At 42.1% G+C, this 72,089-nt stretch overlaps 2 protein-coding genes across 5 annotated transcripts; both read right to left on the bottom strand.

Moving 5' to 3' along the window:
• Positions 1–1,640: 1,640 nt before the first annotated feature.
• LOC310991359 (PR domain zinc finger protein 12-like) lies at positions 1,641–10,325 on the bottom strand (the record flags this gene model as incomplete). Its single annotated transcript, XM_083979042.1, has 6 exons — positions 1,641–2,155; positions 2,700–2,814; positions 4,881–5,036; positions 6,824–6,948; positions 7,074–7,139; positions 9,974–10,325. 6 exons carry the CDS (start codon positions 10,323–10,325, stop codon positions 1,641–1,643), a joined length of 1,329 nt encoding a protein of 442 aa, XP_083835168.1.
• Positions 10,326–23,911: 13,586 nt separating this feature from the next.
• On the bottom strand, positions 23,912–65,611 carry LOC310991345 (far upstream element-binding protein 3-like). Of its 4 annotated transcripts, none has more exons than XM_083979022.1 (18): positions 65,428–65,611; positions 53,603–53,711; positions 50,668–50,701; positions 50,391–50,437; positions 48,408–48,479; positions 45,256–45,313; positions 44,317–44,479; positions 43,338–43,436; positions 42,801–42,902; positions 42,559–42,661; positions 40,218–40,318; positions 38,168–38,348; positions 33,758–33,918; positions 31,769–31,839; positions 31,536–31,621; positions 31,047–31,118; positions 29,468–29,565; positions 23,912–27,543 (listed from the first exon to the last, which is right to left on the bottom strand). In XM_083979022.1, the coding sequence occupies exons 1-18, from the start codon at positions 65,518–65,520 to the stop codon at positions 27,535–27,537; spliced, it is 1,659 nt and encodes a 552-aa protein (XP_083835148.1). In that variant the 5' UTR covers positions 65,521–65,611; the 3' UTR covers positions 23,912–27,534. The 4 variants fall into 4 exon arrangements, with proteins under 4 accessions (XP_083835148.1, XP_083835149.1, XP_083835150.1 ...); XM_083979023.1 differs by having other exon boundaries at positions 50,391–50,440; positions 50,668–50,698; XM_083979024.1 differs by having other exon boundaries at positions 50,668–50,698.
• Between the last annotated feature and the right edge of the window lie 6,478 nt (positions 65,612–72,089).

The raw sequence follows: 72,089 nt of genomic DNA, 5'->3' as shown, positions 1-72,089 counted from the left end.
CTGGTAGCGCTCTGTTAGCGGCATGTTGGTGCTCCGTTAGCCTGGTAGTGCTCTGTTAGCGGCATGTTAGTGCTCTGTTAGCCTGGTAGTGCTCCGTTAGCGGCATGTTAGTGCTCTGTTAGCCTGGTAGTGCTCTGTTAGCGGCCTGTTACTGGCCTGTTGGTGCTCTGTTACCCTGTAGCGCTCTGTTAGCGGCATGTTAGCGCTCTGTTAGCCTGGTAGCGCTCTGTTAGCGGCATGTTGGTGCTCTGTTAGCCTGGTAGTGCTCTGTTAGCGGCATGTTAGTGCTCTGTTAGCCTGGTAGTGCTCCGTTAGCGGCATGTTAGTGCTCTGTTAGCCTGGTAGTGCTCTGTTAGCGGCCTGTTACTGGCCTGTTGGTGCTCTGTTATCCTGTAGCGCTCTGTTAGCGGCATGTTAGCGCTCTGTCAGCCTGTTAGCAGCAGCGGCAGCAGCAGGATGTTGCAGCAGAAACTCGGTGGGTTCCTCTGAAGGAGCGTCAGTGCTCAGTAGCGCCCCCTAGGTTTTACACACACACATTACGACCTGTAACAGAACCAATAGCATGCAAAGCAAAGCACGACATCATCATCATCATCAACTTTGTCGTCTCATAGACACATGATTTATAATGACACGAACAGCTGGAGTCACTAAAACTGTCCCATCATGCACCTGTGGTATGACTCCAACCAGTGTAACCTGTGTGTGCACATGCATTTATATATTTATATATATTTATATGTAGGCCTAAGTATATAGAAGCATATAGGTGACACGGCGGTGACGAGTGCTCGTTGGTGAGTTATATTTTTCTTTTCAGGCGTGTCTCTGTTGAGTCTCTTCCATGCTTTAGTGCAGATTCTTCAGTGTGTGTGTGTGTGTGTGTGTGTGTGTGTGTGTGTGTGTGTGTGTGTGTGCAAAAACTCAAAATCTTTCCAAGAATATTTGTCTTATTTCTTGTCAAAACTAATCTCTTTCCACTTAAAATAAGACTCATCACCTAAAAATTAACTTGTTTTTAGATCATTTTCACTTGTTTCAAACTCATTTTTATTTGAAATAAGTAGAAAAATCTGCCTGTGGAAGCAGTTAGTTTTTTGAGCTTGTAATATCTAAGAAAAACACTAATGTGGATGAATCTACGTTACCACTTGTTAATGGTCCATTTTAGATAAATCTATGGTTTTGTCTCTATGGTTATTTTGTTATTATTAGCGGTGGTGGAAATGCTGGGCGAGCCGACCAGCGTTTCTTTACTTTCGGTTTCGTGGCGAGTCATGAGAATAACGCCGCCGAATCTCCGTTTATGGTGGGAACTACGACGGTATGTGATCGTCTTCCAACCTCTGACTTTAATTCTTGATGAATGAAAACATGAGTCTGTCTTGCGCCGGTCAAAGAATTTCACGGTGCGGAGGCTCATAAATGTAGTGAGAAAACACTTTGCTTTTCCAAAACTCCTCATTGTCCCTTTAATTCAAGTAAAAATCTGCTTGAAAGAAGTAAAAAAAGTGCCTAAAAACAAGCTACTTTTTATGTGATGAGTCTTATTTTAAGTAGAATGAGATTTGTTTTGACTAGAAATAAGACAAGATTTTGAGTTTTTGCAGTGTGTGTGTGTGTGTGTGTGTTGTCCGCCCTCACAGCACCATGGTGGGGATGTGGTGGACCAGCGATGCGGGGTGAGGCACGGCCGTCAGCTGCGGCAGCGGGTGAGGAGGGGGCGAGTGCACGGCGCCGCCCCCGCCCCCCTGAAGCGCCGCCGCCGCCGCCGCCTCCACGCTGGGCCGGTGCCGCGCGCTCTTCTGGTGCGCGCGCAGCCCGGCCAGCTGCGAGTACGCCGACTGGCACACGTGACACTTGTAGGGGCGCTCGCCGGTGTGCAGCCGCACGTGGTTGCGCAGCGTGGACGACTGGCTGAAGCGGCGGTTGCAGAAGCGGCAGACGAAGGGCTTGTCCAGCGTGTGGATGCGCATGTGCGAGCGCAGGTTGGAGCGCGAGTTGAAGCCGCGGTGGCAGATGACGCAGCGCATGCGGCCCACGCTGGTGGAGCAGGCGGAGGAGGAGGAGGAGAGGGAGGAAGAGGAGGAGGAGGAAGAGGAGGAGAGGGAGGAAGAGGAGGAGGAGGAGGAGCCTTCGCAGGTGTGGAACTCATCTGTCGGGTGGAGAGGAGAACAGAACGTGTCAGACCGACAGTGAACTCACCACAGCATCAAATGTAGATTATAAACCCCCGAAAAATAAATAAATAAATAAATTCATTAATTAGAAATAACAATCAATTTGTGATTATTTTTTTGTGACGAAATTTAAAATCATCTGTCACCAGCTTTTATTTTGAAATACTTCTGTATTGTTTATTACAGCATTGTGACAGCGCTCTGTCCTTATCTCAATAATCAATTATCAATTAATTGATTAGTTAAATAAGTTATTCTGTGTCGTCTATATAAGAACTTGCATTTAACTATTAGAACAACCCTTTTGGACTATCAATAATCAATAATCAACTATCAATTAATTAATTAGTTAAATGTAAATTCTTATATAGAAGACATAGAAAAAGGTTGAGCAGAACTTTCTGCTCAACCTTTTTCTATGTCGTCTATATAAGAACGTATGTTTAACTATTAGAACACAGACATAATGAACCCCTTTGGACTATCAATAATCAATAATCAATATTCAATGTAGTTTACCGTTCTTGCTCTTCTTGCTCTGCTCTTCCTCTCCTCCAGGAATCCCCGGGATTCCCAGGAAGGTGTTTTGGGAGTTTCCGTACCAGACCAGCAGCTCCTGGTCCGGAGGGATGGTCTGAGGAGAGAGAGGAACAGTCGCTCGGTCAGTCTGCAGCCCATCGATCGATCACTCTGATTGATCCATCTATCGCTCTGATCGATCCATCTATCGCTCTGATCGATCCATCACTCTGATCGATCCATCTATCGCTCTGATCGATCCATCACTCTGATCGATCCATCTATCACTCTGATCGATCCATCACTCTGATTATGCACTTTCCACTTTAGCAAACAGCACTTTAACTAGCACTGTAGCTCTTTATAACTTCTCAGTAATCTCTTGGTACCTGCTCTTTCAACCCTACTACGTCCTACCTACTAACTATAGTCAGTTAACTGGTGTGTATGTTTGTCCTTCATATATGTTTTGTGTAAGATGTCAAGGTGTTTTGTTGTCCTAGTCCTGCCTCTTGTACTTTTTACTTTTTGTACTTTTCATCGTTATTGTTTTTTATGTCTAACAACCTGCCAATGGGACTGGGGATAGAAATGAGCCATTTGGCTACAATCCCACATAGTTACATGTCAATGTCCATCAATATGTAGCTACTGTTCCCATTAAAAAAATTTAAAAAAAAATCTGAATCTGAATCTGAATCTGAATCTGAATCTGATTGATGGATCAGTTCTGTATCGGAGCCTCGGCTGCTGTTTCTGCACCGTGGCCGTCACACCAGCAGAGGGCGCCACAGACCCCACTCCTTCTCCCTCTGGGTCAGTGAACGCCTCGTTGACCAGTTTGTCACCTCAACCTGACGCTCAGGAAATGTTCTCTACTACTCTATAATATATATTTAAAAACTGTATATTTAAAACCATATATTTAAAAAGTGTATAATTCAATATTGTAAGCTTAAGGATGTGCCCCTTGCCTTCAGGCTCGCCCCTCCTCACCTAATTGGACCTCACACCCATACACCTGTGAACCTATATATGGGCGTGAGTGTTCCTTTGTTCTGTTGGCACCTGATGAAGACCACACATGGTCGAAAACGTTTGTGCTGAATAAATCACTGTGACCCCCTGTAAGAGTGTGCGGGCAACCCTCTCTTTTTCTACGTTACTTTTTATTGCCCTGCACCTCAATAGCCTACAGCATGATGTGCGTATAAAAACCTCCTTTTTCTACTACTCTATAATAACCAGAGATGGACAGAGTACTCCACCCCAGTACTGGAGTAAGAGTAAAAATACTACTGGTCAAAATGTACTCCGTTACAAGTAAAAGTATCTCAGTCCACATGTTACTGCAGTAAGAGTAAAAAAGTACTTGCTTTTAAAGGTACTGTAAGTCAAAGTAAGAGTAAGAGTAAATGTCTTATTGTTCACATCAATGAATGACTCTAATAGTTTGTAAATGAATGTAAGGAGCTTTTAACTCTTGTTAGTGAGAATGAACTCTTTGAAAGCAGCTGCACTGATGTGCTGCTTTTAGGGGTTAGGGTTTCCTTCTTTGACAAACACAGCTTGTGCACTGCAAAAACTCAAAATCTTCCCAAGAATATTTGTCTCATTTCTAGTCAAAACTAATCTCTTTCCACTTAAAATGAGACTCATCACCTAAAAAACTTGTTTTTAGACACTTTTTAAATAAATAGACAAATCTGCCAGTGAAAGTAAGTTTTTTGTGCTTGTAATAAGAAAGAAAAACTTGCTCCACTATCAGATTTTTTCTACTTATTCCAAGTGAAAATCTGCTTGAAAGAAGTAAAAAGTGTCTAAAAACAAGCTACTTTTAATATGATGAGTCAGATTTTAAGTAGAATGAGATTTGTTTTGACTAGAAATGACATTTTGACTAGAAATAAGACAAATATTCTTGCTAAGATACTTGAGTTTTTGCAGTGTAATGCTGCATTAGCATCAAAACAAAGAAGGCTAAATAAAAAACGATAATACATACGTAGTCTAAGAAAAAAAAAGGAAAAGTTAGGGGGAGGGGCCCACTTTAGTATTCTTTAAGGGGGCCCAGAATTCCTAGCAACGGCCCTGTCCGTTACTGTCCACCACTGCTAATAATCAACATGGGTATTAGCTTCTGTCTGTAGTCATTACTAGAGCGGTGATGCGTTCACTGACCTCCACGGCCTTGTAGAAGATGCTGCTGCCGATCTGGACCACCTCCAGGTTCTGCTCCTGCTCGTTCCGGGCGCATTTGATGTAGGTCATCCAGCTCCTCTGGTCCTCCTGGCTGGCGTCGATGAAGTACCGCACGCTGCCGTCCTCGTTGAACACCTGAACACACACAAACACACACACACATCAATGTACCTTTTCCTGTGTGACCTGTTGTTGAGTCACAGCTCACCACTGGTTTTCTGTTCTGTCCTTTAGCATCTGTTAAAATTCAAATTTTATCTCATCATTATCTCCTCCCCCTCATGTGGACTAAGGGCTGGGAGAAGTTTCAGAGTCCTCCGTGGCTTCTCTGAGTTACAGCGGGGCTCCGTGCAGCACTGCACACTGCAAAAACTCAAAATCTTTCCAAGAATATTTGTCTTATTTCTTGTCAAAATGTCTCATTTCTAGTCAAAACTAAACTCTTTTAACTTGTTTTTAGATCATTTTCATTTGTTTCAAACTAATTTTCACTTGAAATAAGTAGAAAAATCTGCCAGTGAAAGCAAGTTTTTTGTGTTTGTAATAAGAAAGAAAAACTTGCTCCACTGTCAGATTTTTCTACTTATTTCAAGTGGAAATATGTTTGAAAGAAGTAAAAAGTGTCTAAAAACAAGCTGCTTTTTAATGTGATGAGTCTTATTTTAAGTGGAAAGAGATTAGTTTTGACAAGAAATAAGACAAATATTCTTGGAAAAATTTTGGGTTTTTGCAGTGTATGTCCATATGACGGTTGAGAACGGAGCTCACTTTTCTTCGTCAAAAAAGACACACCAAAAAACATCCAAATACCTCCATGCTGCTTGCCTGTAATGTCCCTCTTGTATTGAAGCCCCGACATGAGAAATTGTTCCGAAAAAAATTAAATAAGTCTATATTTTAAGCTTGTTTGTAGCAGAAGCTCCCAGTGTTGCTCTCAAATCACGCGAGATTTGCACTGACACAGGAAGAGCAGTGAACTGAGACACTGGGAGCTTCCACTACAAACAAGCTTAAAGCAGATATCAGTGGAATGTTTTTGTTAATATAAGTCCTAAATAGTCCTATTTTCCGTCAGCAATCACTTACATGAAGTATTTCAGCCTAAACACGAGTCTCTCCGTCACTCTGCTCTGCTGTAACCCGAGGAGAAAATTTTCCTTGTGGGATACAAGTGTTATCCAATGAGGAGAGAGAACGGCATGAAGGGCTGTGTGTGCAGCCAAGGGATGCGCGTGAATGTGGTGACGTAGCACGAGGACCAATTGATGCCTGACAAGGGCGGGGGCTGCTAACTCATGGTGCGTTCAAAGAAACTCGTACTTTGTGTTTTTCCTTCCTGTGAAGTCATACCAGTTCGATCTGGTACGAGTTCACGGGTCGGAAGTTACGAGTGGCCGTTATAGGGAACTTTCACAGACAACAGGATGGTAAAAACACGAGCTACGGGTTACCTGGAACGCTACCAAGTCGTAGTTGTGACTTGAAGCTGTAACTTACGGTTTCAAAAGCCTGCCTTGAACGCAGCATTAGCCGAAACGGCCGTGAAGCTGATATCTGCTTTAAAATATAGACTTATTTAATTTTTTTCGGGACAATTTCACATGTTGGGGCTTCAATACAAGACGGACATTACATACGAGCAGCATGGAGGTATCTGGATGTTTTTTGGTGTGTCTTTTTGTTACGAAGACAGTTGGTATCCATTTGCAACCGTTATATGGACATGCACTGCTACGCCGAGACCCCCTGTAACTCAGAGAAGCCACGGAGGACTCTGAAACTTCTCCCAGCCCTTAGTCCACATGAGGGGGAGGAGATAATGAGAAATGAAATTTGAATTTTGGGTGAACTCTCAATTTGACTAAATGTTGAACTGTCCCTTTAACGTGGCCTACAGCTAGTAACTATCTAGTGTGCGTTACCTCCCACATGAGGTTGTTGTTCTTGTAGAGGTCGATGTGTTCGGGGGAGATGAGGCGACCGGTGAACGGGCCCATCTCTGTCCCGGCTTTGATCCACGTCTTGGAGAAGATCCCCAGACCCTCGCCTGCAGCAGCAACACAACAACAACAACACAACAACAACAACAGCTTAGACACAGCCACAACAACATGGTAACACAACAACAACACAACAACAACACACACAGGTGAACAGGAAGGAGGTTGTTACCTGGGACGGAGCTCTGAGCGATGATCACCTCACTGGGAAGAACCAGACTGGACAACTTCTGCACCTCTGGACACACACACACACACACACACACACACACACACACACACACACACACATTTATTAGTTAGTATTTTAGTATAAGTTAAAGTTTTTTTTTTTCAATTTGTTTGATTTTGCAGATTATTATTCTATTCTGTTTTATTTTATTTTACTTTATTTTATTTTAGCAGCGACAAGACAAGAAAGGACTCGCCACACTGTAGGAGCTCCCAGATACATAAATGTATTGGAGGACTATAAAAGGCAAGGCAAGGCCATTTTATTAGTATAGTCCGTTTTTACCACCAGTTTGTCTCAAAGGGCTTTACATCCCATCATAACAACATCCTCTGTCCTTAGACCCTCACATCCACTGAGGAGAAACTCCATGGAAAACCCTTTTAACAGGGAGAAATCAGAGTGGATAAAGTGGATAAACATTAAATTTATCAATGACAGTTTTGATAATTTGTTATTTATTAATTGAAAATGCCAACTATTTCCTGGTTATGTCGTCTCATCTCTCAAAAAGGACAAAGTTTCTAGCAGTGCGCTCTTCGTCAGGTGCTTTCAGGTGTTCATATCCACCCGTGGGCGTGGGTGAGTGAGACACCACCGGTCTGACAGTGAAAAGTGACGACATGGTCTAGATCAGTGGTTCTCAACTGGTGGGTCGGGACCCAAAAGTGGGTCTAGACCCGTTCTGGATGGGTCGCGGACAGCTGGTCAGAAAAGTAAATAATATTTAATGCACATCTGATGTTGGACATGTCTTTTATTTTGAAAAATAACTTATATTGAAAAGCACGAGACACGTGAACACATGCAGTTGTAATGCTCCTCCTCACTTTCTTATTATTGTGGCCTGAATGCAGTGAATATTGTTTTGTTTTGTGGGTCTTTATTTTGTGCAATTTGATATTTATTCACTTTTGTGAACATGCTCTGAATGCAGAGATGCATTAGAAGTCAAATATATCGTTTTGTGCAGTTTGATATTATTTTATTCACTTCCGTACATGCAGTTGTCATGGTAACTCCTCAGTTTCATTCATGTGCTCTGAAATGCACTTTGCTCAATAAAGAGCTAAATGAGTTTTTAAAGGCTTTAAAAAAAATTCTTGGTTTGAATTCTATAAAAGTGGGTCGCAACTTAATGACCATGAGAAAATGTGGAGCCCAGAGTGACACTAGTGGAGAACCGCTGGTCTAGAATCAACAATAAAAAATACAGTGTAAAGTTATAGCCTACACATAGACGCATGTCGGACATTTTTAAATGAAAATAAGCAAACACATGCAAAACAATATGAATCAGGAAGAAAAATAACTTAAATAAACAAAACAAAACACACTTCTTATCTATTCCCACAAAAAAGGAAAAGGAAGCGACACACACACACACACACACACACACACACACACACACACACACACACACACACACACACACACACACACACACACACACACAATAAAAAGTTCATGAATTTTCCCACAATCGGTGAACGCAACATGAATCCTGGCAGCGTGAAGCTGGAGGTTAAACGGTGGTTTTTCTCCTTCAACACACACACACACACACACACACACACACACACACACACACACACACACACACACACACACACACACACACACACACACACACACACACACACACACACACACACCGCGGGCCACTGAGCCGCCGCCAAAGGAGGAAATCTTGGATTCATTCTTTCTCTTTCATCATTTCCCAAAAGATTTTATGTGCGATAAAAAAAAAAAAAAAAACATAAAATAAAAAAAGAGGAGAATTGGTTAAGATAAAAAATAAAATAAAAAGTAAATGAAATAAAAGTTAGTAGGCTAAATAAAGAGAGTGGATTAAAATGTCGGAGGAGAACAGATTCCTCCGCTCTCCTTTATGTCACGAGCTGTTTCACGCTCGCGCCGGGACCGTGAAACAGCTCGTGACATAAAGGAGCGGCGGATGAAAGAGGATTAACTCCTAAGAAAAGAAGAGAAAAGAAAAGAAAAGAAAACACTCGGGACAAACGTGATGAGTCGATCCCGGTAAATTGTCCCGAACGAATTTTACCGAAAAGAGAAACGAACGTAACGAGAGAAAGAAGATAGGAATTAAAAACCTGCGTGTGTGTGTGTGTGTGTGTGTGTGTGTGTGTGTGTGTGTGTGTGTGTGTGTGTGTGTGTTCAACCGCGCGGGAACTTAATGAAATTATTCAATAATTTCTGATCAATTTAGACCAATTAATAACCGAGCAACAGCTGCTGAATGAATGAAATCATCAGTTCATTTTGAGACTTTTGAGTTTCGATGTAACTGCAGTTCAGTCTGATTGATTAAAGGGAAACTATGAATTGATTATTTAATTATCGATCATCTAAATGAGGCGTGTTTAGCGCAGGTCAGATGTTAATAATAATAATAGCCTAATAATAATAATTATTATTATTAATCTTTATTGCAGACACAACACGCGGTCCATATCATCAATTAAAACACCTGTTGCTTCTTCTTTTTCCCTTAATTTTCATTCATTAATCCGTTAAAAATGGTTCAACATATTTTTTCTTTTTTTTTAATTGAATACGCATCATTTATCTTTAAAAAAAAAATAAATAAACAAACTGCAGAGTCTTAATTAATAAACTCAAATCAAAGAAGCGATATTAAACGATATTAAACGAAAAAGTGAAAAACAATAAACAAATAATGAATTAAAATAATGAAAAATTTCTGTCAATAAAAAAATAAAAATAATAAAAGACTTTTTTTTTTTAAAAAGGAAAGGAAAGTAAAAAGTAAATGTGACGTCATGTGCAGTAAAGTGACAGGTGTCGTCATCACTCACCTCCGGAGAAGGACTGCGCGAGCACCTCGGCGGTGAAGGCGGTCTTGGGGCTCGCGCTCGGGGGGCCGGTGCGGTGGTGGTGGTCCTCGTGCTGATGGTGCGCGTGCTGCTGCAGGTGGTGGTGGTGGTGCGCGTGCTGCTGCTGCTGCTGCTGCGTGGTGTCGCCCTGCTGCAGCACGTGCCTCCAGCGGCCGTACAGGAAGCTGTGCAGGATGTCCGAGGTGATGATGTCCGCGAGGCACAGCGACGAGGAGGGCGCGAGGCACAGCGAGGAGGAGGAGGAGCGCGCGAGCGGCTTCAGGCCCAGAGAGGAGCCCGAGCCCGAGCCGGGACCGGGCAGCACGGAGCCCATGGCCGCGAGGGGGGGGGGGGGAGGAGACCCCTCTAACTCCGCTTTTTGTCTTTAAATACAATTTAAATAAAGTTCAACGAGCGCTGAATTCTTCCTCTTTTTCTTCTTGCGGTTGCTCCGAGATGAAATGAAAGGTAAAGAATTGTCAAAAACAGAAATTAATAATAATAATAATAATAATAATAATAATAATAATGATGATGAGGATGGCGAGTCCACCTCTTCCTCTTCCTCTTCTCCTTCTTTTTGTCAATTTAAATAAAGTTCAACGAGCGCTGAATTCCTCTCCTTTTTCTTCTTCTTCTTGCCGTCGCTCCGTTAATTACAGAGATGAAAGTTGAGATAAAAAATGAAAAGTAAAAGATTTGTTAAAAACAGAGATGAACAATAATAATCATGAGGAGGAGAAGTCCACCTCTTCCTCCTCTTTTTCCTTTTGTCTTTAAATTAAATTCAAATATTAAAGTTCAACGAGCGCTGAATTCTTCTCCTTCTCCTTCTTCTTGCGGCTCCTCCGAGATGAAAGTTGAGATAAAATGAAAGTAAAAAAATGTCAAAAACAGAAATGAACAATAATAATAATGATGAGGAGGAGAAGTCCACCTCTTCCTCTTCTTTTTCTCCCTCTTGTCTTTAAATTAAATTCAAATATTAAAGTTCAACGAGCGGCTGAATTCTTCTCCTCCTTCCTCTTCCTGCGGTTGCTCCGTTAATCACAGAGATGAAGTTGAGATAAAATGAAAAGTGAAGATTTGTTAAAAACAGAAACGAAGCTGCTGCTGCTCGGTGTGTGTGAGTGTGTGTGTGTGTGTGTCGGTGTGTGTGAGAGAGGAAGAGAGAGTGAGTGTGTGAGGGTGTGTGGGTCTATATAGCTGCACCCGCTCTGTAATGAGATGTTATCACCTCCTCCACCGAGAGAGAGAGAGAGTGTGTGTGTGTGTGTGTGTGTGTGTGTGTGTGTGTGTGTGTGTGTGTGTGTGTGTGTGTGTGTGTGTGTGTGTGTGTGTGTGTGTGTGTGTGTGTGTCCTCCACGCGCTGTTGGCGCCGTTTACAGCTCCGTCTCGTGACACCGTAGAGACTCAATTAGACTTAATGAAGCAGCGACAATAAAGAGACCAGAGCTCAGACCGGTACAGACCTGAACCAGGACCAGGACCAGGACCAGGACCAGGACCAGGACCAGGACCAGAACCAGGACCAGGACCAGGACCAGAGGATCCACCTAGTCAGACAGGTTAGTTATCATCATCATCATCATCAATACCTCTGATGGATTGATGATGACTTGAGCAACAAACACACAAACGTTGCGTTCACTGTCCGAGGAAAGTGTGGGAAACCAGAAGCTGCTGCTGAGTCATGCACCATGTCACCACTGGTTCTGGTCCTGGTCCTGGTCCTGGTCCTGGTCCTGGTCCTGGTCCTGGTCCTGGTCTCTAGTCCTGGTCCTGGTCCTGGTCCTGGTCCTGGTCCTGGTCCTGATCCTGGTCTCTAGTCCTGGTCTCTAGTCCTGGTCCTGGTTCTGGTCCTGGTCCTGGATCACCTGTCTGTCCCATGAGGAAGACGTTTCTTTTGATCCTGAAAGCAGCACAAACAAGAATCAGTGGAGCTGCTGTCGTCTGATTGGACGAGGAGGAGAAGGACACCTGAGGGTCTGGCTCCGCCCACCCGGTAGCCTACAGCTGTGACCTGACAACCGGGAAGATTTATGCCCAATTCCAATTCTAGTTTTCATCCCTAGCCCTTAACCGTTGAAACGGAGCTACAAGGGATAGAGGTTTCACATGAGCAGACGTGACGAGCTTTTAGCTTTTGCCACAAATCCTGTATTCAAAACCACGTTAACTTCAAGCAGAAGTAAGCGATCCGGTCGTTTTGGCTAATGCTGCGTTCCAGGCAGGCTTTTGAAACCGTAAATTACAGCTTCAAGTCTTCAAGTCACAACTTACTTTGTAGCGTTCCAGGCAACCCACTCGTGTTTCTCCGACCTGTTTTACCGGTGAAAGTCACTATAACGGCCACTCGTAACTTCTGACCCGTGAACTCGTACCAGATCGAACTGGTACCACTTCACGGTCGGAAAAACACCAGTTACGAGTTGCCTTGAACTCACCATAACAGTCCTCGTCCCTACGTCACCACATTCAGGCGCATCCCTTGGCTGCACACACAGAGAGGACCGCCCCTTTATGCCGTTCTCTCTCCTCATTGGATAAAGGTTGTAGGATACAAGGAAAGTTTTCTCCTGGGCTCAGAGCAGAGCAGAGTGACTGACAGACCCGTGTTTCAGACCAAACACTCTATAGAAGTGATTGCTGTCGGAAGATACAACTATTTAAGACTTAAATTAACACAAATATATCACTCACTTCTGCTGTAATGTAAATGTAATGCAGACTGATGTGTTGATTGTAAAACATGTATTTCTTGATGTAAATGTGGTGGTTTGTGTCCGTAGGCTCCAGAGCCCCGAGGCAGCGCTGCTCTTCTGTCCAATACACACAGGAAGCTTCACTTTACACCAGAGGTTGCGCTAGACTTTTTCGTCGCCGGTCATTTTGACTGACGGAGTCATAAAAATTCCGTCATAATCTATTTTTACCGGTCACATTTTTTTTTTAATGATAATAATGCCATATTCAATAGCATTCAATTTTAATTCATGTTTAATTCATATCAAGTCCAAACAAATTGAACAGAGAATGCTCCGGAGCAGATTCAGCGTCAGAGCACATCTAACTGTGGGGTCAGTCAGTGAATGCGGGGGTCACTTTCTGCCACTCAACATCTAAATACAACGTAAATACCTGATGATGACATCAGTTTTCTGTCAACAATCAACATGCTAACCCATGTGTTACACCAAAACATCCAAAGGAGCACGTTTTACATAGGCACCGCATAGTGCACCGGCGTTAGCTCTCTCTCTCTCTCTCTCTCTCTCTCTCTCTCTCTCTCTCTCTCTCTCTCTCTCATCTCTCTTTTACGCACGCACGCAGCCATTGCGCATCACTGAAACAACTGAAGCTATAGACCACACAGCCAGATGCAGCACAAATTCAGACAGGACAAGACCCACTCAGCTTTAAGTGTTATAAACAATGCCACGGCGGGCAGAATACATTAAAAGAAGGCTTAACGTTACCTTTATAAGAGTTGTATGCGGCGAGTGTGTGAAACGGTGATGTCCTACCCCCACCGCTCTACCTGTACCGAGACACACCGCTGTGTAGCTACAGCTACGTAACTTAACAGCTGACTACTGTCGGTCCCTCGGACACTGCAGCTGAATCTCGCCCGTTAAATCATTATCGACCGTCATATTTGCACTGACACGACTCCCATCAACATTTAATCCACTTGAAGGAGTTTGAATACTGCGGGGAAGCTTTCTGTCTTCTTCTCTGTTGTTAGTGTTTATGTGTGGCAGCGCCACACACGCTCCACACAGGCCTGGAGGAGGTACTACAGCGTTTTCTACTGAGCGCACCAGCCAGCTGTGAGTTTTTTTTTTTTTTTTTTAATCTAATTCTCACCGTAGTGACTTTGTGACATTGTATATGTTTTATATCGTTATCCACCGCTCCATTTATTGATTATCCGCCGGCTTCATTGTAAACAAATGCACATGGGCCATGGCCAGACAGCCATGGCCGTGAATTGCAATCTGTCAAAATGACGGATGGCCTCAAAATCTTTCCGTCACCGTTTTAAAAAAACGGTCAATGACGGAAAATATCCGGTTAACGCGACCCCTGCTTTACATTCAAACAAACTAATGCTACTGCCACAATTGTTACATTTCATCAATGAGACCAGCATTTATCTCCTAAAAAGAATTTAACTACCCGGTGGTAAACCTCTAAAAACCTGCGGGTAAGTTAATTAGCGTTCGTCTTTTCCCCCGGGATGACGACGGAGGTTGGTCGGCTGATGAGCTCTCTGGACATCGGAGCAAACGTCTAACCAGCCTCATGTGGATAAACCGACCGCACATTGGGGATCTAAACAGCTAGTTTATCGCATGAAAATATATTAAAACTTAACAAAGTGACATAATAACAGCGCTACAGCGAGAAATAAAACAGCTGCCGGTTGCAGCGAGGTGCATTCTGGGAAACTTGTCGTACCCCTCGGTTTGAAGTGTGCCTCTGAAAAATCTCAGTTTGAAGGTCCAGATAGCCAGACCACTTCCCACCATCTCAGTGTAGTTTTCCATCTCCTCTCCGCTTCTCTCTGGAGCTCTATAGCAACAGGTCGGTGTCAGCCAATCAGAAGAGAGGAGGAGGCTCTGAGCCTCTCTTCTGATTGGCTGACTGTTTTCTAAAGTGATAAAATTAAAATAGAGCAGATTTCAGAATAAAACACTCAGAGAAACCAAATCCTGCAAAGTTGTTGTTGTTGGATGGATGTTTGGGTCCAGGTGGTGACTGGAGGGCGGGGCTTAGTTGTGACATCATAAAGTGACAGGAAGTCCTGACGGCTGGTTTTAAGGCTCGGAGCTTTAACACAAACATCTACCTTTATTTTGAAGGAGTTTTAACACAAACATCTACCTTTATTTTGAAGGAGTTTTAACACAAACATCTACCTTTATTTTGAAGGAGCTTTAATACAAACATCTACCTTTATTTTGAAGGAGCTTTAATACAAACATCTACCTTTATTTTGAAGGAGCTTTAATCTACCTTTATACTGTATAGAGATTTTATTTTGAAGGACTTTTAAATGGAATCAGTCAAACATTGATCTCTCATTGAGCAGTTTTGATTCAACAACAACAACAACAACAAAAGGGGGGGGGGGGGGTCAAAGGTCAGGAGTTTGAAGTGAAGCCGTGAAGAGCAGGTGAAGTGTTGGTCACCACGGTAACGGCCCCGTCAGACTGACCTGAGACCAGCAGCTGGTGACTGAAGCAGTTCAACCTTCACACTGGAGCAGTGGAATGTGTGTGTGTGTGTGTGTGTGTGTGTGTGTGTGTGTGTGTTGAGTGACAGAGCAGGAAAACAGATTAGAGACTGATCACCACGACAACAGCTGCCCCCCCCCCCCCCCCCCGACCCCTCCTCCTCCCTCCGCCCCTGTCGTCTCTCTACAGGATTATTATTCTCCCTTTCACTCTGATCTGTATTTATGAGCTTTTAAACATTTATTGTCGACACTCTCGTGTGCACGAGACACACACACACACACACACACACACACACACACACACACACACACACACACGACTCATTGTTGTCTCTCTATCAGTTCACATCACATTCATTTTCAGTACATTTGATTCAAACTAAAGAGAAAATATAAAATTAAAGTAAAATAAAAGATATAAAATCAAATAAAAACAGAATTTGATTTACATTTATTTTATAGTTTGAATCTTTTGTTCATGTTATTTTGACCGAAACTGAACTGAGAATAGATTTCCACTTAAATCTAATTATTATTATTATTATTATTATAACAACAATCATTATTAATAGGTTATTATTATAGATTATATTATTATGATTATTACTAGGCTACTCTTATTAATTTTAATAATACAACCAATAATAATAATAATAACAATAATAATGTTGTTGTTATAATAATATAATAATAGGCCTATAATAGCCTAATAATCATGTGAAGAGGCTTTTAGCTCGCAGCACCGTGAAGCTCCCCGGCCTCTGCTCCGATAATAAAGAGAGATTTGCAAATGTTTTTCTTTTGAATCGAGTCAATGAAGCTGGATCTCTCTTTCTTTCTCTTTCTCTCTTTCTTTCTTTCTTTCTCTTGGCTGCAGCAGCAGAGATGCACGCGGGCCGAGCCGAGCGGGAGTTTCTTCTTAATGGAGGCCTCGCGCTCATTGATGGCGGCCTTTACGCTTTAATGAGCTTTGGACAAACAATGAGCGGACTGAGGGACTGAGTGTGTCCTCTGCTCAGCCAATCACAGAGCAGCAGCTGAGAGCCGGGGGTGGTGGGGTGGGGGGAGCGACAGGTGACTGGCACGCGTAAAGACCAGAGGACAAACGGGAGGAGAGAGCGCGAGACAGACACAGAGAGAGGATCTGGGGGTGGGAACGAGCCCAAATGGCGCTAATATTGTTCCGCTAACGTGATTAGCCGCCGCGCCGCCGCCTCATTAGTATTCATGCGCCGGACAGCGCCGCTAATAATCCGCCTTTAAAAAGCCTTTAATAACCGTCAGCTGCCCGGGGAGCGCAACCAAACACACCCCGACTCACCCGACTCACCCAAACACACCCCGCCCTTCTCCTCCTCCTCCTCCTCCTCCCTGTTATTCAACCTTTTTTATTTTCTCACGTCGCTCTTCATCCTCATCATCAACTCACTCAGCGTTAGTGACGTCAGCAGCATCCAGAGATGGACAGAGTACCAGGGTTCTTACGGATCCTTAAAAAGTCTTAAAAGGCATTGAATTCATTCATCTAAAAACAAGGCCTTAATTGGCATTAAAATGTCTTCAATCAATTTTTCAAAGGTCTTAAAAATGTTAACACATGGTGAGTGGTATTTTATGATTATAATTAGTCTCAAATCTCAAAATAATTGGTAACATTCTGACATAGAGAAGTTAGTGGCGGCCGTCAACGCTAAATTTCTCACCGCCACCAGCTCCCAAATCTGTTTTTTCCCCCCAATCATTCATGTAGCAGTCACTTTACCTTGGACCACATAGGAAAGGGGGTAAAATTGTCCCTAACCCTATGTAATAGATGTGGTGACGGTTTTTTTTGTTTTTTTTGCATTTGTGTTTATTATGAAGTCGGTCTTAAATTTCATTTCAAGTGGCTTTAAAAACGTCTTAAAAAGTCTTAAATTTAAGTTGGCTTAAGCTGTAGGAACCCTGAGTACTTGACCCCAGTACTTGAGTAAGAGTCACAGGCGTAACATCATGGTGAGAGGCCCCGGTGCAAAGATTTTTTTTGTGCCCCTACCCACCGCCCTAAACAGAAGCGCACGGGCGCACACACACACACACGCACACTTGGACACGCACACAAACTGGTGCAAAAATGACACATTGTTTCATTTTTCAGCTCATAGTATTCGCCTACGTTTACATAGCCTACGATTGTTTTTTCTCTGGTCCATACCATGGATTTATTATGGTGCACGTAGCACTGTCAGAGCATCATGTTTCCATCATGACAACAGGTACAGGTACAGGTACAGGAGACTTTATTGATCCCCGCAGGGCAATTCAGTTTCTACAATCCACCACACACATACAGTCAGTCACACACAGCCTAACACACATATCAGAGGTCGAAAGACACACGGCACATCGTCATGTTTACATGAGCTCAAACTTGTGGCGCACACTGAGCAGTTGGAGGCTTGAGGTCCGGCCGTGTCAGTCCCATCCCTTGGCTGCACACACAGAGAGGACCGCCCCTTTATGCCGTTCTCTCTCCTCATTGGATAAAGGTGGTAGGATACAAGACGTTTTCTCCTCGGCTTACAGCAGAGTAGAGTGACTGACAGACCCGTGTTTCAGACCAAACACTCTATAGAAGTGATTGCTGTCGGAAGATATAACTATTTACAGGGACAACGAGGAGTTTTGTTAAAGTGAAGTGTTTTCACACTACATTTATGAGCCTCCGCACCGTGAAATTCTTTGACCGGTGCAAGACAGACTCATGTTTTCATTCATCAAGAATTAAAGTCAGAGGTTGGAAGACGATCACATACCGTCGTAGTTCCCACCATAAACGGAGATTCGGCGGCGTTATTCTCATGACTCGCCACGAAACCGAAAGTAAAGAAACGCTGGTCGGCTCGCCCAGCATTTCCACCACCACTAATAATAACAAAATAACCATAGAGACAAAACTATAGATTTATCTAAAATGGACCATTAACAAGTGGTAACGTAGATTCATCCACATTAATATGAGACTTTTTTATAACCAAATAGAAACTCCTCGTTGTCCCTTTAATGACGTCAGCAGCATCACATGACGAAGCAGCAGCTGCAGGTGAGAACACAACACGTCTGTGATGACGAGGTGACGTGACCGTTAAAAAACGCAACACAACACAACAAAGTTTATTTGGCCTAACAACATCTAAACTGTTGGAGCCATTATTTTTTCAAAGACTGAAAAAATAATTGGTTCAGAACCTGAAAAGTCGGTTCGCAGCGGAACCAAAAAATAGTTGGTTTTTCCTTGCGAACCGTGACATCATCAGTGGGCGAGTCACTTAGGACGAGCAGGAAAGCAGCAGGAAACCGTAACCATGTTATGAACAGTAGCTTAGTAAAATAAAACTTAATGCAGACTGATGTGTTCATTGTAAAACATTTATTTATTTTTGTAAATGTGGTGATTTCTGTACATACAGAGCCCTGAGGCAGCGCTGCTCTGCTGTCCAATAACGTTACACACAGGAAGCTTCACTTTACATTCAGACTAACTAATGCTACTGACACAGCTGTTAGATTTCATCACTGAGACCAACATTTATCTCCTAAAAATTATTTAACCAGCCGGTGGTAAACCTCTAAAAACCTGTGGGTAAGTTAATTAGCGATGGTTTTCTCCCCCGGGATGAGGACGGAGGTTGGCCGGCCGAGCAGCTCTGCAGACCGGCTGCTGTCTCTGTGATGTCCCGGTCGCTGTGGAGCTTCACTTCTCCGAAAAACATCGGAGCAAACTTCTAAACAGCCATCGTTTGGATAAACTGGCCGTATATTTGGGATCTAAACAGTTACTTTCTCACATGAAAAAATATTAAAACTTAATAAAGTATTACGGTAGTATGCTGTTTAGGAAAGAGCCGTTGCTGTGTTTACTTCCATCTGTGTGATGCGGAATGACGTCCTCCCACCTTGGTTCCACTTAAATTGGTGTGAAAGCTGCTGGTTCTCCAGACAGCACCGAACTGTGGCCGTGTGAAACCGCTACCAGAGGCGTTCAGTGTGACGCCACCTGACTCCCTCAGGGTTCCTACAGCTTAAGCCAACTTAAATTTAAGACTTTTTAAGACGTTTTTAAAGCCACTTGAAATGAAATTTAAGACCGACTTCATAATAAACACAAATGCAAAAAAAACAAAAAAAGGGCACCACATCTATTACATAATAGGGTTACGGACAATTTTACCCACTTTCCTATGTGATCCAAGGTAAAGTGACTGCTACATGAATAATTGGGGGAAAAAAGATTTGGGAGCTGGTGGTGGTAAGAAATTTAGCGTTGACGGCCGCCACTAACTTCTCTATGTCAGAATGTTACCAATTATTTTGAGATTTGAGACTATTTTTTTAAGACGTTTGAAAAATTGATTTAAGACATTTTAATGCCAATTAAGGCCTTGTTTTTAGATTAATGAATTCAATGCCTTTTAAGACTTTTTAAGGATCCGTAAGAATCCTGGTTACTTTTTTTTTTTTTTTTTTGACACGACGTAAAAGCATACCTGTAAAAGACGTGACGAACTAGAGAGGGAAAGAGGGACAGCTCGGTAGTAATTTGAACACTGTACAATCAGCACGATATAGCGCATTTACCGTTTACGAGCGGCAAAGTGCAAGAGACAGGTGGACTGACGGCAGAGATGAGAGGTGGTGAAACGCTGTTTAAATATTATTATTATTATTAGGCTATTATTATTATTTTGTGAGGTCTGTGGCGGCCCAAACGTTGGGAAACACTGCCTCTGGTCAGTTCAATCTTTATTATTCTGTCTGAACTTTTTTTGTTTAACAAAATTATCAAATGATGTAGGTTTCATTAACGGCAAAAATTAATTTTTACTTTTACTTTGAAAGTACATTTCAGAGCCTGTACTTTCTTACTTTTACTTGAGTAAAGGAGTTGAATCAGTACTTCTACTTTTACCAGAGTATTTTTTTACACGTGTATCTGTACTTTGCCATAATCCCTATAGTCATAGCAGTAGGTTCGTTACCTTTAATTGTCGGTGCAAGCTGTTTTTAGAACGGCGGAGCAGAGCCGTGAGCTGCTCAGAGCTACGCTACGGAGGCTCATTATGGGATTTCTTGGTTTCCCTCATCAAACTCATCAAATACACAATCCAACAACTCCACAACGCTCTGGTGGACAAGTTGTGACCTGCACATTCACCACGCTATGAGATAATAACACAACGTTACCACACAGAGTTGTTTTAGAGGGAAATTCATGCAAAACCTCTGATGCACGTTGCCTTCAGGGACAGTTTTTCATCAACAGTCTCTGCATTTCCCTCTAAAACAACTCTGTGTGGTAACGTTGTGTTATTATCTCATAGCGTGGTGAATGTGCAGCTCACAACTTGTCCACGTTTCATGCCAAGAAAGTGCAGTTTATGGTAAAACGGCAACAGAAGAATGTATTTAGTGTGAAGACGCTCTGCGGACTACAGATCTAAGGGTGCCATATGTGGTGACGTCACTACGCCACCTGGACTCTCTATGGTTACGGATTCTAAGGAGTTTTATTGTACAATAGTTTGACAACAAACTGCTGGTTTCTCTTCATGAACCGTGGTGTTTTAAACAGGTAGAAGCTCAGAGAGTTTTATCATCACACTATTCACTCACATTAGAAATAAAACTTTGACTCCCGTTCACTTACAGTAGCCTACATGGAGACTTTTTCCGAATTGAGTTCCCATGGCGACCGTTACTTCCGAGTGAATACAGGAATCAGAGATGGGTCATGGAAACATCGGATAGAGGCAACAAATCTGAACTGGGGGGTGGAGGTGGAGGAGGGGGGGGGGGGGGGGGTAGTTTATTGGTCCCTGCTGAGCTTCATGGGAACATTTGGACTTGATCCAGATCACCATCACTTTAATCTTTAATCAGGTGCACACACACACACACACACACACACACACACACACACACACACACACACACACACACACACACACACACACACACACACACACACACACACACACACACACACAGAGTTCATCTGTATTTACTGAGCTCTTTCCTGTACTTTATGACCACCGGCACTTTGCTGCAAACCACAACACACACACACACACACACATAGACACACTCTGCCAGTAACAGTGGAGTCTTCAGTCTTAACTCCCTTCGTCTCTTTCACAATAAAGGTCTCTTATTCTCTCTGTCGGCCTCTCTTTATGATCCCGCCAAAATAAAAGTTTGACTCTTTCTTGAACCTCTGGTAAAAACTCTGAGCTGCAGAGCCAGGATGAGTCTGTGTGTGTGTGTGTGTGTGTGTGTGTGTGTGTGTGTGTGTGTGTGTGATTACAGTAGCCTAATGTCTTAATGACAGATGACATCACACCGTCGGTCGGACCATCTGCCTCTGGGAACATGAATAAATGATACATCCCACCACTTCTCATGTCAGGACACCACAACATGCTGTGTTATTCTACATCCTCTGTCCCGTTCATGCTTTGGAGAAGTCTTCTTTTCAACAGTTGTACCTTATTTTGTAGGCCTACATTTTTTGTTTCTATGTTTCTTCCTCTCCCACCCCCAGAAGTTTGGTTTAAAGGGATACGCCAACATTTTTTTTTTTCATGTCTTGCCTCACTCCCGAGTCCATGACCAGCAGATAGACACCATCCTTTCCACTGTGCGTGCAGTAACAAGGGAGATAGAGCCGTATCGCCCGTAATTAGCTTAGCTCAAACACTGGAAGTGTATAGGTAGTGTTAGCCTGCCTCCTACCCGAGCCGAAATCAGCAGTCAGAAGCTGATTTCATCTTAGCTCTAAACTCTGTAAATACATCACTTTATCCACATTTCAAACATGTTTAGGTGAGAAAGTAGCTGTTTAGATCAGCAGTGTGTCGTTAATTTGTCTAAATACCAGCTGTTTACAATTTTGGCGCTACTCAAGCTAGCCGTTGTGACCAACGCACTTCCGGTTACTTTCACAAAATAAAACACCCGTTGCCCTTTACATACAGAAAACCATGACGATAGAATTTGTGCTTTTACTTTGAAACAGGAAGCTAACCTACCCTCGATGTAGCTAGCTTGAACCAAAATAAAGCGTCTTTGCTTGAACCCTCCGTTTTGACCGATCTGGTCCCGTTAGTGGCATTTGACCGCTCAAGATGCCTTACCGGAGAGTTTTGTCAGCTCTGAGACGAAGATCGGCCCGCCGGTTTCCATTTAGAGTTGCTGAAGAGTTTCTCTGACGACTTTAGGTGGAGGCAGGCTAACACTACCCATACACTTCCAGTGTTTGAGCTAAGCTAATTAGCGACTTTAGGTAGGAGGCAGGCTAACACTACCCATACACTTCCAGCGTTTGAGCTAAGCTAATTAGCGACTTTAGGTGGAGGCAGGCTAACACTACCCATACACTTCCAGTGTTTGAGCTAAGCTAATTAGCGACTTTAGGTAGGAGGCAGGCTAACACTACCTATACGGGGGGCGACCGCCATTCCGAAGGACCGCCATTCCGACGGTCTGCCAGTCCGAAAATTCCCGAAGGTCCGTCATTTCGAACTTCCCGAGGGGCCGCCGTTCCGAATGTGTTTTATTTTGAAAATTGACCGGATTCTCTCGTGGTTTGACTTCCTGCCCGGCTTGACACGACGCGCCGCGGGGACAGCGCCCGACCGGCCCCTCCCCCTCCAAAGTTTCACCCAGGTGCGAGTCTGATGCATTACATCCATGGTCTGATGCAGCCGCGGCACTCCTGCTGAAAATAAATGTCCTTGCTCTGTGCTTTGGTTAGGTTTAGGCAATGTAGAAAGGAGTTGGTTAAGTTTAGTAAAAAGGTTAGGTAGAGGCCAATAAAATCGCAGTTAATATGTATCTCCCCCGGGAGTCGAACCCTGATCCACCGCGTCAAAAGCAGATGCTCTGACCACTACGCTACCACCGCAATTAAGCTGGATTTACTCCGTGCCGTAAACCATTCAAGATTTTTTCAGGTTCGTAATGGCACCCTTTTCCCATAAATAATTAAGGGTCGGCATTCCGACAAATTAAAGTAAACGTTCGGAGTGGCGGCCCTTCGGAATGGCACCCTGGAACCACCTATACACTTCCAGCGTTTGAGCTAAGCTAATTACGGGCGATACGGCTCTATCTCCATGGTTACTGCACGCACAGTCGAAAGGATGGCGTCTATCTGCTGGTCATGGACTCGGGAGTGAGGCAAGACACGAAAAAAAAAGTTGGCGTATCCCTATAAAGATGTACAGTCTATGGCTCTAAGTTATGCAATAATCTCTTAATTCCTATGAATTTATCATAGAACACAGAAAATAAATCCTCAGTGAGGTCTGAAAACGGCAAACAGAGCTCTGGTAGCTGATGTAGTAAATCATTTTCTAGGATAACTGAAGCTTTTTCAGGACATTTGACACACACAGACACAGACACAGACACACACATGTTGCAGCAGTGATTCTGTATCAGAGATAAAAACACAGCCAGTCAGAAAGAATGAGCCTGTTTATTAGCCCTCATGTTAATCATCTTCCTCCTCCCCTCCTCCTCCTCCTCCTCCTCTCCCTCGGCCACTGACAGTCTCGTGACTCGGGTTCAAACACAACTTCTATCTGTGAATAGAATCTAATAGAAAAATCTGCAGGTTACAGTTCGGACGTGTGTCCATTAGAAAAAAAAAAAGAAAAAGAAAAAAAAAACAAAACAACAGAAACCATGAAACCAAAAAGGCTCCGCCCCCTTTCAGGAGGAAGTGGGCGGGACTAGGAAGATCTTTTTTAAATCATTTTAATTTTTTTTATCTTAGGGGGTGTGGGGTCAGGGGTTAGGGGGGGGTGGAGCCAGAACAAGAGGCGGCGGCATCAAAAACAAAACAAAAACCCGCCAACTTGTTACCACGGCAACGCCCGGACAGAGAGACAGAGAGACAAAGAGAGAGAGAGAGAGAGTTAGCCTAGCAGTCTTGAGAAACACAAACACACTGAGCTTCTCTGGTTTTTTTTAGACACAAACATGTGAATCAAACAACATCATCATCATCGAACAGGAGGAAAAACAACATGTGACCGCCGCGGTGGTGATGACGTCATCGCCGCCGCCGCGGTCACATGACGTCATCACAAACTGAATAATAGTCAGAACTGGATTAACAGATTTAAATAGACCCCTGTACAGGAGAACTCATTATTATCATCATTATCATCATCACCATCATCGTCATCATCGTCGTCGTTATCACACATACAAGCAGCAGAACCACTGACTCCACCCCCCCGCCCCCCCCACGCCAGACAAACCTCTCTGTGGTCCGACACATGTTCAGCTGACACACACACACACACGGGACAGGTAACAATGCTAACGAACTAACATACGAGAATTACACCTGCAAAGATACAAACACCTGTGTGTTCGCACAAAGACTCACATCAGTAGATGACTCCGCCCCCACGGTCTCACATCAACAACAATAACACACACACACCCGACGGCTAACGCACACCGCTGCTAACACACACACACACACACATACATAAACACACAGGGTTAAGGCTGGAACAACAACTTCTACAAATATATAAATGTCTCTGTGTGAATTTATACAAAAGTGTGTTACAGGTGAGAGTGGGTGGAGCTACAGGTTTTCAAATGACATCACAGCGAGTTAAAGAAGCTGATTGGTTGATCCAGGAAAACACAACATACTTTTACATTTGTACAAGTTAAAAAAAAAAAAAAAAAAAATACACGGAAACGAGAAAAACTGCACATTGGAGAAGCAGATCCCGACGCCGGTTACCGGCTGCTGCGTTCAAAGACACGTTTGTACAAATACGGAAAAGTTCAACTACGACCGTCACTTATTTTACTGATTCATCAATTTTTGGTCTGTAAAAGTGTCAAAAAAAAAAAAAAAAAAAAATCGGACGACGTCTTCAAACGCATTGTTTTGTCCGATGGATAGCTAGATAACCCAAAACCAAAAGTGTTGGGTTCAAAGATCGCGGGAAATATGGAAACATTAAGATTATCAAAACGGAAACCAGAAAAAAGGACACATTTTATCAAAAAAAAATAAATTCAACGTCATAAATTGATTATCAAAATACTTGCATCTTAATTTTCAGTAATTTTAATTCTATTAAAAAACAAAAAACAAATGCATGTTCAAGAAGCGTAATCCAGCATTAACACACAGACATTTAGCCAACACACACTCATACACACACTCACGCAACACAGTAAACCAGCTAATATTTAGCGCCATTTAGCTACAACACAGTTTTTCTAACCTGATCATTCGTAACATGTTTAGCTAATGAACATTTGCACCGTGTCGAAGGAATCGAACGCCGATGCCGCCGCCCCCGTCTGCTAGCCACGTAGCTCAACCAGCTAACTGGATAATAAGGCTAAATTAGCTCTGTGTAATGTTTTCACACTGAAGGAGTTAATCAAATTAGCTTCGTAGCTTCTTCTCATTGGTGTTAACGTGTTAATTCAAAAAGAGTTCCTTTGTTTTTGTTTTTATTCCTCACAAAATGGCCGACATGCTCTCGAACTACATCAACAGTCACAGATGTTAGCATGTCAGCTAGCTAGCCCAAGATAAAAGGATGTGACGGCTAAATTAGCCTTTTTTTTGACTGTTTAACATTGTTTTTAAGAAATTCATTATCAAAATTCAACAAACTGAATGTAGAGCTGTGACGATTGGTCGATCGACAGGAAATCTTTTTGGTAATGTCTTGAGCTAAATGGTTAAACGTCTTTGGGTTTTGGACTGTTGACCAGACGAAATGAGACGATCAATTTTAAAACAAAACAGCTCTTGGTTGTCTGGTAGTTCTCTACTGAGGAATCTAATGTAAACGTTGTTCTATTTTGCCGTCTAAAGAAAAGTGAACTTCACAAAAAAAAAAAGTTAAATTAGCACACGTTTTAACAGCTACGCCTCCAGCTAGCACTCAGAAACAGTTCAACCACCAAAAAACATGTTCAGCTTTAAACAGTGAACTTAAACACACACAAACGGTCCGGACGTCGGCCACTCGACTCGTACGAACTAAGCTAACACACAAATCAGCCACCTACATTTTTCGTGCTAACATTTGGCTAACACACAAACTGTACAGCTAACAGAAACACTTCAACCGCCACATTCATACCAGCTAACACGCAGTTGAGGTAACGCGCATCTTTATCGCTACCAAACACCCGTTAGCTTACTGGCGTATTTAAGCTAAACGTGCCGGCTAAGCTAAGATAAGCTAGCATGGCGCTAACAGGATCGATAACTTCATTATCCAGCTCTTAGCACGTCCGCTACAAACAAGCAGGTTAAGTAGAAATGAGGAACTAAAGTTACAACAACAACAACAACAATAATTAAGTTTCGCTCTGTATGAAAATAGTTTTTCCCGCTTTTTTTAAAAATTCGTATGAAAGTTGCGGCGGGGAAACGTGGTGTCGGCTGGAGGTTCGATCCTGCGGAGGACACAAAGTGTTTGACCACAGAGAGATCTGGCTTTAGACAACGCAATATAAATCGTCATTTATTCATCATTACATCATAAAAACTAAAGAATCACTATAGAGATACAGGAATTAGAACTATCATCAAACCAAAAAGAAAACAATAAACGCGTCATTGCACCTCCAAGATGGCGACTAAACAGGTAAAATTAGATCAACAACAAACAGACCCAGCGAGCACAGATTTAGTACAAAAAAAAAACAGTTTGTCTCTGACGGTAAAACAGGACTTTTCCATCCGACGCTATTAAAATAGTTCTATGCCAAAAAAAAAAAAAAAAAAAAAAAGTAACTGAGAGTCAACACACACAATCTGACGCATGCTTTAAAACATTATCATAAACAAAATAATAATAATAATAATATCTGATTTTCTTACTCAAGACTGCTAAGCCTTATACCGTTTTCTTATTGGAAAATAAAACTAGACAAAATATAGATTATATTGGATTTTGTTTTGTTCAAAGCCACACTGATACATCTTTAAGTTCAAGTTTGATAAAAAATAAAACAAAAAGAAAAACCAGGTCTACGCTGTGGAGAGACCAGAGGCTAGTCCAAAAAAATCTGCCCGACAAAATATCGACTTTGTAAGGTTAAAAAACAGAAAGAAAAGAGTTCGTGATTTTTCAGTTAATCCTTAGTTTTTCTCTACAAAAGGAAGGAGGAAGCTGTGGAGCGTTGCTAGGAAACCCCCATTTCGGTTGCCGTCGACGACCATCTGAGGCCTTCACTGGTGAGGGAGGAGCCTCTAGTGATCCTGGAGAGACAGGAAATGACATCATCAGACTAGAAAAGTGCAGAGGAAGAGCGTCGATCCTCCAAACGAGTCAACGATCGGATGAGGTTGTTGTTTATCTCCAGTTTTCACTTTGAGCTTCAGGTGCCGAGTGTGTGAATGTTTCAGTGTATACATCTTATTTATTCAAGGACTTTGAATGATTTCAATGATCTAGTTGTAGAGTATGGACTATAAAGACTTACACACTAAGCTGTAGCCACATACTTACACAAACACCAAATTAAACTAGTCTACTATTTATGCTTATGAAATGGGTTTCAAAACTATAGCAACCAAACCGCATATTAAAGGATAATTTCAGTTTTTTACAACCTGGACCTTATTTCTAGCATAAAATACGATCATTTACTCACCCAGAAACTTTGGTGTCATTTGGAGTCGTTTTGACGAAATTAGCCCCAGTGGAGAGGCGCGTATATCCGTATAATGGAGTCTACAGGGCAGCAGAATGCAGCCTCTAAATAACACATTATCTGCGGCGAAACTCGTTCATTTCACCAATATATAGTTCTGATAGGCTAGTGCTATTCCCCTCTGAGTCCGGGGTTAGCTGTTATCAACATCCGGGGTCTGTAGGTTGACCTACTGACCTCTGACCTGGATGATGTCATCTCTGAGCGCCGCGCGGCTCATTCTGATAATAATCATTCTGCTTCGGCATTCGGGTCCATTTTTATCTCAACTAGCCGGAGCTTTAGTGAGTCCAGGTTGAGGAGAGGAAGCCTGTGGAAGCTGAACTTCATCCAGCTGCTCATTTTGTTCTGACAAGTCAGAAACACGCAGAAACCAACCGTAGCATTAGCGCTAGCAAGTTAGCCGCTCCGGGCAGCGGTCGGAGATGACATCATCCAGGTCAGAGGTTAGTAGGTCAACCTACAGACCCCGGATGTTGATAACATGCCACCACGGGCTCGGAGGGGAATAGCACTAGCCTATCAGAACAAAATATTGGTGAAATGAACGAGTTTTGCGGCGGATAATGTGTTATTTAGAGCCTGCCCCGTGTTCTCACATTATACGGATATACGCGCTGCTCCACTGGAGCTAATTTCGTCAAAACGACTCAAAATGACACCAAAGTTATTTGGGTGAGTAAATGATCATATTTTATGCTAGAAATAAGGTCCAGGTTGTAAAAAACGGAAATGATCCTTTAAGAAACATATGAAATCTGAATTTTAAAGGGTACATATTATGCAAAACTCACTTTTTCATAGCTTTAGTATGTGTATTTGCCTCCTCACCCCTTAAATGTAAGTTTTGACAACTACGTCAACATTTTGTAAACTGCCATAGTAAGAAAATGTGTCTCTAAACAAGCCGTTTTAATTTCACCCGACTTATTACATCACAGGCCGGGTGATGTGAATATTCAAGCCCTCGCTCCCATCGCTCCCGTGGTTACCATGGTTACCTCAGCTACCAGAGCGAAGGTTCTAAACTGACCGTTTAGAGCAGGGCTGTGAAACTGGTGTGTAGAGAACCAGCTGTTTTTCTGACCAAAGCATGTTACTAACATTACTGTTAGACATCAAGGTACCATGTCAAGAAGCTGAAATGAACTGAATATGTCCCCTTTAAATTATATTCTTATTGGATATCAGTTATTGATTGGACGCAGCATCTGATCAGACTTAGATGTTATATCGGAGTGAAGACACTAAACTCTAAAGTTCTATAACTGATCTGTTTTATGATTCAGCATCTAGTTAAAAATGTGATAATTGTCTGAACAATAAAATAACCACAAACAACTTGATTCATTTTTCTGGTCATGATCTGTTATAAAAACTGATCAGTAACGAGCTTCTGTTATTGATCAGATCATTGACACTACAGCGGTGTGTGTGTGTGTGTGTGTGTGTGTGTGTGTGTGTGTTACCTGTATCTGGGCGGGGTTCCACAGGTAGGGCTGCTGTCTGTAGTATTCTGCTAACGCTGCAGTGTAGTCTGGCACTGAGCTCTGCTGAGACGACTGACCTGCACACACACACACACACACACACACACACACACACACACCATCAGCTTTTATTCAGGTGAAAAAAAACTTAAAAAACTAACTCTCGGTAGCACATTCATCTCCATAATAGCTATACGAGCCTGCAATGAGTTTGGTAGAGTCTTCCATCTGTCCAAATCATACGTTATTTTCTTCAGAAGTTGTTCTTTACAATAGATTAGAGAGAAGCGTATATTTCTATCCCAAGATATGTGAAGTGCTGGACTACCGGCTACTTGGCTCATTATATCACAGGGAATTCAATATTGATTCAAAAGCTGCAGCGATTCTCAGCCTGTGATTTTATTTTAAATGACAGACGGTTGTTTTTCAGTCGGTGATTTAAAACAACGGGCTGAGATCAGAGAGTCTTCCATCGACTGTTTCCTCTCTCACTCTGACGCATGCCATGTGAAGGTGCGTTCAGGTACCAGGGCTCCAGACTGCCACTAAATTTTTTTCTACAATAGTAGATTTAAAAAAAAAAATTTTTAATGACCACTGTGATTGGCTAACGTGTGAAAGGAAATGTGTGTTTCTCTTCTCTACATCTCGGAGCGGAGGCGAGTTGTGTGTCTACTCGTTCTGTTATTGGTGTTATTAGTGTAGCCTAGTCATTAACTTTATATTTTCAGTATTTAAGATGTAGGCTATAACTTGTTTATTATTATTTATTATTAAAACGGTTGCACAATAAAATGTGAATTTAAAACATTATAGTTTCTGCATTTATCAAAGTATTTACTGTATCAGTAATACAGTGAAAATTAGAGGAAATTTGAAAATTTACTTTGCAAGTCGATTTGCAAGTAAATCTTCTGCTTGTGCTCCTAGAGTTTTAAGTCAGAGGTTTACTGTGCTGCTCCTAGTGAAAACAGTTAGTCTGGAGCCCTGGGACCAGGATGTGGAATCGATACCCGGTTCGTTTTCTGTTTTATAAAGTTGAACAACCTCCTCCCTCAGGACTTCAGACAGTTCTGTTTCTTTCCTCGTGGCTCAGAATCCAGCAGAGTCAGAGCAGCAGTGATGAAATGTGCAGGAGTTTGTCTCATTGACTCTTTATACACAGACTCTAATTACAAGCATCAAGTTACAGGCGTGGACAGTTTCCCTGAGTAACTATTTAAACCAGTCTGTGTCAGTCTGTGTGTTTATTATCAGGGTCAAACTTTGAGGGTATTACATGTAAACTTTTGATCATTGCACTTCTCATTAGGATTCAAAGAGATCAAACACAGTTGTGTGATGATAATAAACGGCTTCGTCCAGCCACTAACTCTGAATAAAAACTGTTTTGTTGCATTATCAGTTATATTTTCTGAAACGTAGCCAGTATTTCACTAATTCTGTCAGGGTGTGTCAACTTTAGAACTGTAAATAAACAGATGGATCTAAGGATTTAATGAATCGATCGATATGAATCAGAAACGCAGCTCTAGTGTGTGTGTGTGTGTCGTACTCTGTTTCTTGTAGTAGTCCTCCCAGGCCTTACTGTAGTCTGTCATCAGGCTCTGAGGCTGGTTCTGCTGACCTACACACACACACACACACACACACACACACACACACACACACACACAGAACACAACATGATCAATAACAGTAATGATCAGTGATGAGTAGGGCTGCAAAGGGGTGGAAACTTTCCTGTAAATTTCTCTAAACGCTCCAAAAAAAAAAGAAAAAAGTTTTCAAAATAAAAGCCCTGCACTGCAAATGCTCCAAAAAAAGGTTTTCAAAATAAAAGCCCTGCACTACAAATGCTCCAAAAAAAAGGTTTTCAAAATAAAAGCCCTGCACTGCAAATGCTCCAAAAAAAGGTTTTCAAAATAAAAGCCCTGCACTACAAATGCTCCAAAAAAGTTTTCAAAATAAAAGCCCTGCACTGCAAATGCTCCAAAAAAAGAAAAAAGTTTTTCAAAATAAAAGCTGTGTGTGTGTGTGTTACCTGGGTCTTGTTGTCCCGGGTTCTGCCAGCTGGTCTGGTAGGTGTTTCCCCAAACGCCCGTCAGGAAGGTCTGTCCACTGCCACAGCTACACACACACACACACACACACACACACAGATCACAGACTCAGTTATTGAGAGTTTCTATTGTCAAGTGTGTGTGTGTGTGTGTGTGTGTGTGTGTGTGTGTGTGTGTGTGTGTGTGTGTGTGTGTGTGTGTGTGTGTGTCTTACTTCTGGTGTGCAGCAGGGCCCTGGGTGAAGGGACTGAAGCCAAAACCTCCGTTACTCATGATGCCTGAGCCCTGAGGAGACAAGGAGACATATTTTTATATTTCAATTAATCATGTTAATTCCAGCTATTCATGGGTTGCAGTGACGTCACGTCGAAGGGACCGCCGCCATATTTGTGTCCGATTTGACAGGTCTCCTCATATGACAGCATGCAAACCGCAGGATGGAAATGACAGTTTCTTGACAAAATGACAGGGTTTCATACATCCTGTCTGGGTTTATATCTCTATAACAACAGACTAACTCTATATTATCCCACTTATTACACAGTTTATGAATTAATTAATTAATTTTAGACGTAATGATGATGATCAAAGTCCTTAGTCCGGTCACTTCTCCGCTGTTTGCTCCTCACCCTCCTCCCAGTCGACTTGCGTGTAGTTGTTTTCAATGAGCTTTTGATAATCAATCAGTAGATTGATGAATTATCATGTAAATGTTACGATGTGGCATTTATGTCGTCCTGTCTGTCATAAGAGATGACGGTTACAGGACACGTTTGTGTCACGGACTCGCGGTGGCACAGACACAGCTGGTCTGACACTGCGCTGGCCCGTCCGCTCTGTCCGCTCTGATCGCAGGTTTGGTTTCCAGCAGCGGTGAGGGAGGCAGAGAGCCTCCACTCTCCCTCTAACAAGCTACAAGTCATTTTTCTAACATCACAATTAGTCTGAAGCTGGTAAAAATGAAACACAAGGTAAAAATCCTTGATAGTTCTTCTGCCCTGCTGCGCTGATCAGAGCGGCGTCCCTAGCAACGGCCCGTTTTACTTAGCAACGGTCTGTTATACAGAAATAAAAGACCCTGAATGCAGAATCAGTGAGTAATTAATAAGAAAGTAATCAAAATGCAGAATTCAATATATCCATGTTGTTAAAAAAAAAAGTGAATCCCCTCTTTTAGTGAGACTTGTCACAGCCCACGCTGCGACTGATAGATGCCTGCAGTCAACTATTTATTCCGCCTATAACTTTACGTCTTTTGGGATGGAATAAAACTGCAGTCCGGGGTTTTTTTTGGCGACTGCTATCACAGTCAACAGCACAATATAATCCTGGCATCTTTCAAATAACGTCAATTTTCGGTCTCTTGCTGATTTCCTCCTACTACTCCACTTGTTCTGGTAACGTGACGCTGTGATCTGTGTCCAGATTGCCCTGATTCAGACACAAATATGGCGGCGCAGAAACACAGTGACGTCATGTGAATCTAATGAATATAGATTATATATATATTTTTTTTTTTACAATTGAAAGAATCCTGTCCAACCCTGTAACTATGTAAATGTACTTCTGTTATCTACTGGTCCTCTGTCTTTATGGACTTATGTTAATAGTTGTATTGTTTTGGGGACGACGGATGTAATTTAGCAGCAGTGATAAATCTGGTGTATTTACTGTGGTACTCTAGTACTCACTGTACTAGAGTAATTAATATGCACTGTCCAGACTAAATAAACTAATAAAGTAAAGTAAAGGAGACACGGCTGGCTCAGTGATGACGTCACACCTCACCACATGACATCACACTGAGCAGCATCGTCATGACGTCTTCAAATTGCACTTTGTCCGATAGCTTTTATAATAATATTACACAATATAATAATGATATTCCAGGGATTCCCAAGCTGTGGTGCAGGACATGAAAAGGGTAATGATGACATGGTTTTATTAATTATTAAATAACTAATAATAACTAATAATTTCACAGTGGAAACAGAAAAATTCAATAAAGTCATTTGTTGACCTGAATCATTTTGATAAAAAAAAAGGTGTAACCAAAATGGAATTTGTTTTAATGCGTGAGGCAGTGGGGTAGCAGAAGAAGAAGGTGTGTGATCTAAAAAGTTTGTGAACCACTGACATATGCCATAATATTCATGTTTACAGTCAATGCGTTGCTATGGCTACAGCGTTGGGCCGTACTCACCCCGATCTTGTCGTCGATGAGCTGGCGGGCCAGGTCCATCTGCTGGGCGGAGCCTCGGATGGTGAAGACGCGGGTGTTGGGGTCGGTGGAGGGGGGGGGGTTCCTCTGCAGCTCCACGTGGGCACCGGACTGCTGGTTGATACTCTTGATGGTCTCCCCCCCTGCACACACACACACACACACACACACACACACACACACACACACACACACACACACACACACACACACACACACACACACACACACACACACACACACACACACACACACACACACACACACACACAGTTAACGTCAGCAACACTTTCACAGAGGATCAATAATCCATTTATTTTCACTGTTTTCTATAAACAGTGAAAATGTTGTGCTCTTTTCCACAGCAAATTTTGCCGCGTACTGAACCTTTTCACTGATCCAACAACGTTTCATATCAAATCTCTATAGAACGAACCTCCTTGTTGTTTACAACTACTTCCTGGTAGAAAACCAGCATGAGAACAATAGTGACGAGTTTCGCTATATTTATCTAATTGTTCATGTCACTATATCACCGTTTAGACTAATCTGATGATTGTAAAGTTTATAAAACCAATGATTGGACAAACATTACTATTTCTGTGTGCACGTTTTTGTAATTAGTCATGGTTATCATAGATTAGCTGGGCTAACGGTTAGCTACCTGTTTAACTTTAATAACTCAGTGACTCAATAAACGCTCCATGAAAAAATATTTTCTCCAGTGGATATCTGAGTTCCAACATGACTGAGCTAACTGGAGTAGTTTCATGTCGTGTCCCACAACGGGAGGGTTTTAACAGCTGACGTCCTGATGTTAGCTTAGCTACAGCTGTTAGCTTAGCTACTGCCGTTAGCTTAGCTACCGCCGTTAGCTTAGCTACTGCTGTTAGCTTAGCTACCACCATTAGCTTAGCTACCGCCGTTAGCTTAGCTACCGCCGTTAGCTTAGCTACTGCTGTTAGCTTAGCTACCACCATTAGCTTAGCTACTGCTGTTAGCTTAGCTACCGCCGTTAGCTTAGCTACTGCTGTTAGCTTAGCTACTGCCGTTAGCTTAGCTATTGCCGTTAGCTTAGCTACTGCCGTTAGCTTAGCTACTGCTGTTAGCTTAGCTACCGCCATTAGCTTAGCTACTGCCGTTAGCTTAGCTACCGCCGTTAGCTTAGCTACTGCTGTTAGCTTAGCTACCGCCGTTAGCTTAGCTACTGCTGTTAGCTTAGCTACCACCATTAGCTTAGCTACCACCGTTAGCTTAGCTACCGCTGTTAGCTTAGCTTTGACCAATCCACAGTCCGTAGGTCTCGTTGTTTAATGTGTTAAGAGACTGACATGAGGTTTTTTTTTTTATAGCGTTTGGAAAAAAAAAAAAAAAAAACTTTGAATTTATAATCCACAATATTGTTGTTTGATTTAATAATCTTTATTCAACATGTTCAGACTGAGCCAACAATCACTTTAACAGGATAAACTGAATATTCACAAGTTGGGTAAAAAATGTCATTTTCTTGAAAACTATTAAAATGGATTTACAGCGTTTTGGAAAAGAACTCCTCATGTGTTCATCATCTATCAGTCATTCTCCTCATCTGTGTGTGTGTGTGTGTGTGTGTGTGTGTGTGTGTGTGTGTGTGTGTGTGTGTGTGTGTGTGTGTGTGTGTGTGTGTGTGTGTGTGTGAAGTTGTTTTAATCTGGTGCCGACCAATTAAATTCAGTTTACTGAACAACAGAGACCATATGGTGTCTAAACATTCGCTACTTGACATCTTTTTTGTGTCGCTGCTTTTATTTTGAAAGCTGCTGCTCGACCCTCTTGACCTCACACACACAGACCCACAGACACACACACAGACACACACACACACACACAGGCCGGTGAATGGAGGTGTAGTTATATTGATTGTGGAGCAGGTGACAGAAAGCTACGTTAAATAAAACTGGTTTTGTTTCTCTCCAGTGAAGAGATGAATCCTGTCATTCTCTGTCTCTCTCTTTTATAAAACACTGAACTAACATTGTGTTAGATTTACTCTCTTATTTTATTTTTGTGTTGGGGATTGTGTCCATGTCGTGTTCTGAACTGAGCCCAGGTTTCTCTTCTTCGTCTAACGTCTCAGCTCAGTTTCACAGCGTTATTTTTTGTAAATGTTTTTATTGCCTTACTGTGTTTTATATGAGTGTATGTAAAGTGATGAGCCCTGTCAAAGACAAATTTCTGCTACCCTTTTGGGCAGACAATAAAGAATCTATCCATCCATCTATCCATCTATCTAAACAACTACATTAAATTATGACGTTGTTCCGATCAGTCCGATATCATCAACTTATCGGCCCCATAAGATGTACCATATTTTCCGGACTACAAATCGCACTTTTTTTTAGTAGTTTGGCCATGCAACCTATATTTAGAAGTGACTTATATTTAGGGCTGACCCAAAAAAATTGAAGCTTCGAAGCTTCTTTCGTTGCCATGGAAAATCGATCATGAAGTCCGTGATCAATTGTTTTTTTTTTCTTCCTTTTTTCCTTTTTGACACCGGTTCCCATCGGCAGTTGTTACATTACAATGAACAGTAGGCGACTTGGCATCCTGGAAACCTGCCTGATGTTGGAGATGTGCAGTGTTTGTTTGCTGTTACTTTCATTATTTCCTCTTCATGACGTATTTTTTGACAGATGCGACTGATACTCCGGTGCGACATATAGTCCGGAAAATACAGTAGTATATATTTTTGTCAGCCCTGCGGTGTGGGTGGTTAAAAGCTCCAGTCTGTAACTTATTTGTCTTTTTCTGATCAAAAATCAAACCTGTCTTTCATAAATCCGTATTTCAGCTTTCTGGTTCCTTAGAATGAGTTGTTACAAGTCGTTACAAATACATAAGTGGGCGACGCACCGAACCGAGGCGGCCATGTTGCATCGTGACCGTAGGTAACCACGGAAACGGCCTGTTAAAACTGTCACCACTGTGTAGTGTGAGGAAGGACGGAGGCACCGGTGTTGCATTCAGGTGCAGTCAGGCAGACGGCCGTCGGCAAACCAACCGGATGTCATTTTACTCCACCAGAGAAAGACGGTAAAACAATACCACATCACCATGACAACATGTTGTCAGACCACTTGTTTACATAGACGCTTGTTTATCCTGTTACATGCAGCGTCTGTTGTCTGTCTGACGTCTGCCCCATTTCACCTGAATGCAACATCAAGAATACGTTCAGATATGCAACCGCACCGCTGGATGGGGGGAATTCCTACGTACTATACCTTTAACCAAGCGCTCTCACTCCTACATGAGACCTGAACGGCCTGCAGTGAACGCTGCGTTCAAGTGGCCTCGGTATAATCGGAAAAACAACTTTCTGACTGAAAAAAATCATCAGGATAAAAACAACTCGGTCATGATGTCGGTCGTTCACATCATCATCCACAGTATTTTACTAGGGCCGGGACTCGATTAAAAAAAATTAATCTAATTAATTCGAGGCTTTGTAATTAATTAATCGCATTTTAATCGCATATAAATATTTGACCTGAGAACAGTTAGAAGCTTTTTTTTTTCCACATGGATTTTAGTATACCAGTGAATGACTGAATACATAAGCTTAAGCATTCAAGGTGGTACTTAACCAAGACCAACAGACTAGGGATGCAAATTATTGGTTAATTCATTAATCGATATTTGATACATACAGATTAAATGGTCTTTCCTTCCAATACACTATGATGATTACTGTAGTATTTAACTAGGCTACTTAAATCACAGTAGCATAAACTGATTTGTTGAACTCAGCCTGATGTAAACATTAATAAAAGTCAGTAACCAATCACACAGGCAGCTCCATGTTGTCCCTGTGTGATGTTCAGGGACAGGTCAGGACAGTCTGAAGACAGAGCTCTGAGGGTGAAGTCCTATCATAATGAGATGAGCTGCAGCTGTGACAGTGACAGGTCATAGATATATCGCTGCAGCTGAGCAATTAGCGCTATATAGCGCATTTAGCGTGCGCCCGTGTCTGTGTATCTATGTGCAGGCAGAGATCAGAGATGGTGTTTTAAATAACTATGCTAGTGTTTCACCAGCTCTCATCTCTGCCAGTCAGCCTCTCAAACTGCCGCCTCTCTCGCGTGCGGGCGCACCGCACGTAGACACACGTGAGGAAAAAAAAAAAATTTAATAAGTGCGATTAAATGCGTTAATTTTTTTTTACGCGTTAATTTTTGTGTAATTAATTAATTAATCGTAATTAACGCGATAAAGTCCCGGCCCTATATTTTACCCATCACACTTGTTACACATAAACCATAGAAACGTGATCACGTCGTTTCGCTACATCTGTGTGTGTGTGTGTGTGTGTGTGTGTGTGTGTGTGTGTGTGTGATGAGGTCATACCTTTGCCGATGACCAGGCCACACTTGTCAGCTGGGATGGTGTAGGTCACTTCCTGTAGCGGTCCAGGAGAGCCCATGGTCCAATCACCACGGCCCCTCACCCGGCCGCCACCGCCACCACCGGCACCAGCACCGCCACCGCCGCCGCCGCCACGTAGGGCCGAGCCGAAGCCGTCACGCTCCTACAGACACACACACGTCAGAGAGAGTGAGTCTGTGTGTGTGTGTGTGAGTCTGTGTGTGTGTGTGTGTGTGTGTGTGTGTGTGTGTGTGTGTGCAGGGTATATACAGGAATCTTGAAGTTAATTCTAATACTCGGCAATAATCATGTAGCGATTTAATCATGTCTTTAGTGATACACCCATCTACAAACTTTTCTTACATTGACACTCTACAGTGTTTTTTATATTTTCTTTTTCACAGATTATTTTTGTAGATATACGACGATATGATAACTCTGATGTGATGTTATTGCCTGTGATAATTCCCTTGTGATTTACTGTAATCATGTTTTTTCGATACACCCATTTTTAATATATTCACTTGATATTGTCACGATTTGCCCTAGTTGGATTTACTAAGTTTCTTCGTTTTTCCCTTTCTTCTCCACATTTTCTTTGCTCTAGATTATTTAGTGTGGGTATATATTTGTCCTTATTTGTTTGGTATGTCCTCATTGTCTATAAACATAGCCCTTATTATTATTCTTTTAATATATATCCTTTGATTACATATAATCTTTCACTATTATATTCTTTTGGTTGATACGCACAATGTAATTGTTTACCTGTATTAATTTATCATTCATTGTTTTTGATTAGCAGCCAGCCATTGGCCCACCCACAGAGTTTATATAAGAGACTGCCACCTGTGAAGTAAGCCTTGTGCTTTTTTTCGTCTCCGTTAACTCTAACACCTTTTATATACTTTTTTCAAGACCTTGTCGATATTTTTAACACCTCACCGCCACTTAAAGCTGCAACCGTTTACATCACAACTAGGGATGTCACGATTATACATTTTGTTGGTACGATTATTGTCGGAGAAATAATCACGGTGTTATGATTATCACGATTATTGTACATTAATTAATTTCACAACACTATGAAAGTGTAAAATCAAATACAGTCAAACTATAGGTTGCATTACTAATTATTTACACAAAATAATATAGTTAATAATTGTCATCTATACCAAAAAGTGTATTTTAATTTTTTTTATTACAAATGACACGCTAACATATACCAATTCAATGTTACATTAGGAAAATTAACTTAATTTAAACCAGTATCTGTGCATTCACCTTTATTTTGGCGCTTATTTGCCAATATAGTTCCGACATAATCTTTTTTGTAAAGTGACGGTATTTAGGAATCATGATGATTAATTAATTGTGGTGTTTAATTGTGAAAACAAGTAATCGTGACATCCCTAATCACAACAGTGACACTTTAAACGTAACGGTTTTAGTTTGTGATAAAGACTTTAGACAACTATGATACAACAGAATTCAAAATAGACTAGGATAATAAATCAAAGGCAAAGTTTATCAAAAAAAAAAAAAAAAAAAAAAATTGCTCCACTCTCAAAAAACAAAAACAACAATCAACAAACTTTTCTTTTTTATGTACCGGTTCATCTTTGTTTTTTTTTGATAAAATGAATAAATTCACACACTTTCACAATGTTTTTTAGGACTCAAACTCTTGGACAGTTAATTCAGAAAAAAATACCCTCAAAATTTAAGACTTTATAATGTTGTGAAAAGACTTTTTAATACTTTTTAAGGGTCTTAATTTCCCCAAAATTGATTTATCACCTTTTAATACTTTTCAAGACCCCGCGGATACCCTGGTGTGTGTGTGTGTTACCTCTCTCTCTGTGTGTGTGTGTGTGTGTGTGTGTTACCTCTGTGTGTGTGTGTGTGTGTGTGTGTGTGTGTGTGTGTGTGTGTTACCTCTGTGTGTGTGTGTGTGTGTGTGTGTGTGTGTGTGTGTGTGTGTGTGTGTGTGTGTGTGTGTGTGTGTGTGTGTTACCTCTGTGTGTGTTACCTGTGCGGTCTGGATGAGCTCGTTGATGAGGTGGACCGCGTGCTGGCAGCGGTCTGGCTGCCCTATCACCATGGCAACGCGCTCCGGACTGATGCCGTCGTCTGGACGATGGAGGCGAGACACAAACACAAACAACAGATTGATTGATTGATTGATTATCGATGTGTATTGGTGATCGTAAACACTATGGAGAGAATTTTGTTCCTTTATTATTCAGTCAAATAGAAAAGAGTTGAAAGAAAGATTGGAAGAATGTTTTTTTCAATTGCAACCTGTTCTGTTTTGCTCTCAAATCTCTTTTTTGGTTTCAAATCTTTTCTATTTGATTGAATAATAAAGGAACAAAATTCTCTCCACAAAACACACCTGCTGCTTTGATCTGGATTAAATGATCCGGTTTAATCGATTATAGGCCTGGGACGATAATCAATAAATCAATTAATCGCACGATAAATGAAAATGAATTCGATAGTTTTTCCGGCCTCGATAAATCGCCATGTGCATGCGCACGTATTTGTTTTCCTCCAACCAGGCTGGATGACAAGAGGCTTCACTCGTGCATCGGTCTCAGCCATAGACTGTAAAAAAAAAGGGACCGTTTCTTTTGCAGAATGAAAGGAGTGAACCCTCTTTTCAGTCATCCAGGATCTTTGTTTCCCAGAATGCATTTGGCAGCAACCGGCAGCGCTAACTGTAAAGCTAAGCAGCTGAAAGCTATTCTTGCTGCAGCGCTGTTAACACGTCACTTTTTAAAGTTTTAATATTTTTTCATGCGAGAAAGTCACAGTTGAGATCCCAGTCTGTGGTCAGTTTATCCACATCGCCTGTTGGGAGATTTCCTCCGACGTTTTTGGAGCTACTGTGGTAGCAGCGAGCAGGAGGAGCGGGGCTTCCCACAGTCTGCAGCATGGATGTATTATGGTCTGCAGCAGCTCACTGGCCGGTCAACCTCCGTCATTGGGGGAGAAAACGACTAAGAAAACTTATCAGCAGGTTTTTAGAGGTTTACCACCGGCTGGTTTAATACTTTTTAGGAGATAAATGCTAGTCTCATTGATGAAATCTTACATCTGTGGAAGTCACATTAGGTTTGTTTGAATGAAAAGTGGAGCTTCAGGTGTGTAACGTTATTGGACAGAAGAGCTGCACTGCTTATTATTTTTTGTTTATTTTATTTTTTTAGGATAGTAGCTATAGAAGTTCTTGTCATTCCAATTACAATGATTAAAAAAAAAATAAAAATAAAATGAGAAATAAAAGTTTATCGCATTTAAAAGGGTCTACTTGCATTATTATGAAATATTATTATTATATTAGTGGTTAATTTGTTCTCAAAAAAATGTGTCAATAATATCGTTTATCGTCAATAATTTGTGGGACAATATATCGTCCAGCAAAATTTGTTATCGTCCCAGGCCTAATCGATTAGAATCTAAACCACGTTGGTGTAAATGAACGAGTCCAGTTTCAAACCGGATTATTCTGGTTCTGTAACCACACTGGTTTTAATTTGGTTCATACTGGTGTCACCAAACTGTTTTAATCTGGATCACAGAACCATGTTCAATCTGGATTACACCGAGTCCAGTTGATGTGGAGTAGAACCGGTTTCAGACCAGATTAAATTGATGTGAACAATCCTTTAAAGATCTTAGATCCTGGTGAATACACACCTATTATAATCTGATACCGATGTAAACTGGTATTATGGCAAGGCAAGGCATCTTTATTTATATAGCGCATTTCATACCAAGGCAATTTAATGTTCTTATATAATCTGGATTAAACTGGATTATACTGATGTAAACTGAGCCCAGTTGTTCAAAGGTAATCCGATCAGATTTTGGATAATGGATTGGATCAAATCTTGAAAATGGGTTGTTTCAAAACCAAAAACGGATTCTGAGATCAGATCAGATCAGATCAGGTAATCCAATCTTGGTTTTCATCTGGATCAAAACTTTTCAGTAGGATCGGGGAAAACTTTGATCCAAAAAAACAGGATTATTCTGATCCCAGCAGTCGCGTGGATTCAGGGGGGATTTTAGGAACAAAATGTGATTTAAATTAAATTCAAACTGGTCAAATAAACAATATTCATAAAGTAGTATATATACACAGTTATTGATCTGGATTACACTGGATTATACCGATGTAAACTGGTATTATAATCTGGATTAAACTGGACTATACTGGTGTAAACTGGCCTGTTGGAGGTGGATTAAGACGGATTTGAACCGGTGCGGTGGAGAAGACGTGAGCCGGTGTGAATGTGACAAAGCGATCCGGATTTATCTGGATTAATCTGGATTAATCTGGATTAATCTGGATTAAAACTCACCAGCTTTGAACTGGATTCGGACCCCGGCGTCGTTCTGGATCTTCTTGATCATTTCTCCGTTTCTGCCGATGACGATCCCGACGGCGAACCTGGGAACGGGGACCTGGAAAACCACAGAGAAACTTTTAGTATCGACGAGGCGGAGAGAACAGTGTGTGTGTGTGTGTGTGTGTCTCTGTGTGTGTGTGTGTGTGTGTGTCTGTGTGTGTGTGTGTGTGCGCGTGTGTCCGCGTGTGTCGTACGTCCAGGCTGGTTCCTCCCAGTCGGGCGCTGAAGTCGTTGCGTCCGGACCTGAAGTCTCCGTCCTTCTCCCGGATCACCTCCAGCACCAGCTCCCGGGCCGCCTGCAGGACCGAGGCAGAGTGAGTGTGTATTAATCCGCCGCTGAAACTAGTCCCTGACACGGTGAAGAGCCGTTTGACTGAATCTTCAGTGGGAACCAATTAGGGCTGCCCCCAAATAGTCGACCAAGCACTGGTCGACCAAAAAATCATTAGCCGACCAAGATTTCATTTCAGAAATATTCACATTGAAGAAGCTGGAATCAGAGAATCTGGACTTTTTTTTCCTTTAAAAACGACTCAAACTGATGATTAGATTATCAGAATAGTTGACGGTTAATTCAATAATCAATTATTGTTCGATTAATTCATAATCGTTGCAGCTCTGAAGTCATTAGAAAAGACAGGAATCACTGTTTTTTCTGTTTCATCACATCACTTTTTTTTTTCCCAGCTGCCACGGTTTCATCCGGCGATGTGTTGCCGTGGTTACCTCACCTGCACTTTGTACGGGTCTCCAGAGATGCGCAGAGGTTTGTCTGCTCCGGTCGGCATCGGCCCGTCCTGGATCATCATCATCTTCACTCCCGCTCGCTCCTAAAACACACAACACACACAACCATCAGAGGACGTTGGAGACACACCTCAGAGCATTTTCAAAAATTGTGAATAAATACTTGAATAGAAACGCCAGAAAAAGGCAGTAAATGCGCATAAAAGTTTTGACGCTTTGGAGGGGGGGATTTGTCAGCGTATCGATTAAATGAAAATGTGACTTTTTGTTATGGAAACAGATGATGTGAATTGAGGCAGAGTTTGTGGGTGAAGCTGCTGGACTTCACCCAGCGACGCCCCGGTGTCCCAGCTCTCCTCTCTGCACCGCAACACAAACGCTCCGTAACCCGTAATGTTTTGTCCATGACGGTTAAGACGACACAATCACACGTCGTAACATCGTATATGTTATGTAACGTTATCCACCGCTACATTTATTGATTTTTCGCCGGCTTTGTTGTCAACAGATGCACATGGAGGAGAAGAACGTAACCAGAACAGACTGTCACAGTTCCTACTGTCTTTCTGTGTAAATATCTCATGTTACAACATGAAAACCTGCAGCTTATATTCAAGTGCAGCCTATATGTACAGTATTTTCTTTTAAAATGTAGCTGGTGCAGCTTATACAGGTGCGTCTATAGTCCGGAAAGTACGTAAATTGTCCATGATGTTGAGTGTCAGCTGAGTGTCAACTGTTGTCATGGATACAGTCACGCTCTCTTATGACGTAATCTCACGGCGCACTCCTCCTAATCGCAAAACAATAATGAATGGAAACGGTCATAAATTTGCATTTGCTTTTTGTGCATTTTCACAAAATCCGCTCTTAAATTCGATCCATTTCGATGGAAACCCAACTTGTGTGTGTCTGTGTGTGTGTGTGTGTGTGTGTGTGTGTGTGTGTGTGTGTGTTGTGTACCTGCAGCTGTTTGATGGTGTCTCCTCCTCGGCCGATCACCAGTCCCACTTTACTGGCCGGGATCAGCATCTCCTGCACAGAGGCCCCGCCCTCCCCGTCGCCGTGGAAACCCGGGCCGTTTCTACAGCGGTCCACGATCTGGACCAACAGCCGCTTCGCCTGCCTGCAGACACACACAGTCATATCTCTCTCTCTTTTTTTTTTATCCACTTTTTTCCGAATGTCAAAAACCTAAGCCGGTTTTGCTCTTCCAGTGGAATTTTTTCGATTTTTTCTTTCTTTTTTTTTCAATGAAAATCTGTAAAAGGCATGGATCATCACAGCAGCTTTTAACAGTGGACCATAGATGATGTTCGGAAACTTATGGATAGACTGACTTTTTATGTAATTGTTTTATTTTTTTATTTTTATTTTTTTACCTATATATGTAGGAAATTACATTTTATTTTATTTCATTTATTATTTATTATTTATTATTATTATTTTTTTATTTATATTTGCTATTGCTATTTTATTACATATAGTTTGTTCTTTATATTTTGCTATTTTATTATGTATAGTTTGTTCTTTATATTCTTATACTATATGTTGTTATCATCACTGTATTGTCACTGTGTGTCTGTGTGATGCTGCTGCTGCAGTGTCATTTCCCAGCTTGGGATCAATAAAGTCTATCTATCTATCTATCTATCTATCTATCTATCTTTGCTCTTGGCGTTTTTAAATTATTTGTTTTTATTTCATGCTTTTATATTCATTTCATGAATTGCAGCACTTTCTGTCGAGTCTAATTTGTTGCTTGTTTAACATCTTTTGTTTTATGTTTTCATGTCTTGTATTGATTTCGATGTGTGTGGCTTCTTTCGACTCTCGACTGCAGAACTAGTTTAACCCTTCGGTATCAATACAGTAAGTAACCTGAGGTGGAGTGAAACCTACTCGATGCTCTCTGGAGTTCCTGTCAGAGAACACGGCCGCTCCATCAGACCTCCACTGTCTGCACACACACACACACACACACACAGAGAGAAGAAGGTGAGTTAGACAGGTGAACCAACATCTGTAAACAGCTGTTCAGTCTAAGAACAACAGAGCAGAAACAGAAACAGAACTGTGCAAAGGTTTTAGTCGCTGCTGTACAGAGTCATCATGTAAAAGGTCCAAATTAGGGTTGTATATCTCCACCACTGAGGCCGATTCGATACGCATCTTGATACGCTGCCACCGATACAATACATTACCGATACACTGAAGCTCCTGTCGATACGATGTGATACGATTCACTCCTGTTCACGATGCGATGCGATTCAAATGTGATTTGATAACGATATGACTTAATTACAAAGAGATTCGGTTCGATATGATGTTTGATACAGTTGTGATATGAGAGTTTCTTCCCACATCAAGTTTATTACCTCAATACCATTCTGCTTTACTCTCTGTATCAATTTGAGGCATGTAGCCTATATTTGGTTAATTTTTACAGGGAAAACCAGTAAATCATATTTGAAAGGTACAGTCTAGAGGAAATAAATGGTGGAAATGAAATCCAGCTTAAATGGGCTAGTCTTGTGTGGTGGCACCTCTGCAGTTTGGTCTTTTCCTATATTATAATAATAATAACTTTATTTATATAGCACCTTTAAAAACACAAGTTTACAAAGTGCTTCACAAAACAACTTAAAAGAGACAAGTCACAGATGTTTTGTTGTGCACAGGACATTTCTGGGTGGAGAGTCTGTGTTTTCTAGTCTCCAGCCAGTGCTCACAAAGCTCAGGTGTAGCTGCGTGCAGCAGAGTAGGAGAGCTACCTGTACTAGCCCTGCTAGCTGTCTGGATGCTAACCGCTACCGCTAACTAGCGGTTAGCATCCGCGGCTACCACCGCTTCCCAGCTCACTACAACCAGAACATCTACCACGGCCCTCCTCCTAGTTACAGCCGGTGACGGCCGAGTATTGACCCGCCGCTTCACTCGGACTGTTTACTTCTCTTGGCGGCTCTGACTACAGCTGCTGCTACTGCTGCTGCCTGTCAGGGGCAGCAGGAGGCTGCGCACGGCTTTTGCGGTGGTGCATTCAGGTTGCCTCGGAAAATGAAATGATCGATTTAACCATGCAATTTACCGATGTAGAAGGCTAGAAGAGATGCATCGCAAATTCAACCATAAATTATGTCCGATGTAGCCTGAATCTACCGGTGCAGTCGCATTGCATACGTTTATATCGGACCACCGATATGAATCTGTGAATCTCCACATCCCTAGTCCAAATGTCTGTTAATGTTAAAGGGACAACGAGGAGTTTGTATTTGGTTATAAAAAAGTCTCGTACTAATGTGGATGAATCTACGCAACCACTTGTTAATGGCTCCATTTTCAATAAATATATCGTTTTGTCTCTATCGTTATTTTGTTATTTTAATTAATTCGGTTTCACGGATGCTGCCCGGTTTCACGGATGCTGCCCGGCGAGTCATGAGAATAACGCCACCGAATCACTGTTTATGGTGGGAACTACGACGATATCTGATCGTCTTCCAACCTCTGACTTTAATTCTTGATGAATGAAAACATGAGTCTGTCTTGCACCGGTCAAAGAATTTCACGGTGCGCGCTGAGGCTCATGGGAAATGTAGTAGGGAAACACTTCGCTTTCCAAAACTCCTCGTTGTCCCTTTAAAACAGTTAATCCAGTGGAAGATGAAATGAAATGATCTCCAAAAGACATAAAGTTAAACATGAAACACTCTTTTTTTTTCAATATTTTCATCAATATCAGTGAATGATTGTAGTTTTCTACAGGTTCAGAGTGAAAAAAGGAAACAAAGCAGCAGCATTGAAAGAATGGGAAACCCAGGAGACTTGAGCTCTCAGATAACTTAGACCAATGTGAATGTGTCTTTGGTATTTTGGTGCCATCGCAAATGTGTGTATTGTCTTACAAATGTATATTTATTAAAGTGTCTTTGGTATTTTACCTCATTGTTGCTTTTTTTTTAAGGTTGCCTTTTATCATCAGCTAGTTTTCATCGCCAGTCCCTACTGGCGATGAAAACTAGCTTTTGTAGCTAACTCGGGTGCATTTACATTTGTTTTTTACAATGTTTTATTAATGTACGTTGTCCCTTGTCAAATACATTAAACTAAACTGAGACAAGATATTTACTATTTACACTCTGGGATGGTTTCCATAGATACTAACTATGCACTTCATGTCTTTTGGAGATCATTTCATCTTCCACTTGATGAACTGTTCATTTAGACCAAAACAAACTGCAAGTGAACTCCAGAGGAACTAATAGTCTCCACTTTGGTTCAGATGAGGTTAAAGGGATAGTTCAACATTTTGGCAAATTGGCCCATTGCCATAATCCCTATAGTCATAGCAGTAGGTTCGTTACCTTTAATTGTCGATGCAAGCTGTTTTTAGAACGGCGGAGCAGAGCCGTGAGCTGCTCAGAGCTACACTACGGAGGCTCATTATGGGATTTCTTAGTTTCCCTCATCAAATACACAATCCAAAAACTCCACAACGCTCTGGTGGACAAGTTGTGACCTGCACATTCACCACACTATGAGATAATAACGGAACATTACGAAACTGAGCCGTTTTCGAGGTAAATACAGAGACTGCTTGCTGAAAAACTGTCCCTGAAGGCAACTCGCATCAGCGGTTTTGCATGAATTTCCCTCTAAAACAACTCTGTGTGGTAACGTTGTGTTATTATCTCATAGCGTGGTGAATGTGCAGCTCACAACTTGTCCACCAGAGCGTTGTGGAGTTGTTGGATTGTGTATTTCATGAGTTTGATGAGGGAAACCAAGAAATCCCATAATGAGCCTCCGTAGCGTAGCTCTGAGCAGCTCACGGCTCTGCTCCGCCGTTCTAAAAACAGCTTGCACCGACAATTAAAGGTAACGAACCTACTGCTATGACTATAGGGATTATGGCAATGGGCCTATTTGCCAAAATGTTGAACTATCCCTTTAACTGAGAAATAAAACCTGGCTGCAGCTTTGGCCCAGTTCTGTTTCTGTTTCTGACACTTCAACACAAGAAGCTCAAGAGGAGGTGAAGGAAAAAATCTCACCAGCGGCTATCTGGATCTTGCAGCCGGACTCCAACTGGATCCTAGTGATCTGTTCTCCTCCCCTACCGATGACTGGAGGAGGAGGAGGAGGAGGAGGAGGAGGAGGAGGAAGAGGAGGAGGAGGAGGAAGAGGAGGAGGAGGAGGAGGAAGAGGAGGAGGAGGAGGAGGAAGAGGAGGAGGAGAGAGGAGGAGGAGAGAAAGACATTTCATCACAGTCCTGTAACAACCAGTTCAGTCTGAGGTGGAAAGGTTCTGGTCAGGTGAAAAGGGTTCTAGCAAGGTTTAAAGGGATACGCCAACTTTTTTTTTTTTTTTCGTGTCTTGCCTCACTCCCGAGTCCATGACCAGCAGATAGACACCATCCTTTCGACTGTGCGTGCAGTAACAAGGGAGATAGAGCCGTATCGCCCGTAATTAGCTTAGCTCAAACACTGGAAGTGTATAGGTAGTGTTAGCCTGCCTCCTACCTAAAGTCGCTAATTAGCTTAGCTCAAACACTGGAAGTGTATAGGTAGTGTTAGCCTGCCTCCTACCTAAAGTCGCTAATTAGCTTAGCTCAAACACTGGAAGTGTATGGGTAGTGTTAGCCTGCCTCCACCTAAAGTCGCTAATTAGCTTAGCTCAAACACTGGAAGTGTATAGGTAGTGTTAGCCTGCCTCCACCTAAAGTCGCTAATTAGCTTAGCTCAAACACTGGAAGTGTATAGGTAGTGTTAGCCTGCCTCCTACCCGAGCTGAAATCAGCAGTCAGAAGCTGATTTCATTTTAGCTCTAAACTCTGTAAATATATCACTTTATCCACATTTCAAACATGTTTAGGCGAGAAAGTAGCCGTTTAGATCAGCAGTGTGTCGTTAATTTGTCTAAATACCAGCTGTTTACAATTTTGTTCGGACGAATTCGGCGCTACTCAAGCTAGCCGTTGTGACCAACGCACTTCCGGTTACTTTCACAAAATAAAACACCCGTTGCCCTTTACATACAGAAAACCATGACGATAGAATGCTTTTACTTTGAAATAGGAAGCTAACCTACCCTCGATGTAGCTAGCTTGAACCAAAATAAAGCGTCTTTGCTTGAACCCTCCGTTTTGACCGATCTCGTCCCGTTAGCGGCATTTGACCGCTCAAGATGCCTTACCGGAGAGTTTTGTCAGCTCTGAGACGAAGATCGGCCCGCCGGTTTCCGTTTAGAGTTGCTGAAGAGTTTCTCTGATGACTTTAGGTGGAGGCAGGCTAACACTACCTATACACTTCCAGTGTTTGAGCTAAGCTAATTAGCGACTTTAGGTGGAGGCAGGCTAACACTACCCATACACTTCCAGCGTTTGAGCTAAGCTAATTAGCGACTTTAGGTGGAGGCAGGCTAACACTACCCATACACTTCCAGCGTTTGAGCTAAGCTAATTAGCGACTTTAGGTGGAGGCAGGCTAACACTACCCATACACTTCCAGTGTTTGAGCTAAGCTAATTAGCGACTTTAGGTGGCGGCAGGCTAACACTACCCATACACTTCCAGCGTTTGAGCTAAGCTAATTAGCGACTTTAGGTAGGAGGCAGGCTAACACTACCTATACACTTCCAGCGTTTGAGCTAAGCTAATTAGCGACTTTAGGTAGGAGGCAGGCTAACACTACCTATACACTTCCAGCGTTTGAGCTAAGCTAAGCTAATTAGCGACTTTAGGTGGAGGCAGGCTAACACTACCCATACACTTTCAGTGTTTGAGCTAAGCTAATTACGGGCGATACGGCTCTATCTCCATGGTTACTGCACGCACAGTGGAAAGGATGGTGTCTATCTGCTGGTCATGGACTCGGGAGTGAGGCAAGACACGGAAAATAAAAAAGTTGGCGTATCCCTTTAAAAGGCCTGTGATTGGGTGGAAGGTTCTGGCGAGACAAAGAGTGAATCCAGACTGGTTCCCCTCATCAGCTCCGTGGCGAGCAGCGGGAGCCCGAGGGGTCGGAGGTCAAACTTACTGAAGCCCACCATCCTGTCGGGGACCTTGTAATCCTCTGTGATTACTCTGCTGCAACACAAACACAAAGACACACACACACACAAATGAATATGAGGCCCAGTGTGCGCGCGTGTGTGTGCGTCAATAAGTGATTATGTTGATGTGGCCGTAGGAGGACGGATCTATAACACTTATCCACCCTTACACACACACACACAGATGTCTATTTGCAAACACAAGTATGATGCTGAATGTCATTATGTGTGTGTGTGATCAATAAGAGCTGCATGTCGTACCTTTGATGGCCCATTGCTGCTAGCTGGTTTCCTACTGAGACACAGAAACACACATTAGACCTGAACCAACACTCAACACACAGGAAACAACAGGAAGTGGCTGCTGCAGCTTCAAATCCACACACACACACACACACAAACACAAACACATTTTTACTTTGAAAACCACTGCCTTCGCACACAAAATAAAACAGCCTTTAAAATCTTTTGTTAATAAACCACAAGCCCCGATTTTTCAAAATAAAGCAGGTCCAGGAGAGTTTAACTCGTTTAACACTTCCTGTTTCTGGTCCGACAAAGTAAAATGCTGGTGAGTGAGGAACGGCTCCACAGTTAAAGGGATAGTTCAATATTTTGTTAAATTTCCACATTGCCATAATCCCTATAGTCATAGCAGTAGGTTCGTTACCTTTAATTGTTGGTGCAAGCTATTTTTAGAACGACGGAGCAGAGCCGTGAGCTGCTCAGAGCTACGCTACGGAGGCTCATTATGGGATTTCTTGGTTTCCCTCATCAAACTCATCAAATACACAATCCAACAACTCCACAACGCTCTGGTGGACAAGTTGTGAGCTGCACATTCACCACGCTATGAGATAATAACACAACGTTACCACACAGAGTTGTTTTAGAGGGAAATACAGAGACTGTTGATGAAAAACTGTCCCTGAAGGCAACGTGCATCAGTGGTTTTGCATGAATTTTCCTCTAAAACAACTCTGTGTGGTAACGTTGTGTTATTATCTCATAGCGTGGTGAATGTGCAGCTCACAACTTGTCCACCAGAGCGTTGTGGAGTTGTTGGATTGTGTATTTGATGAGTTTGATGAGGGAAACCAACAAAGAAATCCCATAATGAGCCTCCGTAGCGTAGCTCTGAGCAGCTCACCGCTCTGCTCCGCCGTTCTAAAAACAGCTTGCACCGACAATTAAAGGTAACGAACCTACTGCTATGACTATAGGGATTATGGCAATGGGGGAATTTGACAAAATATTGAACTGTCAGTCAGACCAATCAGATGTTTAGACTCCACCGTTGTTTTCTTTTTATTAAAGGACTAATTTGCTCTGTTTTTTGATTCTGAGACGTTTAACTATATAAACGTTGGTGCAGCTGAATGTGGAGACATGTCTTCAATCCATACTATCATCATCATCATCATCATTACTTCTTCCTCGGCTTCGTCTCCATCACAATGAGGCAACAGCTTTAAGTGCATCCACGAAGTATCTTGAATGAAACCACCATTAGAGTGATAAATGTAAAAAAAAGTGTTGTTTTTGTAAGCAGCAAACAAAATAAAAGCTTCCACACACACAAACACACACACAGACCCGGTGGTTCAGGCGTTAATTATTAAAAAGAAAAGGATGGAGGTGTGTATGATAACGTGTTGAGGCGCTAAAACGCTGTGAGTTACGATGATGGTGGTGGTGGTGGTGAGGGAGGGGGAGGGGGGTTAATCGTATTTATCTAAATTAGTCAACAGCTGTGACACTTGTCATTCAGTTCAGGGTCGGCGCTGCATTGTTCAGATGTTCCATATAAAGTACGTACAGCTCCGACGGCTTCGTCTTAATGAGGGAGTCGGCTCGGAACAAAGAGCTGATGTGTGTGTGTGTGTGTGGTGTTTACAGGTGCAGCAGCTCCACACACACCTGAAGCAGAGTGGAGGTCTCCTCTCCTCTCCTCTCCACGCACTAACAGCTTCTGCCTTTATTCACACACAGCTTTCAGCCTCACAGACCTTGAAGAGTCTGACGCTCTGACGGGAAGTTCTGAATCTACACACAAGACTCAAACTACAACAGCTCCGGTCCAGCCGGGTGGAAAACAACTCGACTGAAACACGTGAAGCCGCCGGCTGGTTGGTCTCCGAACTGGAGGAACCAGTTCCAGAAAAATCCAACAGAGTCTCGGACCGACAGGAACGTGGAGCTGCTCTCTAACTGGCTCAACTGCAAACTTCTAACACCTGCTTCTATGGCAAATTTATGGCTCATTATCTCCTCCCCCTCATGTGGACTAAGGGCTGGGAGAAGTTTCAGAGTCCTCCGTGGCTTCTCTGAGTTACAGGGGGTCTCGGCGTAGCAGTGCATGTCCATATGACGGTTGCAAATGGATACCAACTGTCTTCGTAACAAAAAGACACACCAAAAAACATCCAAATACCTCCATGCTGCTCGTATGTAATGTCTTGTATTGAAGCCCCGACATGAGAAATTGTCCCAAAAAAATTAAATAAGTCTATATTTCAAGCTTGTTTTGTAGCGGAAGCTTCTCGAAGCTCCTCTTCCCGGTTCGTCCAAATTTGTACGAACTGGGAGGAGAAGCTTCCGTTACAAACAAGCTTGAAATATAGACTTTTAAAAAAAAAAATTCAGGACAATTTCGAATTTCGGGGCTTCAATACAAGAGGGACATTACATACGAGCAGCATGGAGGTATTTGGATGTTTTTTGGTGTGTCTTTTTGTTACGAAGACAGTTGGTATCCATTTGCAACCGTTATATGGACATGCACTGCTACGCCGAGACCCCCTGTAACTCAGAGAAGCCACGGAGGACTCTGAAACTTCTCCCAGCCCTTAGTCCACATGAGGGGGAGGAGATAATGAGGGACATTTCAATTTTGGGTGAACTATCCCTCTAAGGTTCTTGATCCTGTGGGAGCTTCCAGGTTTGGTAAACGTTGTAGCTCAGGTGTGAGGCTCGGTAAAAGGTTGTAGTTCAGACCCAAAAGCTCCAGTTGGTTCCTAGTCTGGGTAATCTGTTCTAGGTGAACTAAAACGGTACCGGTTCAAGGTTCAGGGGTCTAGGTCATGTATACAGTTTCAGTTTCAGATCTAGGGCCGGTAGAAGGTAGAAGAAGGTTGTAGCTCAGGTGCAACATTGTGGTCAAGTCAAAACTTAAACGGGGTGTGGTCGTTCTCACCTCCGTCCTCTCCTGGTCGCTTCTGTCCGGGGTAGTACAGCGAGGGCTCAACGTTTCCTGAGGAGCTGTTGAGGTGGGACATGGCTTCACCTCCCATCTTACCCACCATCTGAAACACACGCAGGAAACACAGCTGTAACATCTGGACCAACACAGCAGGAACAACGATGTAGGGAGGGATGGACAATTCAAGCAAAAGCACTATTTGATAATCGCGGGGTACTAATGGATTATTAATCGACTATTCGATTTGAAATGAGAAGCGGTACTGGAGAAGTGCCACTGCCGGCCCATCGTTTATAATCGCCCACTGAAAAACAGCCGTCGTCTTTTAAAAATGAAATTGCAGACTGTGAGACTCGCTGCCGGAGAATGAGAATATTGTAAGATGAGCGCTCATTACCTGACGAGGACTTCACGGTACCACTGTGACCGCTCAATGAAGTCCTCGTTAGGTAGTGAGCGCTCATCTTAATGAGGAAGTCTTCTCTCCCGGCGTAAAACTACCTCAATATTTTCTACCTTGCAGAATTTGAGCTGCTCCTCAGTTTCACTCGTTTTCATTTGACAGAGTTTCACACAGAACTTTCTGGTGGAGTCTTTCCATGTTTCTCCTTCTGCCACAGTAAAAAGGAAACATAAAGTCTCATAAACTATTCGATTTTTCTAAACAGAACGACTATTAAAAAATCATTGCCCATCCCTACAACGAAGGTTACGGCAGCGGTACAAAGTTTGGTACAAGTTCAGTCTCAGGAACGACTATGAAGTCCAGAGTCAACACAAGCAAGTTCCAAATCAAGTCCGCGAGTATGAAGTTGGGTTAGCTCCAGTTCAGGTCTGTATACGAGTCTAAACTGGTTTGATAAAATGTGAACTGGTCAATCCAACACTGTAAAAGGTTCAGGCAAATGAAAAAAATCAGCATCTACCAAAGACCAGGTTCTGAGTTCAAACGCCTTGCAGGCTCCAAATCAGGACCAAATGTACCAATCAAAGCCTGAGGCCGACGAGACTCAGGTGAAATTAGCCTGGAGCTAAATCTGGTGTATTTACATATTGTATGTTCATGAATACGCAGAGTCCCGTTACAAATAAACAAATAAATGAAAAAAAAGGTCCAATCACAAACCGAGACAACTGAGAATCGAGTCCTGATCAGACCTGAGCCCCTTTATTCCGTGTGGACCTGATCCTGCATCTTTGAGGATTCAACATAGGTAACTGAATTCATTGATTAATTACAATTTATGCTTTAAGAAGTTGAAATGGCATTATATGTTTTCTGTATTTGTTCCAATGAAGGTCATTCCACGACTTTTCCCAAATAAATAAACCAAAACACGATGCTTTCTTATTCCCTGGTTGGAAAGGAGCAGGGAGAAGATACTTCTTATATTGCTGCTTGTCCCTCACTCAAAATTGCCCTTTTTTATTCTATCTATTGTATCTGTTTATTGATTGTCTTATTAACAAAAATGATGTCTATTGTCTTATTGTCCTAAGTGTTCCTGTTTGAGCTCTTGCAAATCCTTTTCCAACGTGGTCTCCTTCCACAAATGGCAAATAAACTGACTCTGACTGAGCAACAGTCTTACATTAACATAAACAAAACAATACAAGTTTCAATCTGACACTTTCACACTAATAAAAGAGAGTTTGTGAGTCATTAATTACTTGTGTCATAAGATCTGATTGTTATTCATTTTAGCCTTTTCTTAAATTGGAATATTGGAATATTTTCCATTTGCTCCAGTGATGACAGTACCGTTTTGTTTTTAACCATGTGATAGTGGAGAGTTGTGAGGTTTATCATGGTGAACGTCAGTGTGAGCTCTCCGGTGTTTCTTTCTCCTCCCGTCCGCTCTAACAGGAACTTTCCTAATAAGGACGTGTTCCTAATAAGGTTCCTGACTTGGCTGCAGAGCGGCGCGGCGTCGTGTTGGAGCAGGCAGCGCTCGTACAGACGTTTCACAACTTCATCATGACTAAATAACACAAACACAACATTTCTCTGAATGACGCCTGAATTACCCAGAGTTGACTATATGGAGATGAGCTGCTGTGTACGTACGGTGGCCCCGAGGGCTCAACTCACTCCACACAGACACCTGCAACTTGCAAAGACAAAAAATGTGCCACAAATTCACATGTTGCAAAAACTCACAACACAACACCACAACTAGAGCTGCAACAATTAATCGTTTAATCGCACAATAATCGATTACTAAATTAATTGTCACCTATTCTGATAATCTAATAATCAGTTTGAGGAGTTTTTAAAGAAAAAAAGTCAAAATTCTCTGATTGCAGCTTCTTCAATGTGAATATTTCTGGTTTCTTTGTTCCTTTATGACAATAAACTGAGTCTCTCTTTGGTTTGTGGACAAAACAAGACATTAGAGGACGATGTCGTCTGGTGGTTTGAGAAACACTGACTGATGGTTTTCAACATTTTTTTTACATTTTATTGACCAAACAACTAATCGATTAATGGTTTAAATAATCAACAGATTAATCGATAATGAAAATGTGTGTTTCTGGGGACACAATAAAGCGACGGACCAGGCTAAAGACTAATGCTAAGCTAACAGACCATGTGATCGATAACCAGTAACTTCTAAAGACTAGAAGCTTTGAACCGACGCGCTGCGGCCCGGACCGGTCCCTCAGGGCCACCGTAGTACGATGACATCACTGATGACGTCATCGTTGATTCATCTGCAGCGGATTCTCTGATGAGTTTCTCTCTGACTTCTAAAGATGCAGAACTATTAATTAGTTTTCTGTTGATTTATAGTAGCCTAATCAATTATCAATATATGGTTTGAGCCGTACTTCATTATGACTTGTTTACTGCACAGACACACACACACAGCTGACACATGATGTACTGCAAAGAGACAAAACTACTGCGAAGAGACAAAACTACAGCAAAAAGACACAAAACTACAGTAAAGAGACAAAACTACTGCAAAGACACAAAACTACAGCAAAAAGACACAAAACTACTGTAAAAAGACACAAAACTACAGCAAAGAGACAAAACTACTGCAAAGACACAAAACTACTGCAAAAAGACACAAAACTGCTGCAAAAAGACAAAGTAAAACTACTGCAAAAAGACACAAAACTACTGCAAAAAGACAAAATTACTGCAAAGAGACAAAACTACTACAAAAAGACAAAAGTGCAAAAAGACACAAAACTACAGTAAAGAGACAAAACTACACAACACTACACTGTGTTTCTGTGTCGACACACTGGAGACGTCAGGACATGATGGTCATCTTCCTCCTGTGTGTGTGTGTGTGTGTGTGTGTGTGTGTGTGTGTGTGTGTGTAGGTGGGTTCTGCTCTGAGGTTCTGGTCTCTGGTTCTGTTTTCACACGTTCAGGTTTTTCTCGTCTGTCGACTGAATCCAGAGTCACTGAGTCAACAGCTCCACAGCTATTAGCTTTTAGCTGCCAGCTAACCTCACCTTGACTGGAGAGCACACACACACACACACACAATGCACACAATGCACGACACACACACACACGACACACACACACACTGCACAACACACTCAGCGAGGTAACCTTGAATATCAAGATAAAGAGAAGCAGAGAAAAGAGCAGCAGTGGAGATACCTGCTGCTGCTGCTGCCCTCAGCACACACACACACACACACACACTCTGTAACCTTGTTGTGAGGCTGGTGAATGAAGCTCTTGAACACATCTTCATCTTCATCATCATCAGTCTGTGTCTAACCGACAGCCAAACCAAACCATGAAGCTGCTGTAGACGAATTCCTCCCAATGAAATGAGTGAAGACGAAGCCTCCATGAGGTCAAAGGTCACCGGACAGGTCACTCTGTTAAATATTGTCTAGTTGGAGCAGCGACGAGGCCACGCCGCTCTCAGAGATACACAATATGACAACAGATAACACAAAACTACAGCAGAGAGACACAAAACTACAGCAGAGATACACAAAACTACTGCAGAGAGACACAAAACTACAGCAGAGACACAAAACTACAGCAGAGATATACAACTACAGTAAATAGACACAAAACTACAGCAGAGATACACAAAACTACAGCAAAGATACACAAAACTACTGCAGAGAGACACAAAACTGCAGCAGAGACACAAAACTACAGCAAAGAGACAAAACTACAGCAGAGACACAAAACTACAGCAAAGAGACAAAACTACAGCAAAGGGACAACTATTGCAAAAAGACAAAAAAGAAACTACTGCAAAGAGACAAAACTACAGCATGGACACAAAGTGACAACTACAGCAAAAAGACAAAACTAATGCAAAGACACAAAACTACTGGAAAAAGACACAACTATTGCAAAAAGACAAAACTACTGCAAGGAGACGGAACTACGGCAAAAAGACAAAAACCTACAGCATGGACGTACAACTACAGCATAGACACAAAACTGCAGCAAAGAGACAACTAGGGCAAAAAGTCACAACTATTGCAAAAAGACACAAAACTACTGCAAAGCGACATCCTGAGGAACACTGAACGACCTCTGGGACACTAGAAGGCCACATGGAGGTCAGAGGCCAGAGGTCAAAGGTCAGCAGCAGATCAGCCAATGAAAACATTCTGAGGTGAATTCAGTTTTTAACTCTGGTTCTTTGTGAAGAAACTGGAGAGTTAAAGGTGAAACTCAAAGAGTCTGGTCCAGATTATTGATCCGTTGATCAGCTGATTCCCTTTAAATCAATAAACTGGTTTGTTGGATTTTTTGTCTGACATTGAACTCAACACTTTGTGTCCGTCTGAGGCAGGTTCACTCTAACCAGTGGCGTGCACAGGGGGGGGGCAGGGGGGGCGGTCGCCCCCCCTTGTGGCCCAATTGTTGAAAAACGCGTGCTAAAGTGCCCCCTGGGAGCCAAAACGCGCGTTAAAGTGCCCTCTTGGAAGCCAAAGCACGTGCTAAAGTGTCCTCATGGGGGCCAAAACGTGTGTTAAAGTGCCCTCTAGGAGCTAAAACGTGTGCTCAAGTGCCCTCATGGGGGCCAAAACGTGTGCTAAAGTGCCCTCTAGGAGCCAAAACGTGTGCTAAAGAGCCCTCTAGGAGCCAAAACGTGTGCTAAAGTGCCCTCTAGGAGCTGAAACACGTGCTTAAGTGCCCTCTTGGGAGCTAAAACATGTGCTAAAGTGCCCTATAGGAGCCAAAACGTGTGCTAAAGTGCCCTCTAGGAGCCAAAACATGTGCTAAAGTGCCCTCTAGGAGCCAAAACGTGTGCTAAAGTGCCCTCTAGGAGCCAAAACGTGTGCTAAAGAGCCCTCTAGGAGCTGAAACGCGTGCTTAAGTGCCCTCTTGGAAGCCAAAACGCGTGCTTAAGTGCCCTCTAGGAGCCAAAACATGTGCTAAAGTGCCCTCATGGTAGCCAAAACGTGTGTTAAAGTGCCCTCTAGGAGCCAAAACACATGTTAAAGTGCCCTCTTGGAAGCCAAAACACATGTTAAAGTGCCCTTGGAAGCCAAAACGTGTGCTAAAGTGCCCTCTTGGGAGCCAAAACACGTGTTAAAACAGGCCACATCGATGTTTTTTAGTCTTAAGGTATTGATATTATAAAACAGGTCAAATCAACGTTTAAAAAGGCCAAATTTTTTTCGCCGCCGACCTGTGGTCGCCGGCCAAACGCACCATATCGCTACAGTCTCACTCTTGTCATTTTCTGAAACTTGGCAGCCCTGAAAGTGCCCTCTAGGAGCCACATCTAGGAACCAAAACGTGTGCTAAAGTGCCCTCTTGGGAGCCAAAACACGTGTTAAAGTGCCCCCTTGGAAGCCAAAATGCGTGCTAAAGTGCCCCCTTGGAAGCCAAAACGTGTACTAAAGTGTCCTCTTGGGGGCCAAAACACGTGTTAAAACAGGCCAAATCGACGTTTTTTTAGTCTTAAGGTATCGATATTAAAACAGGCCAAATCGATGTTAAAAAAGGCCAAAAATGTTCGCCGCCGACCTGTGGTCGCCGGCCAAACGCACCATGTCGCTACAGTCTCACTCTTGTCATTTTCTGAAACTTGGCAGCCCTGAAAGTGCCCTCTAGGAGCCACATCTAGGAGCCAAAACGTGTGCTAAAGTGGCCTCTTGGGAGCTAAAACACGTGTTAAAGTGCCTTCAGGGAAGCCAAAACGCGTGCTAAAGTGCCCTCTTCAGTGGCGAGGACGCGCTATTAGGTGCCCCTTTTTTTCCTTTTCGCCCCTGCCCTTCAAAAAGTCTGTGCACACCACTGACTCTAACCTGACATTTTAACCACTGATCAATAGGACGAATCTCCTTGATGTTTACAACTACTTCCTGGTAGAAAACCAGCATGAGAACAATAGTGACGGACGAGAGTTTCACTATATATATCTAATTTTTCATGTCACTATATCGCCGTTTAGACTAATCTGATGTTTGTAAAGTCTATAAAACCAATGATTGGACAAACATTACTATTTACGTGTGCACATTTTTGTAATTAGTCATGGTTATCATAGATTAGCCGGGCTAACGGTTAGCTACCTGTTTAACTTTAATAACTCAGTGACTCAATAAACGCTCCATGAACAAATATTTTCTCCAGCGGATATCTGAGTTCCAACATGACTGAGCTAACTGGAGTAGTTTCATGTCGTGTCCCACAACGGGAGGGTTTTAACAGCTGACGTCCTGCTGTTAGCTTAGCTACCGCCGTTAGCTTAGCTGCTGTTAGCTTAGCTACCGCCGTTAGCTGTATCGTGTCCCACAACGGGAGGGTTTTAACAGCTGACGTCCTGCTGTTAGCTTAGCTACCGCCGTTAGCTTAGCTGCTGCTGTTAGCTTAGCTACCGTTAGCTTAGCTACCGTTAGCTGTCCCTGTCAGCTGAGACACTGATGCTTTCTAGACACTGTGATTCCCCCAAACTGAATAAATACAACACATAGCAACACAAAACACACACACAGAAATAGTAATGTTTCTTCAATCATTTCAGATTTGTCTAAACGGTGATAGGGCGTGAAAAATATGATATATAGCTAAACTCTCGTTCGTTACTACTGATCTCATTCACATTACAGCTGGTTTTCTACCCGGAAGTAGAATGTAAACAACAAGGAGATTCGGTCTATAGATCGATTATCAGAGAGGTGACAGGTGTTGTCATGGTGACGCCTGGTGACCTTGGACAACAAATCATATTCTGTAAAGACGTAAACAACAGACCAACAACAAACAAACATCCCATAATCAGTTTTAGATTCTTTTGACTCGACATGTGAACACGTCTGTCAACGACTCCACACGCACAGACACAAACACACAAACACACACACAAGATGGACCCGAGGCCCTGTTGACACGGCAACGCCCCGCAGGTGAAAACAACTAAATATTTTATGGGATGTGCCTTTTGTTCAGACGGCGACGGCATTTTTGGGGCATATAAAACACAAAAAAGTGAAACCAGCCTCCAGAGTGGAAATCTTAAAACCGCTCCACCGTCTAAAGGGCAATAACGCAGAAAGTCTCTGATCCATTTCACCAGAACAGGAAAACAACTAACATGACGGACTACACAAACTTTGCGTCACCTTGTGGAAGCAGATTTCTCCCCAAATCGCGGAGTAAAAAGTGGAAACTAGTCCAGCAACACGATTATTTTCATTATCAATTAATCTGTCGATTATTTTTACGATTAATCGTTTAGTTCTTTGGTCAATAAAATGTAAAAAAATGTTGAAAAACATCAACCAGTGTTTCTCAAACCACCAGACGACATCCTCAAACATCTTGTTTTGTCCACAAACCAAAGAGAGACTCAGTTTATTGTCATAAAGGAACAAAGAAACCAGAAATATTCACATTGAAGAAGCTGGAATCAGAGAGTTTGGACTTTTTATCTTTAAAAAACGACTCAAACTGATTATTAGATTAGAATTAGGGGTGCACCGAAAGGCATTTTTTGGGCCGAAGCCGAATACCGAATAAAATCAAAACGCTTGGCCGAATAACCGAATAATACCGAATACTGAAAGTGGTTATAAAGTTTTTAAATAAAATATTTTTTTAAACTTAATTTTCAAAGAAAGTAAATGTTTATTGACTATTCTGACAGTTTTTGAATATTCCAGTTGCCGTTGCTCATCAAAAAAGCACAAGAAGTTAAATAAAGTTTTTCATTTATATCGGCCCATTGTGAGTGCTGAAAGATCTATGCAAGTACATTCCAAAAAAACCCAAGTGTCTTTTCAAACAGTGGTTCCTAACCTTTCTTGGTCAGATTTTTTTTAATTCATCAATTAGGCTGCTAGACATTTCAGGCGACCTCATTTGAATTTCAGGCGACCCCACGTGGGGTCCCGACCCCAAGGTTGGGAAACACTGTTTTAAAAGACGTCGGCCACGGACGGAGTTGGCGAGTCGACATGCTGGGACGAGGAGCTTTCGTTTTAACTGCTGCAGCCGTCTCTCCCTTTCGTAGCCTACTCAGCATGTTGTTGTTTGGTTTTTAAATGATTCCTACAGGAACGCGGTCCCCTCACTCAGCCTCTCAGTGGCCGTGTCTCCGCTGCATACAGGACGCACCGGCACCGGGCTCTTGGAGCGACGTGCAACGGTGCGCGCGGTCGCTGTGCAGCTTCCCCCCACTGCTCTTGTTGCTGTTGTTTTTCCAGCAGTAGGAGTCACCTACTAATAAAGCTCCATGAAGTTTAAGCTGCCGTTTCCATCGTCGCGCGATCGCGTATTTATCAGACTTTTTTTTTTTTTTTTTTTTTATATTCGGCCTTGCTTTGCGCTCATTCCACCGAAGGCCGAATGTTGCTTTTTTTGCAATTTTCGGCCGAATATATTCGGTTACCGAATAATCGGTGCACCCCTAATTAGAATAGTTGACAATTCATTTACAGGGATACGTCAACTTTTTTTTTCTTCGTATCTTGCCTCACTCTCGAGTCCATGACCAGCAGATAGACACCATCCTTTCGACTGTGCTTGCAGTAACAAGGGAGATAGAGCCGTATCACCCGTAATTAGCTTAGCTCAAACGCTGGAAGTGTATGGGTAGTGTTAGCCTGCCTCCACCTAAAGTCGCTAATTAGCTTAGCTCAAACACTGGAAGTGTATAGGTAGTGTTAGCCTGCGTCCTACCTAAAGTCGCTAATTAGCTTAGCTCAAACACTGGAAGTGTATAGGTAGTGTTAGCCTGCCTCCACCTAAAGTCGCTAATTAGCTTAGCTCAAACGCTAGAAGTGTATAGGTAGTGTTAGCCTGCCTCCACCTAAAGTCGCTAATTAGCTTAGCTCAAACACTGGAAGTGTATGGGTAGTGTTAGCCTGCCTCCACCTAAAGTCGCTAATTAGCTTAGCTCAAACACTGGAAGTGTATAGGTAGTGTTAGCCTGCCTCCTACCTAAAGTCGCTAATTAGCTTAGCTCAAACACTGGAAGTGTATGGGTAGTGTTAGCTTGTCTCCACCTAAACTCTTTAACAACTCTAAACGGAAACCGGCGGACCGATCTTCGTCTCAGAGCTGACAAGACTCTCCGGTAAGGCATCTTGAGCGGTCAAATGCCGCTAACGGGACGAGATCGGTCAAAACGGAGGGTTCAAGCAAAGACGCTTTATTTTGGTTCAAGCTAGCTACATCGAGGGTAGGTTAGCTTCCAATTTCAAAGTAAAAGCACAAATTCTATCGTCATGGTTTTCTGTAGGTAAAGGGCAACGGGTGTTTTATTTTGTGGAAGTAACCGAAAGTGCGTTGGTCACAACGGCTAGCTTGAGTAGCGCCGAATTCGTCCGAACAAAATTGTAAACAGCTGGTATTTAGACAAATTAACGACACACTGCTGATCTAAACGGCTACTTTCTCACCTAAACATGTTTGAAATGTGGATAAAGTGATATATTTACAGAGTTTAGAGCTAAAATGAAATCAGCTTCTGACTGCTGATTTCAGCTCGGGTAGGAGGCAGGCTAACACTACCCATACACTTCCAGTGTTTGAGCTAAGCTAATTAGTGACTTTAGGTGGAGGCAGGCTAACACTACCTATACACTTCCAGTGTTTGAGCTAAGCTAATTAGCGACTTTAGGTGGAGGCAGGCTAACACTACCCATACACTTCCAGTGTTTGAGCTAAACTAATTAGCGACTTTAGGTGGAGGCAGGCTAACACTACCCATACACTTCCAGCGTTTGAGCTAAGCTAATTAGCGACTTTAGGTGGAGGCAGGCTAACACTACCTATACACTTCCAGTGTTTGAGCTAAGCTAATTAGCGACTTTAGGTGGAGGCAGGCTAACACTACCTATACGCTTCCAGTGTTTGAGCTAAGCTAATTAGCAGTGCACTAGCTCTGCCCGTATCTCCCTTGTTACTGCACGCACAGTCGAAAGGATGGTGTCAATCTGCTGGTCATGGACTCAGGAGTGAGGCTATACACTAAGGAAAAAAAAAGTTGGTGTATCCCTTTAAATAATCGATTATTGTTCGATTCATTGTTGCAGCTCTAGTGAGAACGCGTTTTCTGTTCAGATTGTTTCCGTGTAGGCTACACACACATCCTGAGACGGGTCAGGGCCTGAAGAACCCGTCCCTCTGGACCACAGGTGACCAGACACACTGACACACACACACACACACTGACACACACACCTGATGAACCTGATCCAGTCTAGTCTAGTCTGCAGGAACCATGCAGACTTCAGCACAGACTAGAGATAGACCCAGTTTATCAGTGTGTGTGTGTGTGTGTGCGTGTGTGCGTGCGTGTGTGTGTGTCTATATTCTGTCTACATTCGGTGTCATAAACTATAAACTGTTTTGTCTTGTCTGTAACAACATCTCTGCCCCGTCTGTCTGTCCGTCCTGGGTGAGGGATCCCTCCTCTGTTGCTCACCATGAGCTTTCTCAGATTTTTTCCCCTGTTTAAAGGGTTTTCCATGGAGTTTTTCCTCAGTCGATGTGAGAGGGCAGAGGATGTTATTGTGATGCCATGAGACAAACTGTTGTTAAAAACGGGGCTAGCTATACTACACAAATTAAATTGCCTTGCCTAGTCTATAGGAAGCGGACACACCTCCCCATGGCTGTATAAGGTCCTGAGTGTGTTGCATAACGCAGCCTACTTTAACCAACTTACAGTAAACAGCAGCCTATAAGGGGAGGGGGAGGAGGAGGAGGAGAAGGGGGGGGGGGGGTCTAGCTCTTATATTAACTGTTGTAAAGCGGGTGAGACTATAACACAGTCTGGTTCTGGTTCTGGTTCTGGTCTGCAGCCCAACAGGTTGCCTCTCTGCCTCTCTCTGTGTCTGTCTGTTCGCCGCCGCCGCCTCAGTGACACGTGTGGCCAAACTTCTGTCCTCCTCTTCCTCCTCCTTCACCTCCTTCACCTCCTCCTCCTCTTCCTCCCCGCGGGGTGACAGCTCCACAAAGTTGCCCCTAACACCCCCCTAACTAACTAACCAACCCCCCCTCACCACCACCAGGCCGTGACACGGTGTTTCAGAACCGGCCACAGGTCCAACAACTCCGCTTCCCTTTTCCTTTTCCCTTCCTACCCGAGTTCCACAGTTCAGTTAGCATGTTAGCATGTGTGCTAATAGTTGAGTAGTGTGTGTGTGTAGTTGTAGTTGTGTGAGTGTGGTAGTGTGTGTGTGTGTGGTTGTGTGTGAGAGTGTGTAGTTGTGTGTGAGAGTGTGTTGTCGGAGCACACACAAGAAGTTCACAACCACGGGGGGAAGGAAGGAAAGAAACCGAATAAAAAGTTGCTTTGGCTCGATCCAAACGGCGCGGTTCGGCTCGGCTCGGCTCTGCGTGTGGAGTTGTTTACCTGCCGGGCCCTCTGCAACACGTCGGCCAGGCCGTCCGCCTTCAGCCCCGGCTGGCTCATCGAGGCCTGTCCCTGCACCAGCTCCGCCATCATAGCGCCACTACTAGCTAGTAACTTAGCCGCGACCGTTAGCCCCGTCAGTTTAGTTAGCCGTTACAGCTAGCCGCCGGATTAGCAGGCGCTGCTAGCTGAAGCTGTGGCCGCGGAGAGCGCGTCGAGGCGAGAGGCCTCACTCCCACCGGTTTCTGGGGAACCATGCGGAAGTAGATCAACAGCGACTGTAGTTTTAGTGTTTTTACTGCGTTTATTTTGTTTTCTTCCTGTATTATTATCCTCATTATTTAATTTTTTTTGCTTTGTAGTGGTATTTGTTTTGCTTTTTATGTGTGTTTCTGTACTATCTTTCTGTATCTGATTGTGTTTGTGTATTCCTATTGTTTTAGCTTGTAGTTTTTAGCTTTTACTTTTAATTTTTTGAGCTTTTAGTTTTTAGATTTCAGGTTTTAGTTAGTTAGTTTAGTTAGTTTAAGTTTATTTCGGACATGTTAAAGGAAATAAAACATAATACAGAAATGGACATAACATATAAAAACTTTGCAAAAACAACATAAAAAATATATATAATAAAAAATATTTAAAAAAATAATTGAAATTAAAAGTAATTTGATTTTTTTGTTTTGTTTTAGGTTTTAGTTTTTTCCAGTTTTTAGCTCTTAGCTTTTAGTTTTTAGATTTCAGGTTTTAGGTTTTATTTTTTTCACTTTTTAGCTTTACCATGCGGAAGTAGATCTGTCGGCAGAGCAAGAGCGACAATGATTTAGTTTTTTTTGTACAACTTGTTTTATTTTTAGGTAAATTTCATATCCACAAAAAGAAATGGACTGACAGCAAACCAAATGTTACACTTTTTTTGAAGGAGCTTTATCAATACAGCGCCGACATCAATGGACTAGAAATGCCACAGGCTTTAAAAACAAACTTTATTTGGGATTTTTTTTTATTTAATCAAAATGATTTTCTTCACATCGATGCAACATGATACTTCTATACTCTTTGTATATTTATACTTTTATATTTTTTTCTTCCCCTGGCTCAACAGTATTGTTATGTATATAGGCTAATTGTTAATACAGTTTTTAAAAAGTTCTAAAAGAGCGAGTGTGTTTAGTGTTTTACTGCATTTTTTCTCTCCTGTAGCCTATTATTATCCTCATTATTCATTTATTTTTAAATTATTTGTTGTTTTTGCTATGTAGTGGTATTTGTTTTGCCTTTTCTGTGTGTTTTAAGCTGTACTATACTATATACTGTCCTACAAAGGCAAAGTGCAGTATCAGTACATTCCTATTTAGGCTTAACATACCTGTGGTTAATATCGGGTGAGAGTTTGTTTTTGATTCAGGTTTTTTATTCTGATGCAGTAGTAATGTTTTTCTTTTCTTTTCTTTTTCTTTTCTTTTTCTTTTTTTACCATTCACACCCATGAAGCTCTTTGAGTTTTGAGTTAAAGGTTTTAACGACAGAGTGTGACATCCCGTTCACAGAAGATCTGTGGCGCTGCTCAGCTGTTGGCAACTCGCTGCTCTGTTTCCGCTTCCGCGTTCAGTCACGTGCTCGGGCCAGCGCCACAGGTGGAGAGCAGAGTAAAGTTTGAGAAGGAGAAGAAGGAGGAGGAGGAGGAGGAGGAGCAGGATTGATCCGGCTGATCAGAGCGAATGGGTTGATTGGCAGTTGAATCAGCTGAAGTTTGAGGTCACCGTGACGTTTGTCTCTGTGACCTCTGACCTTTGACCTGTGACTAACTCACCTGTAAAGTGGAGGAAGTCGTCGATTTCATCCTGGGACCAATCAGCTGAAGACATCTTATAGCTTTTAGTTTTTAGTTTTCAGCTTTTAGCTTTTAGCTTTTAAAGGTGTACAGAAAAGAAAATTGAATTCGAGCCCACTTTGGGTCATAAAATGAATGTGATAACTCATCTTTCAGACGTTGTAGGCCAAACTTTGTGCAAAATTCTATTTTTGAGTAAATCCGGGATGAAAGTGTGTATTTTTTTTTTCGCATTGGATAATGCAGGCGCACGGATTATACGTCAGCCTGTACACGATTCACCAGCCACTGATATTGGATCCGTCATCCGTCATTCAAACGTCTGAGACACGCACACACACACGGAGCTCGGGCTCGCCCCAAGCTTTGAATATCCCGCCCGCTCGATAACGACCAATCAAATTCGTTTTCCTCACTCGGGGAGACTCGTGTTGCAGCTCGTGACAACTCGGCGCGACAAACAGGACAAATGGCCATTTCTGTACACCTTTAACTTGTAGCTTTTAAATTTCAGTCTTAGCTTTTAGCTTTTGGTTTTTAGCTTTTTACTTTTAGTTTTCAGTTTTTAGCTTTTAGTTTTCAGTTCTTAGCTTTGTGTTCTTAGCTTTTAGTTTTCACTTTTTTAGCTGGTTGTTTTTAGCTTTTAGTTTTCACTTTTTAGCTTTTAGTTTTTAGATTTAAGGTTTTAGGTTTTAGTTTTTTCAGTTTTTAGCTCTTGGCTTTTAGTTTTTAGCTTTATGTTTTAAGTTTCTAGGTTTTTAGCTTTAAGTTTTTAGTTTTTAGCTTTAAGTTTTTAGTGTTTAGCTTTTGGTTTTCACTTTTTAGCTTGTAGTTTTTTGTTTTCTCAGTTTTTAGCTCTTAGCTTTTAGTTTAGATTTTTAGTTTTTAGCGTTTAGTTTTCACTTATTTGCTTTTAGCTTTCCGTTTTTAGTTTTGAGCTTTTACCAGCTGTCTGACTGGTTTGGATGTGAATGTGAACACGGAGCTGTTGAGTGTTTGTTTAAACTGCAGCTGAGACATGACCCCTGGATTGATCCCTGTTTCTGTATGTGTTGAGTATAAATAGCCTATATCATTACTATTGATTATTGGTTATTGATCATTATTCCTGCAGATTTAAACTTTCCACTCAGATTAAATCTACTGTACTCACAATGCAATCACAATATAAAGACAAGTCAACAAAATCTTACTATCTTATTATTAAATCTGTACCATCACATTGTCATCCACATCAAAGAACCTGTGTAAGATAACTCCGATGTACAGCAGTTATAAAATAAAATAACATAAAAAGAATCAAATAAGAGGGTAAAACAAATGAAAATGACAACAAGAGACCCTATTACGCTACATAAGACCCTTTGTGTGTACGTGTGTGTGTATGTGTGTGTGCATGTGTATGATTGCGTGCGTATGTTATTTTACAGATATGAAATTCCTAGATATTTTTTTATTTGCTTTTTGAATGTTAGTTTGTGTGTGAGTTTAGTTATTGGCCGTGGTAAAGGAGGAGTTCCATGTTTTCATTGATCTGTATTCTATTGTGTGCTTCAGAAAGTTGGTGTTTGGTTTAGGAAGCGTGAAGCGGCCTTGTGTTGCCTGTCTGGTGTCGTATGGATATGAATCATGATTGTGTTTTAACTGATTGTATTGATATAAAGGTGTTTTAACCCTTTGATGCACAACATATGCACACCCCCTCTAATGCGCAACATGGGTCTAAAATGACCCGCATTCATTTTCCATGTGAAATCATGCTGGGTGAGTGTTTCTTTGTGGTATCTTTTAAAATCAATATATTTTATGATTGAATCCTCCAAGTATCATTTGAATATCTTGTTTTTAATTAGTACAGGGTGTTATTTCCATTTTTACTTTCTTATTTTATGAACAAACAGACAAAAAGTCTCAGAGAGTGGACCATTTAGCTAGCTAGCAGTTGACATTTCTACATTCTACTGTATTAGTTAACTACAGTAGAACATGTCACCAGCTAGCTAGCTAGGTAGCTGTTGACATGTTCTAGCTGGTGTCTACAATAGAATATTATTCTATTGTTGTCACCAGCTAGAACATGTCATCATGTTAACAGTTAGCTAACTTGCTTACCCTTTATGACAAGTAATGTAGCTACTTATTCAAGGTAACTAAAACCTTATCAATTATGCACAGTTATCTTTAATGAGTCATCAAATGTTTCTTTAGGTAAATTGGAATAATTGTAAAACAAGTATAAAACAAGTAAATATGATTATATGTGCTTAAAAAAATAATATTTACTGAAGTAAATGATAAATACTGTGCAGTGATTTCAAAGATATAACATTGAAATAGCCTACTCAGATAGAATAAACTATGGCTAGCTGTTGACCACAGTAGAATATGTCAACAGAGCTATTAATGGGGGAAAAGGACAAGTAATGACTAGTCATTATTGTAATCAAGGAAACAATGGTCTGTTGTTGGTATAGATAGTGAGGGAATGCTAAAATTAAAGTATTCTTGTATGCTTGTTTTTTCAACTGGTCCACTCACTGAGACATTTTTGTTCATTTTTGTTCACAAGTAAGAAATGAAAAATGGAAATATTGACCCCACTAATAAAAAACAAGATATTAAATAATACTTGGAACATTATAAAATAGATAGATTTCAAAAGTTACAGCAAATAAACTATCACTCAGCATGAAATCACATTGGAAATGAATGTGGGTCATTTTAGACCCATGTTGCGCATTAGAGGGGTAGTGATACAAAATGTGTTTTTATTAAAATAGTGAAAAAGTAAAAAATAAAATAAGGATGTATTATGATCAAAAACAAGTTAATGGAGGAATTCCTGGAATACTATATGATGAAAAAAAATTTTTGCAGATAGATATAGCACAAAAAAACTCACTCGGGTCTATTTAGACCTATGTTGTGCATCAATGTTTTCCATATTGATAAAAGTAATGCAGCATTGACTCTGTCCTCTACTTTTAACCACTGTAGACAGGAATGCATGTTGTTGATGCTGTTACTGTTATGGGCTGTTGGTCGATGCTGCAGTGACTCTGTTGTGGGGAGTTCAGGTGCTTAATGCCTAATACAAAGTGTCCTGGTATAAAGGGACCCGGTGTCCTGTGGGGGGTCTGAGGGTCCTGGTCTTGGTCCTGGTCCTGGTCCTGGTCCTGGTCTTGGTCTTGGTCCTGGTCTTGGTCCTGGTCTTGGTCCTGGTCCTGGTCCTGGTCCTGGTCTTGACACCAGAGTGGAGTAACGTGTCATTAAAGGTCAAAGTTTCCGTCTTTAGAAACACGAGTCACAGCAGCAGAGTGAGACCACGATGACCTGCAGCGACCTCTGACCTCTGACCTCTGTGTGACCTCTCATCAGATCAGATGACCTGCCACACACACACACACACACACACACACACACCTGGCAGGTGGTGTCATGTCAGGTGGAGCTGAACTGAAAAGTGGCAAAACAAAACAAAAAAAATCATGTGTTTGTTTCTTTTTCTGTAAAAAATCTAACAAACGCTCGTTAAATTATCAGCCTGGAACAATGACTGAGAGGAAATAACATCATCCTCATCTTCATCTTCATGAAGTTTTTGGATGATTATACAATTTTGTATATTTTTTTGTTTCCACATTTCTGCTTAAAATAAAAGCATCACTTCACTTTGAAAAGCTTGTCCACATCATTATGATGCTGTTAGTTAGTTTAGTTTTTTAGTGGGTTTATTTCGGCCTTGTATAGAATCAAGTACAGGCATTAATAAACAACATTATATACACATACTGTATGTTTTAAACATAAATAAGCAACAAACCATAATTCTTTTTTCCCCCTTAAATTGTAGATACAAAACAAAACCGATGTACCTTGACTGAAAAGGTGTCGACTGAAGCTTCAGCTTATTTATCCTCCACTTCTTAATGAACAGACATGTTGATATAACATGAACATATGAATATGAATATGAATGTGTATGAAAAGCTTAGTATTGAAACCAGGGTGTGTTTATACATGGTCGTCTATAGGCCCAGACAGTTAAATATAATACACGCTTTCATAGATATTTAAAGGGATAGTTCAACATTTTCGCAAATTGGCCTATTGTCATAATCCCTGTAGTTTTAGCAACTCCACAACGCTCTGGTGGACAAGTTGTGAGCTGCACATTCACCACGCTATGAGATAATAACACAACGTTACCACACAGAGTTGTTTTAAAGGGAAATACAGAGACTGATGATGAAAAACTGTCCCTGAAGGCAACGTGCATCAGTGGTTTTGCATGAATTTCCCTCTAAAACAACTCTGTGTGGTAACGTTGTGTTATTATCTCATAGCGTGGTGAATGTGCAGCTCACAACTTGTCCACCAGAGCGTTGTGGAGTTGTTGGATTGTGTATTTGATGAGTTTGATGAGGGAAACCAAGAAATCCCATAATGAGCCTCCGTAGCGTAGCTCTGAGCAGCTCACGGCTCTGCTCCGCCGTTCTAAAAACACCTTGCACCGACAATTAAAGGTAACGAACCTACTGCTATGACTATAGGGATTATGGTGATGGGCCAATTTGACAAAATGTTGAACTGTACCGGTCTGGGGACACGATAAAAAAAAGAAAGAAAATCAATTATCAGACAGACTGAAGAGACAGTGAAGGCATCATGATGGACGTTAGTTAATTTATTATTATTGGTTTTTTTAGTCGTACAGCAGCAAAATGCTGATCCAGTGTCTACACACACACACACACACACACACACACACACACACACACACACACACACACACACACACACACACACACACACACACACACTCAGTCTCTAC

This window comes from Trachurus trachurus (genome assembly GCF_905171665.1).
Source record: "Trachurus trachurus genome assembly, chromosome: 9".
Taxonomy (NCBI): domain Eukaryota; kingdom Metazoa; phylum Chordata; class Actinopteri; order Carangiformes; family Carangidae; genus Trachurus; species Trachurus trachurus.
The sequence above is the reverse complement of the archived record's forward strand: the minus strand, read 5'-3'. Positions and strand labels throughout refer to the sequence as shown.

Bases quoted from the DNA above. Each gene is read 5' to 3' on its own strand.
- LOC310991345 (XM_083979021.1), bottom strand. From the start codon at position 65,520: ATGATGGCGGAGCTGGTGCAGGGACAGGCCTCGATGAGCCAGCCGGGG. The intron at 38,349-40,217 runs GTAACACACACA...GTGTGTCTGTAG, and splicing joins AGCTCATCCAGACCGCACAG to GAGCGTGACGGCTTCGGCTC. The intron at 31,119-31,535 runs GTAACACACACA...GTGTGTGTGTAG, and splicing joins CCCGGGACAACAAGACCCAG to GTCAGCAGAACCAGCCTCAG.